The sequence below is a fragment of the Babylonia areolata genome, chromosome 32 (assembly GCF_041734735.1).
Source record: "Babylonia areolata isolate BAREFJ2019XMU chromosome 32, ASM4173473v1, whole genome shotgun sequence".
Taxonomy (NCBI): Eukaryota; Metazoa; Mollusca; class Gastropoda; order Neogastropoda; family Buccinidae; genus Babylonia; species Babylonia areolata.
This window is the reverse complement of record NC_134907.1, coordinates 18,206,734-18,269,233: the sequence shown is the minus strand read 5'-3', so window position 1 is coordinate 18,269,233 and position 62,500 is coordinate 18,206,734. Positions and strand designations below refer to the sequence as shown.

The window sequence follows — 62,500 nt, the reverse complement described above, 5'->3', positions numbered from 1 at the left end:
AGTGACGTATTTTTGTTACCCAATTTACTTTGCCTCTAGTATCTAAATCAAACAGCATATCGTAAGCTTTACGAGGTAATCTGTTGGCATCCATTTCTACTAACCTTAACCAATAACGAATACATTTAATTGCAGCAACTAAATACATCGGGTACCGATTTGTTTCTCCATAAAATAAATCATTAGGGGTTTGCCTTTCAACACCTAAAAATGTCTTCAAAGCAAAAGTATGAACTGATTCACAGTGAACAGCGGCTCTATCTAGGCCCCACAACTCCGAACCGTATAACACAACTGGCTGTACCTGAGCATCAAACAGCTTAATAAATAAATCAAAAGAGGTATTATTGAACACATGTAACTTTTTCATAAGAGAGAGAGAGAGAGAGAGAGAGAGAGAGAGAGAGCGGAGAATGTTAGCAAATACAACACACACACACACACACACGCACACACACACACACACACACACACACACTCACTAACACACACTCTTTCTGTCTGTCTGTCTCTCTTTTTCACTAACACACACACACACACACACTCTCTCTCTCTCTCTCTCTCTCACACACACACACACACACGCTAACACTAACACTGATGCACACTAAAACACAATCTTTCTGTCTGTCTGTCTCTCTTTTTCACTAACACACTCACACACGCACACACACACACACCACACACACACACGCTAACACTAGCACTGATGCACACTAAAACACTTACTAACACACACTCTTTCTGTCTCTGTCTGTCTGTCTGTCTGTCTTTTTTACTCACACACACACACACACACACTCTCTCTCTCTCTCTCGCGCAAGCACACTATCTCTGTTTCTCCCCCTCTCCCTCCCTCCCTCTCTCTCTCTCTCACTCTCTCTCTCTCACACACACACGCACGCATACCCCCTCCCCCCCCCCCCCCACACGCTCTCTGTTTCTCTTCCTCACATACACACACACACACAAACACACGCTCTTTCTGTTTCTCTGTATCTCTCTCTCACACCCACACAAACTCTCTCTCTCTCTGTGTCTCTGTCTCCGTTCTTCCTTTATTTAAAACGGGTGATGTCAATCAAATAATTATAGAGGCTAATAACTGTGTCATGTGAGTGGTAAAATATACAGTGCAATTATCAACAAGAATGGGTAAAAGAATTCAATTTGACAGGTGAGCACCAAGCAGGGTTGAAGAAGGGCTATTCTGCTGTTGATCATGTGTATACGCTGTTAGCACTGATACAGGAACAGTTCTGTCTGAACCGTAAATTTCATGTTGCATTCATCGATTTCGAAAAGGCTTTCGATTCTGTAGATAGAAAATTACTGTGACCTGTACACAGTGTCAAAAAGTTAGCTCTATAGATGTATTCACAGCATGTACGTCAGCGTCAAAGCAAGAGTTAGATGTTGAGCTAAATTGACTGATTACATGCACCCGAGGCCTGAAGCAAGGAGATGCCTGTAGTCCTGTGTTGTTTTCTTTATTCATTAACGAATTAGCATTGGAAATTATTAGAGAGGGGAAAGCATGGTGCCACAAAACGATGCATGCACGCGCACGGACACACACGCAACACACACACAGTTGTTACACTCTGAATCATAATGTAATAGTATCTTACCCACATGTTTTTCTTTTTACATAATAATTGATGTGTGCATGGTGATAAGTGAAGGGTGTCTTTTTTTTGTCTTTTTTTTTTTTTTTTGTGCTGACGGGCATTCTATTTTAAGTGAGCCTAAAGAAAATTTTCTGTTTTTGGTTGAAGCAGATAATAAAGTATTTTGAATTGAATTGAATTGCATTGAATTGAATTTATACATGACTATTTAGAGTTGTTTTTATTGTTATTGGCTGATGATGTTGCCTTATTTCCTGAAACAGTTATTGGCTTACAAACGCAGCTGAATAGTTTGTCTTTTGCAGCCTCGGCACTACACTTAAAAGTGAACATGGATAAAAGTAACATTATTGTATTTAGAAAGGGGAGTTACTTAGCTTCCAGAGAAAAATGGATTTATAATGGAGTATACCTGTAGTGAATGCATGCAAATATCTAGGAATTTATTTTACTACAAGACTGAGTTTTGTGGCAGCATGTGGTGAATAAGCCAGTAGGACCAAAAACACCTTATTGTGTATTCTTCAGAAATTAAACAAGCTGAAAAATAGTTCACTGGATACGCTTTTCAAGTTATTTGATTCACAAGTTCAGCCCATACTACAATATGGTGCTGAGATAAGGGTTTAGACAATGCATCATTTCTTTGTGAAAAAGTAAAATTGTTTGCGCTCAAGAGATTTTTAGGAGTAGAAATGCAAAGACCTAACAATTTTGTATATGGAGAAACAAACAGATACCATATTTATATAAATTCATGAATGAGATGTATCAGTTATTGGCTTAAGTTAACCAGAATGCATGAGTCTAGATTACCTCACAAATCATATCGAACCTTGCTCGATCTAGATGCACGTGACAAAAGAAACTGGGTTTCGAACATCCGCTGTAAATTGTATATGTTTGGATTTGGTTACGTTTGGTTAAATCAACGCGTAGAGAGTGTTGACGAATTTCTTAGAGTGTTTAAAGAAAGGATAATTGCATGCAGATGACAGGAACGGGAATTTCATGTTAGTAATAGCGAGATATTTAATGTTTACAGAACATTCTTCACCGTACTGGATATCAAAACGTATTTACTTTTAAACATAGATCGACTCTTAAAGTAATCAATGGCAAGATTCAGGCTGGGTATTTCTGAAATTGCAGTACACTATTACCGATATGGAACACATAATGCAACTGATCTGATGCGCAAACACTGCAACAGTGAGGGGGAAAATGAAATATATTTCGACCTAACTTGTCCTGTCCTGCATGACTTAAGAACAAGGTACATATCATCCAAATTATATAAATTTCACAGTCAGCTTACATTAGCGTTACTAACGGCTTCTCGGCATGAACAGTAGACCAATCGCAATTTGTCAATTTATTTGTTTAAAGCATTCAGACTGTGATCAACTCTGATGACTTAGAATACTGAATTTTGTTCTTGATGATATGACCGCTTATTTCTTGTTGTTTTTCTTACATGATCATGTGTATGAGGGGCAATGGCCTATACATGAATAAAGTATCCGTATCTGTATCTCTCTCTGCCTCTCTCTGTCTGTCTGTCTCTCTTGGGGTCTTAGCAACAATATTGATACGGAAAATGTACACACATTTCCTATTAAGCGTTTCCTTGGTGTTTCACTTCATTCAACAAACAGGATTTTGTATGGAGAGGCCGGCAGATATCAACTACATTTAAGAACATTTCTAAAATGTATTAAACACTGGATCAGGGTAAGTCGTTTAACTCTCTCCATACGAACGGCGAAAGAGACGACGTTAACAGCGTTTCACCCCAATTACCATCATCAAAATATTGCAAGCGGAAGGCTTTTATACTGAAGACGTGAATGTTGACAAAGAATACCACAATTCTGACGACGGAAGCTAAAGGTTGGGTCATTCAGACACCCACTGGACATCCGAGGGGTCTGTGTAGAGGAGAAGAAAGGACTGGCCGTACTGAGTGAGTTAAACAGGCGTACGAGATGATGTTGGTAGAAGAGCAAGCAGGGAAGCAAAAGTGGGCATATTTTTTTTACGAAGGCATTAACAGAAAACGGATTTGGTATTGTGTGGTTGTGCCAGGGCGTAGGGTATGAAAATGGGTTTATTTCTGAACTTAAAGATAGACTGATTGCTTCAAACAAACCAAAATGGCATTCACAAATGGAATGCAAAGAAAAATATATTTTGTTCTTTTCATTCAAAAGTATTTTCCAAGCAGAAAAATTCATTATGATAATATCAAACAAGTGGCACAGAATGAAACCTAGCCAGATTTAGACTGAGAACACTTGGCTCTAATGCCAGTAAAAGATGGTTTGAAACTGGCACATCAACACAGTCTCCCTGTCCAATGTGTAACTTCGCTATTTACGATGAAAACCATTTTGTGTTTGAATCTTATGAGTTTATTCGTAAAAATATATTCTTTTGAGAAAGAGGTGATAGAAAGAGAAAATATGATAATGTTGTCTGGGTCGAATGATGAAGATATCATAAAATCATTGGCTAAATATATTTCTAAAGCATGGGATTTTCGGAAGAAAAAGATGAACAGTAGTTCAGATGCCCAAACATGAAAAAGAGTACAAAATTACATTGTGACTGTTATTATTCACTTTCAGAAAAAAACACCAACTATTGTAGGATATGTCATTTTTTGATAATTTGACACATACACATGAATGTGTGTATATGTATGTAAGAAATTTCATTATGGATGGTCGAGCTGACAGATGGTATCGGCTGTTTCATGCTGGTGTCAATTTCTGTAATTGCGCAATTTGTGCTCGTGTTCAGAAAATTATTTACATTTTGTTTGTTTGTTTGTTTGATCTGATATCTCTTGAAATTGTATCCCCCTGTGACAAGGACTGTACGGTCAAAAACAGTAAAACATCAAAGCGTCAAACTCTCTGTCTGTCTCTCTGTCTGTCTGTCTATCTATGTATCTCTCTCTCAATTTAGATTAGATTTACTTATGGCATCTAGAAATGATAATGTCTTAACTAACATGGCTTTATTTGTTTACAAAGCACTAAGGCTGTTGTATATTGTACAAGTTAGATGCATTCTTGAGTTGTGTTTGTACTACTTTCGTTTACATTTGCTATGTAGTTGCACTCATGTCATAGATATTATTTGTTTACGATTATGTAATTCCATCTTCAGACAGGGTTTATGGCCTAATGTGAATAAAACATTCGCATTTGCATTCGCATATTCTCTCTCTCTCTCTCTCTCTTACATTGAACACACGTGCGCGTCTTGCACAGTCCTGTATGTCAAATGACATCAGCAACAGTCAGACAGTCGCCATCAAAGGTTACTCGCAGCTTGGCTGAGTAATTGCATCTCTCGCTGCAGTTCATGTGTGAGTCAGTCATGACACACGTGGAACTATGGGGATAATAATAATAATAATAATAATAATAATAATAATAATAATAATAGTTTCAGGTTTCAAAGAGGCGGCAGACCGTGTGGATTGATTGATATATATATACACACTATACCACATCTGCTGAAATAAATACAAGGAGCAGCTGTTCAGCATCGCTCGCAACACTATGATGAGGCCATGAAATCCTGTCGCCTAGGTCTGTGTAAAACATCAACATGAGGCCATGAAATCCTGCACCCTAGGTCTGTGTAATACATCAACATGGTCAGGTCAAGAGATCCTGTGCCCTAGGTCTGTGTAAAACATCAACATGGTCAGGTCAAGAGATCCTGTGCCCTAGGTCTGTGTAAAACATCAACATGGTCAGGTCAAGAGATCCTGTGCCCTAGGTCTGTGTAAAACATCAACATGGTCAGGTCAAGAGATCCTGCACCCTCTGTCTGTGTAAAACATCAACATGGTCAGTCCTCAAGATCCTGCACCCTAGGTCTGTGTAAAATATCAACATGGTCAGGTCAAGAGATCCTGCACCCTCTGTCTGTGTAAAACATCAACATGGTCAGTCCTCAAGATCCTGCACCCTCGGTCTGTGTAAAACATCAACATGGTCAGGTCAAGAGATCCTGTAGCCTAGGTCTGTGTAAAACATCAACACAGAATAAGAGAAAAGAAATCATCTTGAAACGAAATGAACAAATAAGTAAAATACGTTAAATTATATAAAAAGGAGGTTGATACGTTGAAGTCAAATGATTGAAATAAAGACCTTTACAACAACAACAACAATGATGATGATAATGATAATAATAATAACAAAACAACAACAATAATAACAATAATAATAATAACAACAACAACAACAACAGCAACAACAATAATAATAATAACAACAATAACAACAACAACACCAATAATAATAATAACAAAAAATAAAACAACAACAATGATGATGATAATTATAATAATGATAAGTCACAATCACAGTAACAATAACAAAGGTATCAATATAGCGCTTCATCTTACCCAGAGACACAAATCGAAACGCTTTCACAGAAGTCCCGTCCTTCCCACACTACACACATGACACTCTACATGCTTCGCAAATGGTGAAAGACGAACCCAACTTCAACACACAACGCTACCACCAACTGCAGACAGGAGAGGGGTCAGGGGAGGTAAGAGCCATGCCGCCGGCCGGCAGCCAAAGCTCCTGCATGGTAAGACCACCCAATCCGAGGGTAGGGGTCACACAAAGCGTTCCACTGGTCTGAAGCAACTGGTTAGGGGTTTGGCACAAGGCTTACGATCCAGTCCCGTAACAACAACATCAAAGAACACTTATGTTACGTAAACAGCAACAATGGAGATTTGACGAAGCGAAAGACGGAGCTCGTTCAGCCGGAGACAGATCGGCAAGGCTGACTTGTGGCCTACCAAGTTAAGGCCATGGTTAGCTGCGGTGGAGTGTTTGAATCCGAGAACACGCAGGGAAACTGAGCTGATCTGAAGTTGGTCATAATATATATAGTACGCAAGCTGTGGTGTAGAGTTGAAGGCTGTTACAGAGATGGGGGAAGAGGGCAGGTTTGTTACAACATTACGGAAAGGTTTGAGACTTACCTGTAAGTTGGAGTTCAATATACAGTAAAGCAAACTGTGGTGTAGAGGTGAAGGCTGTTACAGAGATACGTAAAAGGGCAGACATATTTGTATATTTCCAGTCAGTTGAAGATTGATATATATATATATATATATATATATATAGAGAGAGAGAGAGAGAGAGAGAGAGAGATAGCCGGGTGCAGAGGTGAAGGCTGTTGCACAGACAGGAAGGGAGAGACATGTTTATATACTGATAACATGATTAACTCTCTCCATACGAACGGCGAAAGAGACGAGGTTAACAGCGTTTCACCCCAATTACCACCATCAAAATATTGCAAGCGGAAGGCTCTTATACTGAAGAGGTGAATGTTGACAAAGAATACCACAATTCTGACGACGGAAGCTAAAGGTTGGGTCATTGAGACACCCACTGGACATCCGAGGGGTCTGTGTAGAGGAGAAGAGAGGACTGGCCGTACTGAGTGAGTTAAAGGATATGACCAGACTTACCTGTAAGCTGTAGTTTGATATATACAGAGAGAGCAAGACGGGGCGTAGAAGTGAAGGCACACAGAAATAAGTTGTGGCATAAGAGTAATACAATACAATACAATAAGTTGTGGCATAAGAGTAATACAATACAATAAGTTGTGGCAAAAGAGTAATACAATACAATAAGTTGTGGCAAAAGAGTAATACAATACAATACAATAAGTTGTGGCAAAAGAGTAATACAATACAGTACAATAAGTTGTGGCAAAAGAGTAATACAATACAATACAATAAGTTGTGGCAAAAGAGTAATACAATACAATACAATAAGTTGTGGCAAAAGAGTAATACAATACAGTACAATAAGTTGTGGCAAAAGAGTAATACAATACAATACAATAAGTTGTGGCAAAAGAGTAATACAATACAATACAATAAGTTGTGGCAAAAGAGTAATACAATACAATACAATAAGTTGTGGCATAAGAGTAATACAATACAATAAGTTGTGGCAAAAGAGTAATACAATACAATACAATAAGTTGTGGCATAAGAGTAATACAATACAATAAGTTGTGGCATAAGAGTAATACAATACAATAAGTTGTGGCATAAGAGTAATACAATACAATACAATAAGTTGTGGCATAAGAGTAATACAATACAATAAGTTGTGGCAAAAGAGTAATACAATACAGTACAATAAGTTGTGGCAAAAGAGTAATACAATACAATACAATAAGTTGTGGCAAAAGAGTAATACAATACAGTACAATAAGTTGTGGCAAAAGAGTAATACAATACAATACAATAAGTTGTGGCAAAAGAGTAATACAATACAATACAATACAATAAGTTGTGGCATAAGAGTAATACAATACAATAAGTTGTGGCAAAAGAGTAATACAATACAGTACAATAAGTTGTGGCAAAAGAGTAATACAATACAATAAGTTGTGGCAAAAGAGTAATACAATACAATACAATAAGTTGTGGCAAAAGAGTAATACAATACAATACAGTACAGTGCAATACAATACAATACAATACAAGTACAGCGTTCAACAACACACTGTAGAAAAAAAATTTGCGTACCTTTTCTTTTTGATTGTCACAACATGTCCATTTTCTTCCTGCATAACCGACATTCCCAAACACCTGTCACCGGCACAAAGTTATTGTGGCTGGCAGCTGAAGCAGTTGATGTCACTGTTGTATCACAGCTTGCAATACATTGTCACTGGCTGCAATACGTGCCAAAGTGCAACAGTAATGACGTGAAAGCAGGCACACATTGTTGCCAGCGGAAACATATATTAACCCGCTGGTGACCGTGTGTTGCTCAGTGGCAACAGCAACACAAGGGTTAAAAAAAAATGTAAGGGTCTCATAGACTTTTAAAGACATTGGAGCAGTGAATTCTTATCTACTGTATCTAGGGCTCGGCATAGGGTGGCGGGGCCTAATCCCCCCTTTCTGTTGTTTTCACCTTCTAACTGAAGTCAGACACCCATTCACACCTGGGTAGAGGTGAGATCAGACACCCATTCACACCTGGGTAGAGGTGAAGACAGACATCCATTCACACCTGGGTAGAGGTGAAGTCAGACACCCATTCACACCTGGGTAGATCAGACACCCATTCACACCTGGGTAGATCAGACACCCATTCACACCTGGGTAGATCAGACACCCATTCACACCTGGGTAGAGGTGAAGTCAGACACCCGTTCACACCGGGGTAGAGGTGAAGTCAGACACCCATTCACACCTGGGTAGATCAGACACCCATTCACACCTGGGTAGATCAGACACCCATTCACACCTGGGTAGAGGTGAAGTCAGACACCCGTTCACACCTGGGTAGAGGTGAAGTCAGACACCCATTCACACCTGGGTAGAGGTGAAGTCAGGTACCCATTCACACCTGGGTAGAGGTGAAGTCAGACACCCATTCACACCTGGGTAGAGGTGAAGTCAGACACCCATTCACACCTGGGTAGAGGTGAAGTCAGGTACCCGTTCACACCTGGGTAGAGGTGAAGTCAGACACCCATTCACACCTGGGTAGAGGTGAAGTCAGGTACCCATTCACACCTGGGTAGAGGTGAAGTCAGACACCCATTCACACCTGGGTAGAGGTGAAGTCAGACACCCATTCACACCTGGGTAGAGGTGAAGTCAGGTACCCATTCACACCTGGGTAGAGGTGAAGTCAGGTACCCATTCACACCTGGGTAGAGGTGACGTCAGACACCATTCACAGCTGGGTCGAGGTGAGGAAAACCACCAGGTTCAAGCGCCTTTCCTCAGACACACCTGGGCCCTTGAACCCTGCCCACTGGTGACGGGCGCAATAGCCGAGTGGTTAAAGCGTTGGACTTTTAATCTGAGGGTCCCGGGTTCGAATCTCGGTGACGGCGCCTGGTGGGTAAAGGGTGGAGATTTTTCCCATCTCCCAGGTCAGCATATGTGCAGACCTGCTAAATGCTTGAACCCTTTTCGTGTGTACACCGCAAGCAGAAGATCAAACATGCACGTTTTAAAGATCCTGTCATCCATGTCAGCGTTCGGTGGGTTCAGTTATGGAAACAAGAACATACCCAGCATGCACGCCCCAGTATGGCTGCCTCCATGGCGGGGTGAATAAACAAAACGGTCATACACGTAAAATGTCACATGTCTGTCTGAGTGTGCATGTGTGCGTGCCTGAAATCTGATTGAATAACACAGGAAACAAATGATGAGTACCCGGTGGCAGCCGTCAGTCGGCTCTACCCAGATAGGCAGTCTGTTGTGCTCGTGCAAATGACCCCGTATTTGTAAAAGCGCTTAGAGCTTGGTCTCCGACCATACCGTGGATAGGCGCAATCCGTAATAGTTCAGTCAATCAAACCTACAGGGTCAGTCTCCAACACTGTCATGAGTTTCGCCAAGGTGGCGCCTTCGACAAGAACACAACTTGAGACTGAAGACAGCACAGAATTGTGACGCAAAACCCCCCAGAGTCAGACGGCGCGCCGATTTCCATCACGGAGTGTGTGTGTGTGTGTGTGTGTGTGCACGTGTGCCTGCTTTCTGCACCACTCCGACAGAGGACTGACAAAGACGCAAAGATCAAACAACAGCTTGCACAGTTTCGGAAAAAAAAGGGGGACTGGGGGTGGGGGGGTGCCGTCACTGACCTTACCAAAAAGGCGTGCACAGCGCGGGGCCGTTCCTTCACACAGACAGACACGTCTGGTGATGGTGCACTGACGCTTGTTGTTGGCTGCAAATGGGTCCCGTGCGAAACCAGCAAGAAATGGGCTAATCCAGTTACAACACACGTGAGTGTGTGTGAGAGAGAGAGAGAGAGAGAGAGAGCCCGGCAGGCGCCTGGAGCATCCAGCGCTACGCTTTACAGCTGTTGCCAAAAATGTGTCCGCGTCAACAAAAAAAATGAATAATTCATGTGCCACACACACGAACATACACACAACACGTTCGCGCGCGCGCGCGCGCGCACACACATACACACAACCTCCCCCTCACCCCCACAGACACTCAACACACCCACACACATCCACACAACCCCCCCCCCCATCCCCCGAACCCCCCTTCCACAAACACACACACACTCAACACGCTCGTGACAGCGCACGCGCTCGCGCGCGCGCACACACACACACACACACACATGCACAATCGACACGCTTACACACACACACACACACCCCTCAACACGCTCTCTCTCTCTCTCTCTCACACACACACACACTCAACACACACACACACACACACAACACAACACAATACGCTCACTCACACAACACAACACACACACACACACACACACACACACACAATCATACAGATCCAAGTCCCGATAACAGTCAAAACACCAATGCTTCACTCACGCTCAATGAGGTTAAAGACGCAGTACTATCCCTCCCTATAAAGAAAACATCTGTAGGACTTGACGCGGTCTCAAATGCAGTGGAGCACGGAAAAATACCTCTTGAGCGTATGTCAAGCGTGAACGTACGAGAGAGGTTTGCGAGAGATACCAACGCTTTGGTATCTTGCCCCCAGTGCTGTTTACAAATTATTTAAAGGAAATTTAGACCTTTTCTTGCTTTGTTTAGTATATAGTCAATATGATAATTCCACGAAAGCTTCGAAGAAAGATAGACTCCCAAAATGTTAACAAATTGTGTATATCTGATGATAGAACCATTTATTGTAAACATGGGGAGCTTTTCTGGGTCTGATCCTGTATTAAATAGCATCATATTTGTTTTTTCTAAGGACAATGATAAGCCATTTTCTGTCATAAAGTTGCTGATTTTATCAAGTTCCCGCTAGTATATTTTCTTTATGTAATTCAATGTCCTAGTGGGCGTTTTATTTTTCATTGTTACCTTCATCCATAAACAAATGTCATCAGCAAATTGAACCAAGACTGTATCTTTAGCTAGCTTGTTAGGTAGATCTGCTAATAATATATTGAATAAAATCGGTGAAATTACTGATCCTTGTGGAAACCCCATTTGTAATTGTCTGGGGTTTGAGTAGGTATTTCCTATTCTTACTTGTATAAATCTGTCTGATAAGAAATTTCTAATATAATCATACATGTTGCCTGTGACACCGATATTTTTCAGTTTATATAAAAGTCGAGCGTGCCACACTTGGTCGTATGCTTTTTTCACATAAAAAAAAGTCGCTAGTATGTTTTTTCGCCTTGCAAACTGTTGCTTTACCTGTGTAGTCAGTTTGACTAGATGTTCTGTGGAGGATCTACCTTTTCTAAAGCCAGCTTGGTTTATAGGAATTACACTATGCTTCTCACAATAATGAACAAGTCTTTTTAGAACAATTTTAGAACTGCATTTGTCAAAGAAGCTGCAAAGCATCGATTGTAAGGCTTATAAACTTGCTCTAGGTGTGCCCATTCTTACATCAAATTTAGGGACCTACAGAGAAGCAGGTGTTTTATCTCTTGATGAACAAAGGAAAGCTTCAGCCGCGAAATTCGTTATCAAATCTTTCGCATATGAAACCTTTTCAAAAGAAGAAGCTAATTTAAGTTCACAAAAAGATTTTGCTAAAAGAGCTAAAACGATACAGTCTATGACATCCATTAATACATTTGCATCAGATATCATTAGTGCTACGGAATCAAAAGACAAGCAAATTGCAAAAATACCTACTTTTTCACCAGTCCCTGAATGGGAGCAGTGTAAAGCTACCTTTGACATGGATTATACAGATTTATCCAAGAACCAGTCACCATTTTTGTTAAAACCTGAAGTGCTCTCCCATATAGAAAATCGATATTTTAATTATCTAAAAATATACACAGACGGATCTGTTCTAGAAGATGGTAATTCAGGAGCGTCTTTTGTAATTCCTTCATTTATAATAGAAAAATTATACTATACTGGTAGACAATATTCCATTTTCAAAACAGTAAGTCCATGCCCCATTTGGGAGATGAGTAAAGCACAGTTTGATATCAATCATACTGACATTGCAAAAAAAGAAAATCCAAATATCATGGCAACAGAAGTCCGATTGCACCTTCAGAATAGATACCGTGACCACTTACATATTTACACAGACGGCTAACTCCTAGACAATGGCCAAGCAGGTTCAGCTTTCGTTATACCAAAACTGAAAACTGAACGATCGTACTATATTGGTAAAGATCGGTCAATATTCACAGCTGAACTTATCGCTGTTCTTATGGCTTTAAATTATATTCTTGATCTTCCAGTTTGCCTTCCACAAGTCTTATTTTGTGTTGATTCAAATTCTGTATCATATGCTTTAAACTCATCAAATTGTAAGAACAAGTCCAAAATAATAATAGAAATAAGTCACATCTTTTGATTTTGAGAGGAACGTATATAACTTTTTGTTGGGTTCCTTCTCACCTTGGTCTCCTATGTAATGAATGGGCTGAAAGAGCTGCAAGAAAAGGTGCAAAACACCAACAGGGAACCACAGACCTTTATGTACCTTTGTCTGTACAAGAGGGGTACCGCTTACTAGAAAAAGCATCATGGAGCAAAGTCAGGGAAGTATACCAGCAAAATGGCAAAGTTTTAAATAAAAGTATAAATAATATTCAACAACCGGAATCTATCACTCAATCAAATACAGATTAAGGCAAATTCAGGCATTATCAAACAGGATAAAGCTGAACGCTTTTATAACAAAGTTCAGCATAGATGTTAAATGCATATGTGGAGAATCTATTTCTAGCAAACACATACTCTTTGAATGTCAGAGTCTGAAATCGTTTTTACCAAACTTCTCGGAAAATTCTTTTGAATGTATTTTTGACAATTTCAAGATGTTATCTGCTATTGCAGAAGGTTTGCTGCATAGTCCAATTGGACATTATTTGTTATAGTTGTTACAGTTGTTTGATGTTAGCGTTTCCTTCTATGTTGTGCCTATGTCTCCCCTTTTAACGTTTTATTTTTTCCAGTGCTCTGTATCTTTCCCCACCACACACACACACACACATGCGCACACACGCGCACACACACACACACACACACACACCATTCTTCACCCTCTGCCCAATACCGTCACCACCACCACGCCCAGCCCTCCATCCCCCCCCCTCCCCCGCCCCATTTTTTCCCGTCTAATATCACTTAAAGTGGAAGACGTTAAACTGAAGACTACCACTACTACTACTACTACTACTACTACTACTACACACACACACACACACACACACACACCTTTCACACGGTCCACAGCCCATAAATATTGCACAGAACTAGGTGGACCGAATGGGCAATAAACTAATCACGGTCTGCTGATTTCACCTAAGTTCCAGTTCAGTGTTTTGAATGCTTCAGAAGCTTGGCTCTCAGCATCATGCCACAGGCGCCTTACAGGGACTCACTTTCACACACACACACACGCGCGCGCGCGCGCATTCGCACACTAACACAAACACACTCATACACACACATATTCGGCTAAGCCGCCGATATCCGGCTAAACCGCCGATATTTTCTCCCCCTCCACTATACTTTGAGTGGTGGTCTGGACGCTAGTCATTCGGATGAGACGATATACCGAGGTCCCGTGTGCAGCATGCACTTAGCGCACGTAAAAGAACCCACGGCAACAAAAGGGTTGTTCCTGGCAAAATGATGTAGAAAAATCCACTTCGATAGGAAAAACAAATAAAACTGCACGCAGGAAAAAATACAAAAAAAAAAAAAAGAAAAAGAAAAAAAAAGAAGAGAGAGTGGCGCTGTAGTGTAGCGACGCGCTCTCCCTGGGGAGAGCAGCCCGAATTTCACACAGAGAAATCTGTTGTGATAAAAAAAAAAAAGAGAGAGAAATACAATACAAATACAATACAATACCAAGACACACACACACACACACACACGTACACTCTCTCTTTTCCATCTCTCGACTGTTACCTTTATCCGTCTGTTTTCTCTCTCTCTCTCTATATATATATATATATATGTGTGTGTGTGTGTGTGTGTATGTGTGTATGTATGTGCATGTATATATATGTATCTTTCTCTCTCGTTTTTTCTCTCTCTCTTTTCTTCCTGAATTAAGTTAATGATGTAAGAATGTCGCACTGCATGTTGTAATCGTGTCAGTATCATATGTAAATTTATTGCTATTTACGCTTGTATTATTTCTGTTGTTGTTCTCTGTAGAATTTTTGTGTGTTTCTTGTAATTGTTTATTTCCATATTATCCTTTCCAGACCCCCACTTCTTCCTTTTTTTAATTAAAAAAAATTAATTTCCTTCTCTTTTTTTTTATGAGGGCAGGATGTAAAAAAGCTGTATAAGCTTATTCTTTTACCCTCAATAAAGATCATTTTGACTTGACTTGACACACATACACGTGCACCCACACGCACACACACAGACATACACACAAACACACACATATCCAGATACACACACTCAGGTACACACACACTACACACACAACACACACACACACTCGCGCGCGCGCGCGCACGCGTCCACTGAGTGGAGCAAAAGATATGACCGGAGGAAAAAAACCAACCTGTCACTCATCCGAAGACAGGGGACTCCATGAACTCTCGATCATTCAACTTCCTCTGATGGAAATATTGAGAGGATGTCGTGGGACGTGTGGGTGACGGGGGGGTGAAGAGGGTTAATGATATGTGGGTGAGGGGAGGGAAGGGGAGGGGGATGAAGGGGGTTAATGATGTGTGGGTGAGGGTAGGGGAGGGGGGGTGAAGGGGGTTAATGATGTGTGGGTGAGGGGAGGGGAGGTAAAGGGGGTTAATGACGTGTGGGTGAGGGGAGGAGGGTGTGAAGGGGGTTAATGATGTGTGGGTGAGGGGAGGGGGGCTAAAGGGGGTTAATGACGTGTGGGTGAGGGTAGGGGAGGGGGGGTGAAGGGGGTTAATGATGTGTGGGTGAGGGGAGGAGGGGGTGAAGGCGGTTAATGATGTGTGGGTGAGGGGAGGGGGGGTGAAGGGGGTTAATGATGTGTGGGTGAGGGGAGGAGGGGGTGAAGGCGGTTAATGACGTGTGGGTGAGGGTAGGGGAGGGGGGGTGAAGGTGGTGAGTACCAGAATAACACACACACACACACACAGTTACAGATATGCAACAGTCGAGAGAGAGAGAGAGAGTGAGAGAACACACACACACACACACACACACACACACACACACACTCATACCCCCCAAACCCCCACCCCCCACACACGAACATCCCCCCCCATCCCCCCCCCCCACACACACACACAAACGAACATACATACACATTCACACACACACACACACCCAGCGTCCCACCCCCTACCCCCATGCACACACACACACACACACACACACACAACGTACTCACTCTGTCCACCAGAGAAGTTAAAAAGCCCCAGCCACAGACCAGAACAAATTATTAAAGCTCCAACTCCAGGAGAGAAAACTGGCCAGCAAAAAAAAAACAAAAAAACAACAAAAAAACACAGCCGCGCTAACCTTGGCTCCTGCTGTGGACAACATGAGCAGGCCACCGTCACACCTCAGAAAGCACGGCATCTGCATTTCGGACACAGGTTCCGTTCAAGTCATGCAGAACGTGTCGTTGAAACGTTGAGCAAACAAGAACAAGATTAGTTCGGCTCAGGGTGGGCCTGTAGCTTTGTTTCGTGGGGACAAAATAACCCCCCCAAACTTTTCGTTGGTGTGATTAAACGTTTGGCTGGATTTCACGACAACATCATCATCATCATCTTCTTCTCCTTCATCATCATCTTCTTCTTCTTCTTCATCATCTTCATCTTCTTTTCCATCATCTTCATCATCATCATCTTCTTCTACTTCTTCGTCATCTACTTCTTCTTCTTCTACTTCATCATCATCATCATCTTCTTCTTCTCCATCATCATCATCTTCTTCTTCTTCTTCGTCATTATCATCACCTTCTTCTTCGTCGTCATCATTATCATCATCTTCTTCATCGTCATCATCATCATCTTCTTCTTCTTCGTCATCATTATCATCCTCATCTTCTTCATCGTCATCATCATCATTTTTCTTCTTCTTCATCATCACTGGCATCATCATCATCTTCATCTCTTTCCTCTTTTTCTTCTCCTTCAGATAAAGACAAGAACAACAGGAAAATGTAAAACCAGTCTTCTGGTGAACATCAGGAAGATAGGTACGCTGTGTGATTTCTCATTTGCGTGCTTCGAACATTTCTGAAGGCGGTAAAATTCGTCAAGTTTCACGTTCACGTCAGAGTCTGTGCAGACTGTGTCTTTTCAGGGGAAAGGGAGGGTGGGAGGCACCCCCACCCCTCTCCACCACCACCACCACCACCAGCCCTGTGGAAAGCTATCTCTGCGCACTGTCAGTCCAGACTCACGCCAATCTCGCTCTGCTTGACGCCGTTGTAACTTGACCTGTTTGACCTCGAGAGTCGTCCATGGAGCAGACTTTGGGTCCGTCTAGGTACGAGTACAAAGATAGGCATGATGAACGAATGATAAGGATACTTATAAAGCACCTATCCTCGGTCGGTGACCGAGCTCTAAGCGCTTTACAAACACGGGGTCATTTGCATAACAGGTTGCCTACCTGGGTAGAGCCGATTGGCGGTTGCCATAGGCCGCTGATCATTCGTTTCCTGTGTCATTCAATCAGATTTCAGGCACGCACACATACACACTCAGACAGACACGTAACATTTTACGTGTATGACCGTTTTGTTTATTTACCCCGCAATGTAGGCTGACATACTCCGTGTTCGGGGGAGTGCATTCTGGCTATGTTTTTTGTTTCTATAACCCACCAAACGCTGACATGGATTACAGGATCTTTAACGTGCGCATTTGATCTTCTGCATGAGTACACACACGAAGGAGGTTCAGGCACTAGCAGGTGTGGATATGTGTTAACCTGGGAGATCGGGAAAAAAATCTTCACCCTTCACGCAACAGGCACCGTTACCCGGCGAGATTCGAACAGCTGACGCAAACTTGTGTTGCAGATAACAAGGGAAACAACTGAACCAGTCCGAGCGGCTTACTGAAATGTAGTACAAATAATTATCAGTTTAAAACACACACACACACACACAAACAAACAAACAAACAAACAAACAAACATGCATATCTACTGTTTTCAGATCACGTGAAGTGACTTTTTGCTACTTTGCCAGGTTTTATCACAGACTGTTCAACGGTCTGATAACAAGAAGTGTTAAGACGAGACAGATCAAGTTCATCAGTTGCACGATTTGTAATCAGCCGGCAGACACTCAAAAACTCTTCAGTCTGACCATCGTAAAATAAATGGGCGCAATAGCCGAGTGGTTAAAGCGGTGGACTTTCAATCTGAGGGTCCCGGGTTCGAATCTCGATAACGGCGCCTGGTGGGTAAAGCGTGGAGATTTTTTCCGGATCTCCCAGGTCAACATATACATGTGCCTGTACCCCCTTCATGTGTATACGCCACGCAGATCAAACAACCACGTTAATCTGTAATCCATGTCAGCGTTCGGTGCATTATATATAGTGGAAACAAAGACATACCCAGCATGCACACTCCCGAAAACGGAGGAGTATGGCTGCCTACACGGCGGGGTGAATAAACAAAACGGTCAAACACGTAAAATATCACATCTGAGTGTGTATGTGTGCATGCCTGTAATCTGATTGAATAATACAGGAAACGAATGATGAGCTCCCAGTGGCAGCCATCAGTCGGCTCTACCCAGGTAGGCGCTATATAAGTATCCATATCAGTCAGCAGGTCAGGCACCCTCTTCATTTCTTTCTTTCTTCCTTTTATCATGCAGCAGATGCGGTGCAGCATTTATGAATCTCCACGCTTTGACTCCTTCTAGAAACCGAAACTGAAATGATTTCCCCCTAAAAGTATCAGTATCAGTATCAGTAACTCAAGGAGGCGTCACTGCGTTCGGACAAATCCACATACGCTACACCACATCTGCTAAGCAGATGTCTGGCCAGCAGCGGAACCCAGCGCGCTAAACTAACAGTAAGGAAACACACACACACACACACACACACACACACACACACACACGCACGCACGCACGCACATACCTGGCCATTTAAAAACCCACACATTGCATCACATTACATTACATCACAATTTTCCTGTATTAAAAGTGAACGATCAATTTTCCATACTTGGAAAGCTGTAAAATTCTGTGTGTATCTGTGTGTGTGTGTGTGTGTGTGTGTGTGTGTGTGTGTGTGTGTTTCCACTATGTTTAATCCAAATTTGTTATTGGCTCAGTGATTTTCTTTGTAACTGTTCTGCCAGTTGAGCAGACCTTGTTTTGGAATTTAAGTTACCCAGCGCAAAAGAATAAATAAAATATCCTGAACGTGGTTTCGAATCGGCGTATGGCATAGCCCAGTGACAGAACGCAAAAACAACAACAATAAAACAAAGAAACAAAAACAACTCCAAAACCCGTAACAGATGGGTCGGGGGGACACAAAGTAAACCAGCTGACCATTCAGGCAGAAAAGGCCCCACAGTATACACCGCATAGGACAAGCACAAAGGAAGCACAGCAAGTACAAAGCGTGGAACATTCTGGGTTTCGGGCAATTAACTCGCAGTGAGAGACGTGTAGGAAGGTGACTGAACCCACACACGACAATGGTGTCATGTCCGTTAACTCACTCAGTACGGCCAGTCCTCTCTTCTCTACACAAGCCCCTCGGATGTCCAGTGGGTGTCTCAATGACCCAACCTTTAGCTTCCGTCGTCAGAATTGTGGTATTCTTTGTCAATATTCACCTCTTCAGTATAAGAGCCTTCCGCTTGCAATATTTTGATGATGAAAATTGGGGTGAAACGCTGTTAACGTCGTCTCTTTCGCCGTTCGTATGGAGAGAGTTAACCAAGCTGACCACCCCTGCTAGGAGACGGTCCATGTCGCGGAACTGTTCCCTCATTCAGGCCCCGCCCCCTAGCTCTTTCCAGTCCTCTCTGACCAATGGCGAGCCGCCCTTCTCCCTTGAGTGATTGACCAGTCAGTGGGCCCAGCTGTTGTACACGTAGATCGTTGGTCCAAAGGGTCAGCTTGTTCAAGTTACTTGCACATGACTGCCAAAACAAGTCTTCTTCTGCGTTCACTCGTATGCACACGAGTGGGCTTTTACGTGTATGACCGTTTTTACCCCGCCATGTAGGCAGCCATACTCCGTTTTCGGGGGTGTGCATGCTGGGTATGTTCTTGTTTCCATAACCCACCGAACGTTGACATGGATTACAGGATCTTTAACGTGCGTATTTGATCTTCTGCTTGCATACACACACGAAGGGGGTTCAGGCACTAGCAGGTCTGCACATATGTTGACCTGGAAGATCGTAAAAATCTCCACCCTTTACCCGCCAAAACAAGTCGACTGTACAGAGAGAAAGCACGGTGGTTGAACACACGCGCGTACGCACCCACGCATGCAAACTAATCGCACCAAGCTGTGAGTGGAGCTTTGGGGGGAGCCAAGCCTCTGCCTGTCCTTGGACGTACAAGACTGGACCCAAAGCCCGACTGAGAAGTGAAACACTCAAGTGGAGCTGCACGACAGAATATTCGTGTACAGCCAATACATGTTCCCTGTCACTCAAAACTGACCCAGCCGGCACAACGCGAGTTTACTATCTTGCATCACTCCACGGTAAACACAGCGTCTTCAGCAAAGCGTGAGGGAAACAGGATGGTCAGTCCATTTTAGGACAGAAGAAATAGTTCTGTGATAAAACAAAGGACTGACCCCCTGAACAGCTTTTATAGTAAGATCCGAGGTTATCTTTTATCGGATGGGAAGGAAAAATATTAGATTTCCGACAATTAAAATCACCACAGAGAATTATATCAACATCATCAAGGTTCAACAGCAAGTTTGACAAATAATCTTCGAGTATGGCTATACCATGATCATAGTTAAAGTGGATATAGAAAGGGGGGCCTTCTGGTGGTAGATAAATACAAACATAAAGGACATCTTTGGGGCTCCCAAGTAAACATTTATTAACCCTTTCACCGCCAAGTTCGCATTCATGCACTGGCGTGGTAGAGGACCCATGTCACTGAAAGGTTACCATTCATTGGTCTGTTATCCATGAACCTGGGGGTTAGGGGGTGCACGGGAGGGGTAGTACCTCTAGAAGGGGGGCTTGTCACGCTCTTCCGGGAGTGGTTCGTCCTCTGTTGGTCCCCACCGGCACCCAGCTCTCACCTATGGGTCCGCGGTCCTGCACACAGGCGGCTCAGGCCATAGGGTCGTTTTTCACCGACTGGAGCAGCGGTGGAGATCGGCAGCCCCCTGAGCGACTGAGCAGCCCTCTTCAGGACAGCACTGCTCACCTCCATGGCATGAGGAAGGGGCTAGAAAAGGTGCCCTAAACATTGCCTGCTACACACCACCCTAGTCAGCATACCGCGGCTGACGGGGATCCTACTCAAGCGGCCGACACACAAAGGAAAGAAAGAAGAAAACAAGGAGCACCCCACTGACCACTGCCACATGGAACGTGCGTACGCTTCTGGACAGAGGCGACTCAGCAGAGTCACATAGAGAGAATTTCCATTTTGTTTCTGACGTGTATCATGTCAAGTGCTGTTACTGTGTGCACTGAGTAGGCCATACTATATGTTTTACTCAAATATAGAAGTGCATAGGCATACACAATAATTGCTCAGCACACACACACACACAATACACAAACACCCTTAACTCATAAACACAAAGACACACACACTCACACACAGAGTACACAAACATCATACACACACCACAAATGTACCTTATGTACATAATAGTTCACTCTCTGGCTGACTTTGATGATGACTGAAAAAGTAACATTCATCAGCCTGATAGCACCCCCACCTGATCCTACAAACCAGTCACGATCACACACACACACACACACACACACACACTATACACAGTGGTAACACAACTTGATCCTTCAAATTAGTGACACACACGCACGCACACACACACACACACACACACACAGGTCAGCTATGCACAGTGGCCACACCCAGATGTGCATGCCAATCAAGGTGAGGACGTGAGCAGTGAAAAGCCAAAGAAAAGCACACCTCTCAGTAATCCTCTCATTTACAGTAGTCAGCTGTCGAGAAAGACAGAGGCACAGACAGGAGATAGCTGATGATATGTTCATGATGATAATGACGATGATGATGATGATGATGATGAAAAAATGAAAGAACAATCAGGCTAGGAGAGTCAGTATCAGTATCAGTAGCTCAAGGAGGCGTCACTGCATTCGGACACATCCATATACGCTACACCACATCTGCCAAGCAGATGCCTGACCAGCAGCATAACCCAACGCGCTTAGTCAGGCCTTGAGAAAAAAAAAAGTAATAAAATAAATAAATAAATAAATAAAATAAAAATAAGAATACATTAACAATGAACAGTGGTAACTCTCTCCACTTACAAGGCACATAACTTCAAGTCAAAGTTGCTTTTACTACCAGCTAGCACACAGGTATATGAAAGGTACACTGGAACTTCTTCTTTGTTCGTGGGCTGCAACTCCCACATTCGCTTCTATGTACATGAGTGGGCTTTTACGTGATTGACCATTTCTACCCCGCCATACTCAGACAAGTAACATTTTACATGTATGACCGTTTTGCTTATTTACCCTGCCATGCAGGCAGCCATACTCCATTTTCTGGGAGGCGGGAGGGGGGTGGGGTGCATGCTGGTATGTTCTTGTTTCCATAACCCACCGAACGCTGACATGGATTACAGGATCTTTAACGGGCGTATTTGATCTTCTGCTTGCATACACACACAAAGGGGGTTCAGGCACTAGCAGGTCTGCACATATGTTGACCTGGGAGATCGTAAAAATCTCCACCCTTTACCCACCAGCATACCCACACAAAGGGGGTTCAGGCACTAGCAGGTCTGCACATATGTTGACCTGGGAGATCGGAAAAATCTCCACCCTTTACCCACCAGGTATCGTTACCAAGGTTTGAACCCGGGACCTTCAGATTGAAAGCCCAACGCTTTTCACTGGAACAAACCAAGGCACTTCCTCAAAAAAGGAAGCTCTGGGCCTGTCTTTATACTGATCATTTGACATGTGCACACAGCAGCAATATGACAGTGTGTGTGTGTGTGTGTGTGTGTCTGATTTGATAGTTTAAGCAACCTTGACTCAAAGTTGTGAACCTTGTAAATGGAGACTGCTGTCGCTCTTTACTGTTAATCAATGATAATAACAAGACAGGCAAGGCCTTCAAGACTCACTTGTGATAAATTACGTCCCCTAGCATTAATTACAGAGTAATTTCCCCTTTTTTACTATCTGCACCAAAACATTTGCAATTTAAAAATTCCATGCTTAGCAAAAGAAGTTCCTGTTTGAACAAAAAATGATAATAATGACTCCTCTTGTTGTTGTGTCAGAATAAGAGGTCAAAGTGCCAAGTTTAGAAAATACAAAAAATATAAATATAACAGTAAATGCAGTTTGCATATAATAAGGCTTCTTTTTTATTTTTATTTTGTGTGTGTGTGTGTGCCCATCCCAGAGGTGCAATATTGTTTTAAACAAGATGACTGGGCAGAACTGAATTTTTCCTATTTTTATGCCAAATTTGGTGTCAACTGACAAAGTATTTGCAGAGAAAATGTCAATGTTAAAGTTTACCACGGACACACAAACACATGGACACACACACACACACAGACAACCGAACACCGGGTTAAAACATAGATGGTATTTATATAGCACTGAATCTTGTGCAGAGACAAATTAAAGCACTTTCACACCAGTCATTCACACGCATGCATAACTCTAAAACTGCAGAAACTGAAGACAAGGAAGAAGCAGGGAAAGGAGGCTATTTTGGGAAGAAACGGGTTTTAAGGCCAGACTTGAAAGAGCGGAGTGTGGAGACTTGACGAAGCGAAAGAGGAAGTTCATTCCAATCGCAAGGTCCAGAGACAGAGAAAGAAATACTAATATGAATGCTGTTACTATTAGTAATAATAATAGTTTGTGCTTGTTGAATTGGTGGTCTAAGCAACTTTGACTTGAAGTTGTGGGCCTTGTAAATGGAAAGTGCTGCCGCTTTTTACTGTTAATTAATGATAATACTAACACTAATGCTACTACTACTACTACTAGTTTATGTTTCAACAAAGTGTCAAATTGTATGTATGTGTATGCATGTATGTGTATGCATATATATATATGTGTGTGTGTGTGTGTGTGTGTGTGTAAGTTTTTCAGGTTTTTTGTTTGTTTGTTTTTTTCAGCGTCAATACACATGATGACATAATTTTCTTTCTGTTATTTTGACTTAAAACAAAGTGTACCTCAGAGTAATGAAACTTGTGAAATGTTTTGGGTTTTTTTAAAAAATTTTTTTAATTAAAAAAAAAATTTAAGTAGTATTTTTTTTGGTTTCTTTGTTGTTTTTTCTTCTTCTCTGTATTTGTCCTTAAAAAAAAAATCCCAAAATGTGTGATGCATGTTTCTATGTTGAGAAATATAACCTTCTGTGCAAGGGAGAAAAAAAAAAAAGGTGTCAAATTGTCCAGACTGTTCCACACAGACCACACCACATCTGCTATATGAAGAAAAAAGGAGATACCTGACCTGTGCAGAAACCCAAAGTGTTGGTCAGGCTGCGAGAGCCTGCTCCAGGTTTGTGTAAACCATTAACATGAAACAGAGTAAAATCGATAGATAAACAAATGCATTAAGATATGATACAAATGAAAGAAACATAGTAGGCAAATGACTGAAATAAAAAATGCTCACCCACACATGTGTGTATACTGACAAAATCATGCAAGACACAGACACAGACACAAATCTACACACACACACACACACATGCAACAATCTGCAGTCTCAAAAACACCCAGGCCCAACCTTTAACCGATAAATATTCACAGGCCCCATCCTCCACATACTGGCACACAAAACATGCATTCACACACACACAGACACACACACACACATACAGACACACACACATACACACATACAGACACACAGACACACACACATACACACACACAGACACACGCACACACACAGAGACACACACACACACACACACACATACAAAGTGACATATATATGTTATGTGCATCTCACAGACACATACAGCATCACTCAGTGTTACACAATCCAAGATTACTTATAAAAAATCACAGAATATATATATCTTCCAATACCAGGATGACAATCTGACCATTAAACTCTGAATGCTGACAAGAAACAATCCCAGAAAATCAGAAAAAGTAGGCAACCTGATAAAAAAAGAAAAAATCTCAACCTTTCTGAATTACTTAACTCACTCAGTACGGCCAGTCCTCTCTTTTCCTCTACACAGACCCCTCGGATGTCCAGTGGGTGTCTCAATGACCCAACCTTTAGCTTCCGTCATCAGAATTGTGGTATTCTTTGTCAACATTCACCTCTTCAGTATGACAGCCTTCCACTTGCAATATTTTGATGGCGGTAATTGGGGTGAAACGCTGTTAACGTCTTCTCTTTCGCCGTTCATATGGAGAGAGAGTTAAGACACGAAGACTGACAGCTAAATCAGTGAAAACTTCAAGTGACTGGTCAACAATCGTGACCAAAAATCACAACAAAAGATGGTTGTCACATGGAGTATTCTGAGTGACTGGTTCACAGGTGCACAATATTATCTGCTTAACACAGGACACTCATCCACTGCCCTGCTGGCACAAGCACTTCACTCAGGTTTCAGTTTCACGGAGGCGTCAAAGCGTGTGAAGACTGATCAATATTTGTATTTGTATTTGATTTTATCACAACAGATTTCTCTGTGTGAAATTCGGGCTGCTCTCCCCAGGGAGAGCACGTCGCTACACTACAGCGCCACCCCCTTTTTTTTTTTTTTTTGTATTTTTTCCTGCATGTAGTTTTATTTGTATTTCCTATCGAAGTGGATTTTTCTACAGAATTTTGCCAGGAACAACCCTTTTATTGCCATGGGTTCTTTTATGTGCGCTAAGTGCATGCTGCACATGGGACCTCAGTTTACTGTCTCATCTGAATGACGAATATATCAATGTGAAGACTGATCAATATTTGTATTTGTATTTGTATTTGATTTTATCACAACAGATTTCTCTGTGTGAAATTCGGGCTGCTCTCCCCAGGGAGAGTGCGTCGCTACACTACAGCGCCACCCCCTTTTTTTTTCTTTTTTTTAAAATTTTTTCCTGCATGCAGTTTTATTTGTATTTCCTATCGAAGTGGATTTTTCTACAGAATTTTGCCAGGAACAACCCTTTTGTTGCCATGGGTTCTTTTATTGCGCTAAGTGCATGCTCCACATGGGACCTCAATTTATTGTCTCATCTGAATGACGAATATATCAATATATACTGTGCCAAATAAGCTAAAAAAAAAAAAAAAAATAAAATAAAATAAAAATAAAAAACGAAAAAGAAAGGCAATACGCTGGTGAAGCCTTGAGAGCCTTCCATAAGTCTGTATAAAACATGAATGTAAAATGAGAAATCAAATAAATATCAGTATCAGTATCAGTAGCTCAAGGAGGCATCACTGCGTTCAGTCTAATCCATATACGCTACACCACATCTGCCAAGCAGATGCCTGAGCCTGACCAGCAGCGTAACCCAACGTGCTTAGTAAGGCCTTGAGGAAAAAAAAAGAGAAATAAAATAAAATAAAATAAAATAACAAAAAAATAAAATAAATAAATAAAATAAAATAAATAAAAAAAAAATAATAGATAAATACACAAAAATACTACTACTACTACTAATAATATTTATAAGGCGCAAAATCTTGATGAAGTCAACTCTAAGCGCGCGCGCACACACACACACACACACACACACAGAGCAAATAAATAAGCAAATAGATAAATATATCAAGATATAATAAAAACACAGAAAACTTGTAGATTGATCAAACACTTATGGAATAATGCTGAAAAACATAAAACACTGGTTGAAAATTATGTATGCAATCTAGTTCATTAATGTCAATCAGATTGACAACGAACACCATCATGGATTTTTTTTTTTTTTTTTTTTTTTTTTTACAATCAAGAACACAAATAAGCTTGACAACAGTCCTATCCACGGACAGATTTTAAAACAAACATATCCATGGATCAATTTGACAACAGTCATATCCACTTATCAATTTGGACAAGCAAGAACACTTTTGACAACCAAAAATAGCAACAACAAAAAAAAAAAAGAAAACCAAGAATACTGATAAATTTGACAACCAAAAACACTAACCAATATGACAACCACATGTAAATAATCATATCCTCTGAACAGAACACATACACAAGAGATGATTATCAGTTGAATACAATCATGGTGATCACAGAAGATATGATGAAGGACAGTAATAACAAATCCTGTGAAAAGAAATCACAATTGGACAGTGAGCAAAGTGGTTCATATCAGGTTAATTACGCTTGGAAATAAAGATTCATTCTCTCTCTCTCATGCACATCAATAGGATCAAATGGATTTGTAGTGCAAATCAATCTGTGTTTGTAAAGCGCTTACAGCTTGATCTCCAACCTTTTCTTTTTTTCTTTTGCGTTCGACAGCTACGCAGTCAGGGTCAAAGTCCGAGGGATGCCACAAACTCGGACGTCCGGTGAAGATCGGCTGCCGTCCCCCAGAGCTTGGTGTTGAGGTCAGCACCGCCAGGCCAGGACTGCTGCCGCATCTTCTCATACAGGGGGCAGTCTTGGAGAATATGGGATGGGGTCTGGTCAGCCTGGCCGCAATCACATAGGGATGTGGCTGCCACTCCAATCCTCTTCAGGTGTGCTCGGAGGCCGCAGTGTCCTGTGCGAAGGCGGTAGATGGTAGTCTGGTGTCTCCTCTCCAGTGTCCTGATGGGATCCTGGTGTGCCTGGTAGCCTCCGTTCAGGGTGACTCAGGTTCTCCAACCAAGGTTAGGCACTGTATAAGTACTTGTATCATCATCATGTCATGCCCACACACTTGTGCCCAACTTATGCCAGACATTCCGAGCCCCAAGGGATTTGAACAGCCATCTTGGGACACATGACATCCAGTCAGCCACTCGGTGGAGATGCTGTGGTCTCCGCTGCATGATACTCAGTCGTGTCTGACAATGACCATCAGAACAGCAGAGGAGGCAACTGCTGTCCTGACTATCTGGGCCAGAATCTGATCAAGGTGGAGAGTGTCTTGCCCAAGTTTCATGCCCACTCTCTCCACCAAGGTTTTAGAACAGTCGGCATTCCCAAAAGCCAACTATCCCCCAAGGCTGCAGCAAAAACAGCCAGTGCAGTTTTGCCTCCTGGTTTGAGTCATAGACCTTCACAAAAGACTAAGCTGTAAATGACTACCCATTGCAGTGGAGAAACCATTGATCATACAGCTCTCACTTTGCTGTTGGCTCAGCTGTAAGCTTGTATCAATATTGACTACAACTACATCAATTGAAGGAACTGTTCTAATGACTGGTGGATAGTTACAGAATAGCATTTTCCGAATATCTTCTCTCAGGCTCTGTGTGTGTGTGTGTGTGTGTGTGTGTGTGTGTGTGTGTGTGTGTGTGTGTGTGTGTGTGTGTATGCATGCATACATGTGTTTGTGTTCTTGGGTCCTGGCTGACAGTACTATTGTATGCCACTTTGAGAGGTTTGAAAGTGCTATATAACTACACTATTGTCATCAGTTTTATTTCACTAAGGTGGACATTCAAGTAGATCAATCAATTCCTGTAAAACCAGAATTGTGCAGACACTGGTGCACAGGTTGCTGGCCAAATTTTACATCATTTCAAAGAGTGCTAAACATCAGATAATTTGGGGAATTTCCACAAATAAAACACTCAACATAAGTTTTACATTTTCTCAAACAGTTTAAACATCAGATAACTTGGGGAATTTCCACAAATAAAACACTCAACATAAGTTTTACATTTTCTCAAACAGTTTAAACATCAGATAACTTGGGGAATTTCCACAAATAAAACACTCAACACCCATAGGCTGTGTGAAAGATCATAACAGGCACTGTACGTTTGATTTTTTTTTTTAATGTAAATTTACATTATATTCAACAAATTTCTTATAAGAAAGAAAAACAGAACCCAGCACATAAAAACAACCACATGTATCACACTGGATCAGCGAATCTTCACCAATGAAATAATGAAATCACGGCGCTGAGTGTTTTACTTCATTTCTTACCCCCCATGACCCCCAAAATGGCTGAACGCAATATGCACATCATTTCCTGGTGATGTCTACGTCATTTATCATTTCCTGGACAGCTCTAGGTGTTTGTGGATGAGCATCTTGAGGGTGTGATTGTGGGTGAGGTGCTGAAAGCAATGTTCACATCATTTATCATTTCCTGGACAGGTCCAAATGTTTGAGGGACAGCATTTTTAGATCATGATTAAGGGGTGAGGTGTTGAAAGCAATGTTCACATCATTTATCATTTCTTGGCCTGCTCCAGGTGTTTGTGGATGAGCATCTTGAGGGTGTGGTTGGGGGTCAGGTGTTTGTGGGACAGGACGGCGTTGGTCATAGGACTACGGTCCTTCCCACTCTCCAACCACTGCTGGATGGCACGCCGGTCGTACGTGTAGCCATCTGCAACAACAACGTTTGTGACAGTGTAGCCATCTGCAACAATGACGTTAGTGACAATGTAGCCATCTGCAACAACGTTAGTGACAGTGTAGCCGTCTGCAACAACAACATTAGTGACAGTGTAGCCGTCTGCAACAACGACGTTAGTGACAGTGTAGCCGTCTGCAACAACAACGTTAGTGACAGTGTAGCCGTCTGCTACATTAATGTGCTTGTGTATCAGTTTCAGTTTCTCAAGGAGGCATCATTGCATTCAGAAAAATCTATATATGTGACACAGCATCTGCTAGACAGATGCCTGACCAGTGGCATGACCCAATGCTCTAGTTAGACCTTGAGTGCATGTGTGTGTGTGTATATATCTGTCTATATATACATATGATGCTCAACACTCGGCTTATATCACAGACTGACATAAGTTTGCATTTGGGCTAACAGCAGAGTGAGAGCTGTATTATCAATGGTTTCTCCAGTCAATGGGAAATCATTTACAGCTTAGTCTTTTGTGAAGGACTATGACTCTCAAAACTAGGAGGCAAAGTTGCACTGGCTCTAAGTGCTGCAGCCTTGGGGGCTAGTTGGCCTTTGGGAACCATCCCAGTGCCGACTGTCCTAAAACCCTCTTGGCCGAGAGATTGGGGATGTAACTTGGGCAAGACAATCTCCACTATAATCAAATTCTAGCCCAAATAGTCGGAACAGCAGCTGCCTCCTCTGCTGTTCTGATGGTCATAGTCGGACACGACTGACTATCGTATATATACATATCAGAGTATATTTCTTCTACAGAATTTTGCCAGAGGACAACACACATTGCCATGGGTTCTTTCTTTAGTGTGACGAGTGCACACTGCACACAGGACCTCGGTCTGTGTCTGTCTGTGTCACCTGTGTCTGTGTCTGTCTGTGTCACCTGTGTCTGTGTCTGTCTGTGTCACCTTTAGTGTGACGAGTGCACACTGCACACAGTATCTCAGTCTGTGTCTGTCTGTGTCACCTGTGTCTGTGTCTGTCTGTGTCACCTGTGTGTGTCATCTTCGGTCTGTGTCTGTCTGTGTCACCTGTGTCTGTGTCTGTCTGTGTCACCTTTAGTGTGACGAGTGCACGCTGCACACAGGACCTCGGTTTACTGTCTCATCTGAATGACCGGATGCTAAGTTTGATTTTCCAGTCAGACTTGGGAGGGAGGGCAAGGCCAGAAACAATATGTTAGTGTGGGCCATCTGGATCCAACAGCATGTTATGTGTGTCAAACTGTCGGGGAAATACCATGGGTGTGTGAACTAAGACATCCTGAATTATGTGTGGATTAGAAAAAAAACAAAAAACAAACCAACCACCAGCAAATACAATAATCCTTCGATGCGATGGTACTGTTTGAATGCAGGCCATTCCTTTGTATTTATTTATCTTTTTAAAGCGTTTGATTCTTGGGCGGGTTTTTTCATTGCTGCCATGACAACTGTCATCTCAGGCCATGGAACACGCCAACAACGCACAAGGTCCTCACCTGCAGCGATGACGGGATCCCTCATCATCTCCATGGTGATCGGACACAGCAGCTCATTCAGTCCTTCCACAGTGTCTGAAACAGCAACACACAACATACAAATACAATTATATGGTGACCGGACACAGCAGCTTGCTAACTTTACCAATTACCTTCGCATAACTGGGGGCTAAAGACTGAAAGAGCCACTGATGGGCGCAATAGCCGAATGGTTAAAGCGTTGGACTTTCAATCTGAGGGTCCCGGGTTCAAATCTCGGTGACGGCACCTGGTGGGTAAAGGGTGGAGATTTTTCTGATCTCCCAGGTCAACATATGTGCAGACCTGCTAGTGCCTGTACCCCCTTCGTGTGTATACACAAGCAAAAGATCAAATACGCACGTTAAAGATCCTGTAATCCATGTCAGCGTTCGGTGGGTTATGGAAACAAAAACATAACCAGCATGCACACCCCCAAAAGCGGAGTATGGCTGCCCACATGGTGGGGTAAAAAAACGGTCATACACATAAAAGCCCACTCACGAGTGAACATGGGAGTTGCAGCCCACAAACAAAGAAGAAGAAGAAGAAGAAAGAGCCGCTCTCTGATTGGCACAGATTGCATGAACACGTCACTGCAGATGATTTTATGGACCTGGCAAGACGTCTACACCTTCGTATAGCGACAGAAGCTTCATAAGAATTAAATATATTAAAAAAAAAACAACCAAAAATACAGTCACATCCACTTGTGGTAATATCACTCCAACAATGCACTGAAAATTGCCAGTTAAAACAGATTCCAGAATTTCAGACACTAAAACAGGAAATCACCTCAAAATGGATCTTTGCTGAGGACCCAGCAATGACCTTTGCCTTCTGACCCAGCACTGACCTTTGGCCTTTTGACCCAACACTGACCTGGCTTTTTGACCCAACAATGACCTTTGGCCTTTTAACCCAGCACTGATCTTTGGCCTTTTGACCTTTGGACTTTTGGCCCAGAACTGATCTTTGGACTTTTGACCCGGCACTGACTTTTGCACTTTTGACCTAGCACTGACCTTTGCACTTTTGACCCAGCAATGACCTTTGCACTTTTGATGCAACACTGACCTTTGTACTTTTGACCCAACACTGACCTTTGGCCTGACCGGCGGACTTCTCTGCTGGAGACGCACCTTTCCTCACGTCCGCTTCCGGGTCACGACCCCGTAGGATTTTTCTTCTGTGGCCCAGCGCCGCTGAAACACAGCCATGGTTTCAGTTTCTGTTTCTCAAGGAGGCATCACAACTTTCAAACAAAGAAAACCATATACACTGTTCAACATCTGCTTGGCAGATGCCTGACCAGCAGCGTAACCAATGTGCTAGTCTGGCGTTGAGTGCATGCATATGTACTTGTGTACCTGTCAGAGTGGATATCTTCGACAGAATTCTGCCAGAAGACAAGACTTATGTTGCCACGGGTTCTTTTTCGGTGTGCGAAGGTTTCAGTTTCAGTTTCAGTAGCTCAAGGAGGCGTCACTGCGTTCGGACAAATCCATATACGCTACACCACATCTGCCAAGCAGATGCCTGACCAGCAGCGTAACCCAACGCGCTTAGTCAGGCCTTGAGAAAAAAAAAAGGTGAATAAATAATAGATAAGCGTACATAAATAAGTAAATAAATAAATAATAATTATAATATAAAAAAGGTAGTAGTAGTAGTAGTAGTAATAATAATAATAAATGAGTCAAAAGTGCAAAGGTCAGTGCTAGGTCAAAAATGCAAAAGTCAGTGCTGGGTCAAAAGTCCAAAGGTCAGTTGTGGGTGTGCGAAAGAAGGTGGCAAAATGGTTAAGATAATTATCTGCCAATGTAGTGTATGTGAGAGTCTGGGTTTGAATCCTGATCTAGTCCATTCTCCCAAGTTTGATTGTACGATTAACTCACTCAGTACGGCCAGTCCTCTCTTCTCCTCTACACAGACCCCTCCGATGTCCAGTGGGTGTCTGAATTCAATGACCCAACCTTTAGCTTCTGTCGTCAGAACTGTGGTATTCTTTGTCAACATTCACCTCTTCGGTATAAGAGCGTTCCGCTTGCAATATTTTGATGATGGTAATTGGGATGAAACGCTGTTAACGTCGTCTCTTTCACCGTTCGTATGGAGAGAGTTAAACTGAGCATCTAGTCATTCAGGTGAGGTCATAAACCAGGGTTCTGTGTGCAGCTATGAGATTATATCAGACCCTTGACAGCTGAGGGATGTCAAAATGAGATCAGTGTGGCACTAATGTCAACTACTCCTTCTGTATGTTTTAGTGGCGTATTTGACTTTGTTGAACAGACACAACAGCTGAATGATTAAAGCGTTGGACTTTCAATCTGAGGGTCCAAGGTTCGAATCTCGGTGACGACACCTGATGGGTAAAGGGTGGAGATTCTTCCGATCTCCCAGGTCAACATATGTGCAGACCTGCTAGTCGCCCAGGTCTCAAGCAGGTCTGCAAATCTGTTGACCTGGGAGATCAGAAAAACCTCCACCCTTAACTCACCAAGAACCGTGACCATGTCACGCCTGTGTGTGGGATTTGAACCCGGGGCCCTCAGATTGAAAGTCTAATGCTTTGACCACTCGGCTGTTGTGACCCGTCGCTTGATGAACAAGCAGGCTTTTCTTCCCATTTTCACAGCATCAGGGACACTTGTTCCTGCGCTGTCATAAGTCCTATTCAGTACTCTTTGTGTGTTGCTTAGTTTTTTCTTTTCTTTACAGTGTAATTCTTTTGCTTTAGTCCCTCTTTTTAGGAAGAGTTGGGTGTAAAAAAAAAAAAAGCTGTACTTTGCTTATCTGCCACCCTAGTAATAGAAGAATTGTCTAGTCTTGTCTTGTACTGATCAATACCAAGACTAGTCTCTTTGCTTATCTATCACACTGGTGAATAAAGAATTTGTCTCATCTTTTCTTGCATTGTCTTATACTGACCAACACGAACATAGGTCTCTCAGTTTATCTATCACCTTCATAAATAAAGAATTTCTCCGTCCTGTCTTGTCTTGTCTTGTACTGACCAACACGAACATAGGTCTCTGTTTATCGATCACCCTGATAAATAAAGAATTTCTCTGTCTTGTCTTGTCTTGTCTTGTACTGAGCAACACCAGCATAGGTCTCTCTGTTTACCTATCACCCTGGAAAATAAATTGTCTTGTCTTGTTTTGTTTTGTCTTCTACTGAGCAACACCAACATAGGTCTCTGTTTATCTATCACCCTGATAAATAAAGAATTTTTCCATCTTGTCTTGTCTTGAGCAACACCAACATAGGTCTCTCTGTTTACCTATCACCCTGGAAAATGAATTGTCTTGTCTTGTCTTGTCTTGTACTGAGCAACACCAGGACAGGTCTCTCTGCTTATCTGCCATCCTGGTAAATAAAGAATTTGTCTTGTCCCGTCTTGTCTTGTCTTGTGCCTAGCAACACCAGGACAGGTCTCTCTGCTTATCTGCCATCCTGGTAAATAAAGAATTTGTCTTGTCCCGTCTTGTCTTGTCTTGTGCCTAGCAACACCAGGACAGGTCTCTTTGCTTATCTACCATCCTGGTAAATAAAGAATTTGTCTTGTCCCGTCTTGTCTTGTCTTGTGCCTAGCAACACCAGGACAGGTATCTCTGCTTATCTACCAGCCTGGTAAATGAATTTCTTGTCAAGTCTCGTCTTGTACTGATCAACACAAAGACAGGTCTTTTTGCTTCTCTGTCACCCTGGTAAATAAAGAATTTATCTACCTTGTCTTGTCCTGTCCTGTCTTGTCCTGTACTGTCCTGTTTTGTCTTGTATTGTATTGTACTGACCAACATCAAGGCAGGTCTCTTTGTTTATCGATCACTCTGGTAAATAAATTGTCTTGTCTCGTTTCATCCTGTCCTGTCCTCTCCTGTCTTGTCTTGTCCTTTCCTGTCCTGTCCCATCCTGTCCTGCCCTGTATTGTCCTGTCCTGCCCTGCCTTGTCCTGTCCTGTATTGTCCTGTCCTATCCTGTATTGTCCTGTCCTGTCCTGTCCTGTCCTGTCCCATCCTGTCCTGTCCTGTCCTGCCCTGTCCTGTATTGTCCTGTCCTGCCCTGCCCTGTGTTGTCCTGTCCTGCCCTGTGTTGTCCTGCCCTGCCCTGTGTTGTCCTGTCCTGTCCTGCCCTGCCCTGTGTTGTCCTGTCCTGCCCTGCCCTGTGTTGTCCTGTCCTGTCCTGCCCTGCCCTGTGTTGTGTTGTCCTGCCCTGCCCTGTGTTGTCCTGTCCTGCCCTGCCCTGCCCTGTGTTGTCCTGTCCTGCCCTGCCCTGTGTTGTCCTGTCCTGCCCTGCCCTGTGTTGTCCTGTCCTGCCCTGCCCTGTGTTGTCCTGTCCTGTCCTGCCCTGCCCTGTGTTGTGTTGTCCTGCCCTGCCCTGTGTTGTCCTGTCCTGTCCTGCCCTGCCCTGCCCTGTGTTGTCCTGCCCTGCCCTGTGTTATCCTGTCCTGTCCTGCCCTCCCTGTGTTGTGTTGTCCTGCCCTGCCCTGTGTTGTCCTGCCCTGCCCTGTGTTGTCCTGTCCTGTCCTGCCCTGCCCTGCCCTGTGTTGTCCTGTCCTGTCCTGCCCTGCCCTGCCCTGTGTTATCCTGTCCTGTCCTGCCCTCCCTGTGTTGTGTTGTCCTGCCCTGCCCTGTGTTGTCCTGTCCTGTCCTGCCCTGCCCTGCACTGTGTTGTCCTGTCCTGTCCTGCCCTGCCCTGCCCTGCCCTGTGTTGTGTTGTCCTGCCCTGCCCTGTGTTGTCCTGCCCTGTCCTGTCCTGTCTTGCCCTGTCTTGTCCTATCCTGCCATGTCTTGTCCTGTCTTGTCCTGTCCTGTCTTGTCTGGTCCTGTCCTGCCCTGCCATGTCTTGTCCTGTCTTGCCCTGCCCTGTCTTGTCTCGTCCTGTCTTGTCCTGTACTGACCAACACCAAGACACATCTCCAGGTCCTTGTCAGTCAGGGCCAGCAACTCTGTGCCGTCAATGGCGTTGCGACGGAAGCTGTCCACATACTGCTGCAGACCCAAGGTGTCTAACCACTGTGCCACGTCCTCCACCGCCCACTGACCACCAGGCTTTACGTGATCCTTTGAGCCACCAGGCTGACACACTTCCGCTCCTGGGAAAAAAAAAAGAAGGAAAAAAAAAAGAATTATTTTTTCAACAAGACGTGGAATTTCCACAAAAAAACTTTTGCATAAAACCTGCTTTAATTCATTCTTCCCACCATGATTTTGTTGGCATTTACAACAACAAGCCTGTGATTGCACACATTAATTTCCATGTGGATCAATAAAGCGTTTTTGAATTTGAATTTGATTTATACACTAAATTCCTCATTGGTCACTCAGCCTGGTGTTTCTGTGGGACTGACAGTTTCAGTTTCAGTTTCTCAAGGAGGCGTCACTTCGCTACACCATGTCTGCAAGGCAAATGCCTGACAGCAGCATAACCCAACGCGCTTGTCAGGCCTTAAGTGCATGCTTATATATTTGTGTACCTACCAGAGTAGATTTCATTTTACATCACTTGCCAGAGAGCAACACTCTCGTTGCCATGGGTTCTTTTTCAGTGCGCCAAGTGCGTGCTGCACACGGGACATCGGTTTATCATCTCATCCAAAAGACTAGACACTCAGTTTGATTTTCCAGTCAAACTTGGGAGAAAGGGCGAGAGCGGGATTCGAACCCACACCTTCACGGACTCTCTGTATTGGCAGCTGAGCTTCTTAACCATTATGCCACCTTCCTCCTTCAACACCTGTGGGACTGACACCCGGACAACAGATCACCTGCTGCAGTCCTGCCCCCTCCATGAGGTACTCAGGAAGAAGTACTAGTCCGACCAAACTCCAGTGACCTGAAAGCTCTACGACTGTGTGGAGGACCTGTCTTCATTGCGGAGACTGGAGTGTCCATCCAACAAACGAGAAGAAGAAGTGATGGCCTAGAGGTAACGCGTCCACCTAGTAAGCGAGAAAATCTGAACACGCTGGTTCAAGTCACGGCTCAGCCGCCGATATTTTCTCCCCCTCCACTAGACTTTGAGTGATGGTCTGGACGCTAGTCATTCGGATGAGACGATAAACCGAGGTCCCGTGTGCAGCATGCACTTAGCACACATAAAAGAACCCATGGCAACAAAAGGGTTGTTCCTGGCAAAATTCTGTAGAAAAATTCACTTCGATAGGAAAAACAAATAAAACTGCATGCAGAAAAAAATACTAAAAAATGGGTGGCGCTGTAGTGTAGCGATGCGCTCTCCCTGGGGAGAGCAGCCCAAATTTCACACAGAGAAATCTGTTGTGACAAAAAGAGAAATACAATACAATACAATACAATACATTTCCCCCTACACTAAAGCAGTGCCAAGGTATCAAATCCTTGTTCATCAAACTGGTTTTCCAACCTTTAAACCAACTGTGAACAATCTGGGAAGGCATATGACTCTTGATAAACTTTCGCGTCACAACAGATTTCTCTGTTGGAAATCCAGGCTGCTCGTCCCAAGAACAGTGAAGTGCTACAGTAAGAGCACCACCTGTTTTCTCCACTATTTCTCTGCCTGCAAGGGCATTTGGTTTTGTTTTCCTATCAAACTGTGTTTTTCTGCAGAACTTTGCCAGGGACACCCCTTTTGTTGCCATGGGTTCTTTTACATGCGCTAAGTGCATGCTGCACTTGGGACCTCAGTTTATCATCTCATGGTAATGACTAGCATCCAGACCACCACTCAAGGTCTAGTGGAGGGGGAGAAAATACTGATGACCGTGGGATTCAAACCAGTGCGTTGAGATTCTTTCGCTTCCTAGACGGACGCATTAACCACCGGGCCAGCACTGCACTCACCTGCAGACAGGGAGGCCAGCGCATCAGGATCCACAGAGGACGACAGCAGCACTGTGTGTCCGTGTTGCCGGTCCCTCAGGATCTTCTTTCTGTGGCCCAGAGCAGCTGACACACGGCACACACCACACAGGCTACACACTTGACACACCGGTTACACACGACACACACGGACACCCACACAGGTTACACACTTGACACACAGGTTACACACGACACACACTGACACCCGCACTGGTAATACACTTGACACACAGGTTACAAACATCCACACAGGTTACACACAACACACAAACATCCACACAGGTTACACACTGACATACTGGTTACACACTACACAAACGAACACCCACACAGGTCACTCACTGACACACAAGGTACACACTACACATACAAACACCCACACATGTCACACACTGATACCCTCACAGGTTACACACAGACACCCACACAAGTTACACACTTGACACACAGGTTACACACTGACACACAGGTTACACACCACACATTTTACACACAACACACACAAACACCCACACATGCTACACACTGACACCCACACAGGTTACACACCACACACTTTACGCACAACACACACAAATACCCACACAGGCTACACACTGACACCTACACAAGTTACACACTGACACAGGTTACACACGACACACACAAACACCCACGCAGGTTACACACTGACACCCTCACAGGTTACACACTTGACACACAGGTTACACACAACACACACAAACACCCACACAGGTTACACACTGACACCCACACCGTCACACACAGGTTACACACAACACACACAAACACCCACACAGGTTACACACCGACACCCACACAGGTAACACATATCACACACATCACACACTGACACATCACACAGGTAACACACATCACACAGTGACACACATCACGCATGTTACACACTGACACACACCACACAGGATACACACTGACACCCACCCACACAGTTAACACACATCACACAGGTTACTCTGTCCAAGACGGTCTATGTATAAGGAAGAGTCACATCCTTTACAAGGCGGTACCATAAACCAAACAGCTCGCATCCCCAGGGTGAACAGTACAGAGCAAGCCTCGAAAAATAATCATGAAGGAGCATGCCCCCTAGAAGACATTGTACACAGGCCCATCGACGAATGAACACGACCTGGCACTTGCTAAGTCATACCCCAGCTATGGGTCAAATAGTACCAGAGAAGGAAAACTGAATGAACCCCCCCCCGAGGTGGGTCCACGTTTATCAAATAACCAAGCCCCCTGTGCTCCCTCCCAGGGTAGGCTTTTGGGCCAGGAGAGCTTGCAAGACTGCCCTCTACACAAAGAGCTGAGGCACCAGATCTGGCCCAGTTCTGCAGCACTCCAGGACAAGTTGTGGGGAACAGAAACAGAGCTCAAGCAGACTGCAGACTTCGTCATCCACTCCGGACGGACAACCTGAGCATGGCCTGGGAACGCTGAAGAAGAAGAAGGGCCAGGGGGTAAGGGTGTGGGGGTAAGGGTGTGGTAATTCCCACAGAAAACGTGGAGGGCTGAAGACAAGAGATACCTGGCCTGTGTGTGCCCTCTAACAAACCAAGGTGTCATGCATGCATCTACTTGTATTTCTTTTTCTCACAACAGATTTCTCTGTGTGAAATTCGGGCTGCTCTCCCCAGGGAGAGCATGTCGCTACACTACAGCGCACCTGTGTTTTTTTTGTATTTTTTCCTGCGTGCAGTTTTATTTGTTTTTCCTATCGAAGTGGATTTTTCTACAGAATTTTGCCAGGAACAACCCTATTGTTGCCATGGCTTCTCTTACGTGCGCTAAGCGCATGCTGCACACAGGACCTCAGTTTATCATCTCATCCGAATGACTAGCATCCAGACCACCACTCAAGGTCTAGTGGAGGGGGAGAAAATATCGGCAGCTGAACCGTGATTCGAACCAGCGCACTCAGATTCTCTCGCTTCCTAGGCGGACGTGTTACCTCTAGGCCATCACTCCACTTATGGTGACAAATTCTTCCAGCTCTGACATGAATGACGCTTGAAACATGATGTTGTTCATCACCAGAATTGGGCTGATGGTGTAGCTTTGAATGCTAAGAAGAACACCAACACTGGCTAGACACTGGCACACACACGTTACACACTTTGTCAGTCAAAATGCAGAGATGGGGACAGTTAACAAAAATCTATTTGTGTGAAAACTGCTTCTTGGAGGGTGAGAGAGAGAGAGAGAGAGGGGGAGAGAGAGAGAGAGAGAGAGAGAGAGAGAGAGAGAGAGAGAGAAGAGTGTCTGTTAAGCTGCCATTACTTTAATGTAATAATGGAAATGTTTTATGCAGAATTTTGTATTGTTTATTGTGATAGAGGTTATATCTGCTCTGTGTCTGCGTGTGTGTGTGTGTGTGTGAGTGTGCGGGTGCGTGCGTGCATGCCTGTGTGTGTAGTGATCATTGCTGCTCATAACACTCACACACTCCTAGGGTGGTTTCCAAGTCAGAAGGAGCAAGGGCAAGTAACTCCTTGCCGTCAATGGCGTTTTCTCTGAAGGCTTGCTGGTATTGTCCAAGACCCTGTGTGTCCAACCACTGAACCACATCCTCCACTGTCCAACCTTCTACAGGGTTTGGTAGATTGAGTATTGTGGCCTCTGCCTCTTCCTCTGGTTCTTCATAACCCTTCAGTCCCTCTGCAACAAACACACATGTTGCTGTTTGGTTTTATGGAAACATAGGTCTATGAATTTTTCACCAACCCTTTTTTTTCTTCTTCTTGTTCCTTGACTGTGAAGAGTCATCGGGGCACCACACAGAACTGTTCACCAGATTCCTCCATGTCTGTGGGTTGTGTGTCAAAGCCTGGATCTCTTCAGTGACTTTTATAACTTCTGCAACATCTTGGGAGAAAAAATCACAAGAGGGGTTTGGCAACACGCTGCTGTTTCCAGCCTACTGGGCCCGGTTTTGGCTTTGTTGTTGAAAACATTGTAAGAATTTAATAATAATAATAATAATGGTATTTATATAGCGCTGAATCTTGTGCAGAGACAAATCAAAGTGCTTTCGCACCAGTCATTCACACACATGCATAACTCTAAAACTGGAGAAACTGAAGACAAGGAAGAGGCAGGGAAGGGAGGCTATTTTGGAAAGAGGTGACTTGAAAGAACTGAGTGTGGAGACTTGACGAAGCGAAAGAGGAAGATCATTCCAGTTGCAAGGTCCAGAGACACAGAAAGAACAGCAGCCAACGGTCGAGAGCTTGAATCTGGGTATGCGTAAACAGAGTGGATCCGAAGCTGATCGTAGTGAGCGAGATGGAGTGTACAGGTGAAGGCAGCCACAGAGATAGGAAGGGGCTGATTTGTAAATACACTTATAACATAGAGAGCTGATCTTGTACTTTATTCTGTGTGAGACAGGAAGCCAGCGGAGATGTTGCAAAAGAGGAGTGATTTCTGAAAGGGGTGCTTCATATAACATCCTGGTACGACCATACAAAGTGTGACTGGTTGCTGCTGCCCATGATCAGTCACAGGAGACATGTCAAACTTTCCTGTTGGGACACAGCCACTTTAGAATAAAAAATGGGAAAATTCATGAGGTGACACAGACGTACATATACATCCTTGGCAAATAACATAGCATTTTAGTGGACACTCATATAAACCCTTGGTACTAAAGAGGTTAATTGTGCATCCATCTGGACAGCACCTTTTAATATTGTCTAAAAGAACATTTTCTGTTTTAACTGCTTGAAGCAGACAATGAAGTATTTTGAACTGAAATGAATTGAATTGGACAGCATCTTTTGCAAACAGTGATGCATTTTAGTGGGCATATGCATACATCCTTGGCACTAGAGAGGTTATCTATATATACATTTGGACAGCATCCTTGGCAAATAGTGAAGCATTTTAGTGGGCATACATATACAGACAGCATCCTTGGCAAATAGTGAAGCATTTTAGTAGCCATATACATCCATTCTTGGCACTAAAGACGTTGATCATAATATCCAATTGGACAGAATCCTTGATAAACAATGAAGCATTTTTAGTAAAGCATTTTAGTGGACATATAGATACATCCTCGGCACTTGAGAGGCTGACTGTATATATATCCATTTGGACAGTATCCTTGGCAAATAGTTGGCAAAATTTTTGTGGACATGTACACCCATCCTTGGCCACAAAGAGATTAACTATAGATACACCAGGACAGCTCACCCATGATGGTGCGGGTGTCGGTCAGCTTCCAGATCTTCACACTGTGGTCCATGGACCCCGAGGCCAGGAGACGTCCATCAGACGAGAAGGCACAGCACGTCACAAACCTGACGCACACCGTACACAGGACGTCACAAACCTGATGCACATTGCACACAGCACGTCACAAACTTGACACACACCGTACAGAAGGCACAGCACGTCACAAGCCTGACGCACACCGTACACAGCATATCACAAGCCTGAAGCACACCGTACACAGCACGTTACAAACCTGAGACACACCGTACACAGCATGTCACAAACCTGACACACACCGTACACAGCACATCACAAACCTGACACACACCGTACACAGAATGTCACAAACCTGACACACACCGTACACAGCATGTCACAAACCTGACACACACCGTACACAGCACATCACAAACCTGACACACACCGTACACAGAATGTCACAAACCTGACACACACCGTACACAGCATTTCACAAACCTGACACACACCGTACACAGAACGTCACAAACCTGACACACACTGTACACAGCATGTCTCAAACCTGACACACATCGTACACAGCACGTTACAAACCTGGCGCACACCGTACACAGCATGTCACAAACCTGACACACACCATACACAACATGTCACAAACCTGACTCACACCATACACAGCACGTCACAAACCTAACACACATCGTACACAGCACGTTACAAACCTGGCGCACACCATACACAGCACATCACAAAAATGACACACACTGTACAGAAGGCACAGCACGTCACAAACCTGACACACACTGTACACAGCATGTCACAAATCTGACACACATTGTACACATCACATCACAAACCTGACACACACCATACACAGAACGTCACAAACCTGACACACACCGTACACAGAACATCACAAACCTGACACACAGGATGGAGTTTTACTCAAAGTGTGCAAATGCCTGGGTGTCTGCAAGTGTGTGTGTGAGTGAGTGAGTGTGTGTGTGTGTGTGTGTGTGTGTGTGTGTGTGTGTCTGTGTCTGTGTGTCTGTGTGTGTCTGTCTGTGTCTGTGTCTGTGTGTGTCAAGATTAGCATCATGTTTCCCAACTGTCAGAATAGTACCTGGTGTGACAGGCATCAATGGAGAATAAGGCCACGCCCTTCACCTGTCAATCAAACCATGACAAACAATCATTTGACAAGACAGCCACACCCTTCACCTGTCAATCACTCTGTCTGACACAATCAGTGGCCAATACAGCCACACCCTTCATCTGTCAATCACACTGTCTGACACAAATCAGTGGACAATACAGCCACACCCTTAACCAGTCAATCACACTGTCTGACACAATCAATGGACAATCCAGCCACACCCTTCATCTGTCAATCACACTGTCTGACACAATCAGAGGACAATACAACCACACCCTTCGCCTGTCAATCACACTGACACAATCAGTGGCCAATACAGCCACACCCTTAACCTGTCAATCACACTTTCTGACACAGTCAATCTACAAAAATCTTTCAATACAATCAGAAACATATACCCTCATGAACAGTATGCCATGCATATACACATCTCTCCTACTAACCAAGCCAGCTAACACAACCAATGGAACAATCTGGCAATATCATTCACTCTTATACAGCAGCGAATGATTTAAAACAACTGACATCTCAGCTGTTTATGTGCATGCAAATAAAACACACACTGTCTGTGATCATGACTTTGAGGCAGATGTGTATGTGTGTGTGTGTGTGTGTGTGTGTGTGTGTGTGATATGTGTGTGTCAAAATATACACTGTATAACAGTCAATCTGTGTGTCTCATACTCATACTAATGCCATGTGCATGTTACTGTGTAGATGTGTGGAAGTGACTGTATAAATTAACCCTGTGAGAACACACACACTGATGTGCTGACATTACAGTGCATTCACACTAATGCCATGTGGATGTCATCATATGTAGATGTGTGGAAGTGAAGAAACCCTGTGAGAACACACACACTGATGTGCTGACATTACAGAGCATTCACACTAATGCCATGTGGATGTCATCATATGTAGATGTGTGGAAGTGAAGAAACCCTGTGAGAACACACACACTGATGTGCTGACATTACAGTGCATTCACACTAATGCCATGTGGATGTCATCATATGTAGATGTGTGGAAGTGAAGAAACCTTGTGAGAACACACACACTGATGTGCTGACATTACAGTGCATTCACACTAATGCCATGTGGATGTCATCATATGTAGATGTGTGGAAGTGAAGAAACCCTGTGAGAACACACACACTGATGTGCTGACATTACAGTGCATTCACACTAATGCCATGTGGATGTCATCATATGTAGATGTGTGGAAGTGAACTAACCCTGTTAGAACACACACACACACTGATGTGCTGACATTACAGTATACTCACAGGATCCCAGAGACGCACAGATTTATCCAAAGATCTGAAAAAAAAGGGAAAAAAAACCACACCTTCACCAAGGGCAACTCCAAAAGGAATCATTTGTCGTGAAGTATTTTATATATATATCTGTCTGTCTGTCTGTCTGTCTGTCTGTCTATCTATCTATCTATCTATCTATCTATCTATCGAACTCATTCATTCATGTGTATAACAAACAATAAAGAGCGCTAAATCTCTCCATACACAAGGTACACAACTTCAAGTCAATGCTGCTTATGCTACTGATTCAGCTAGCACACAGGTAAATAACAGATACACTGGAACAAACCCAGACACTTCCTTTATGTGTTTATATATTTGTTCATTTCTTCGTCTGCTTATAGAGTTATTCATTAATTCATTTGTTCGTTTATTTATTCAGCTAAAAATGTTCCTTGATCTATCTTTGTTGCTAAGGCCCAGTTGACCACACAGGGCTGAAGCTCATCACTTTGTTTCCAGGTTGGTGTAAACCAGAGGTGACTGTGTTTTTTCTTCTTCTTCTTCTTCTGCGTTCGTGGGCTTCAGCTCCCACGTTCACTCGTATATACGCGAGTGGGCTTTTTACGTGTATGACCGTTTTTACCCCGCCATGTAGGCAGCCATACTCCGCTTTCGGGGGTGTGCATGCTGGGTATGTTCTTGTTTCCATAGCCCACCGAACGCTGACATGGATTACAGGATCTTTAACGTGCGTGTTTGATCTTATGCTTGCGTATACACACGAAGGGGGTTCAGGCACTGGCAGGTCTGCACATATGTTGACCTGGGAGATCGTAAAAATCTCCACCCTTTACCCACCAGGCGCCGTCACCGTGATTCGAACCCGGGACCCTCAGATCGAAAGTCCAACGCTTTAACCATTCGGCTATTGCGCCCGTCGACTGTGTTTTACTTCCAGTCTAAACAAGGAGGGGCTGCGACTATATAGACAGCTGAATAACACTATGCACTGCCATTGCAACAAAACTATAAAATAAAGTAAAAACCAACAGGCAGATCTGACCAAAACCTATGTAGTTCAGAAATACTGTACTCGATACTGTACTCACAATTTTATCTAAGCCTGGCATGCAAATAAATCACACACACACACACACACACACACACACATACCCAGAAGCCAACAGACTGCCGGATGGAGAGAAGGCACAGGACATGACGATGTCAGTGTGACCTGGAAGGGCGTTGTGACACTTCAGTCTCACCTCTGAAACATAATCCCCCCGAGTCACTTTATCAGTGGTGACATCATGATAATGATTCATAACAATAATGATGATGAAAATGATGATGACAATAATTATGATGGTAATGATTATGATGACAATGATAATAATAACAATGATAATAATAATAATACTAATACCAATGAGAATGATAATGATGCTGCTACTAATAATGATAATGATAATAATAATAAAAAAATGAAAATGAAATAAAAACATTATATCAATATTATTATTATCATTATCAATATTTTTACTATCATTATTATCATCATCATCATTATTATTATCATTATTGTTACCATCATCATCATCATTTTACCACTATCATTATCATTAATCAAAATATAATTCCCTCGAATACCTGAAATAAACACAAAATTAAAAATGAATCCATTCATAAAATACAGTTCTCCTGAATATCTGAAGTAAACATAAAATGAATCTATTGATGAAATATAATTCCCCCAAATACCTGAAGTAAACATAAAATGAGAATCCACTGATGAAATATAATTCTCACCAATACCTGAATGAAACATAAAATGAATCCACTGATGAAATATAATCCCCACCAATACTTGATGTGAACATAAAACGAATCCACTGATGAAATACAATTCCCACCAATACCTGAAGTCAACATAAAATGAATCCGTTGGTACTGATACAATTCCCCTGAATACCTGACCCACCTGGTGATCCCACCTGAGCGCGGAAGGTCCAAAGTTTGACCAGGTTGTCCTTCCCCCCTGTGGCCAGCAGCAGTCTGCTCTCTGACCCCTTCTCCTCACCTGTCCCCCCCACCCCACACATCATTAATTGCCACTCACCCCACCTGGGAGTTTGTGGGTCACACACACCTGATTCACAATACGTGGACTTTACACACAGACACAGACCGAGCCGCACACATGCACGCACACACACATGTACACACACACACACACATGAACAATACATTGATTTCACACAAACACACACACACACGCACACACACACACACACACACACACACGCATGCACACACACGCACGCACACACATACACCGCCCCTTAACTCCATGTAAAGTCACTGGGGCACCGCAAAGAAAAAAACCGTTCACCACATAATCCTCCAGGTCTGTCAGCTGTGTGTCAATGCAGTACAAAGGCACGTAAATTATTACAAACAACTAATACAATCACATGGAGTGAGCAAACATCCTCAACCACACCCACACTCACCCATCACCACCCCCTCACCAATCAACCCCTCAACCCCCACACTCCCACAGCCAGTTCCCCCACCCATCCCCTCCCCCTCACCAATCCATCCAACACCCCAACACAGCCATTTCCCCTATCCACATCCACCTCCTCACAAAATCCATCCCCCACCCCCATCCCCCACACACAACCAATCCCCCACCCTCACCCCCTACACCAATCACCACACCCTCACCAATCCATCCTCACCCCCCCTCCAACACACCCATCCACACCCCCTCACCAATCCATTCCCCACCACCACAAACACAGTGACACACACCCAGTCCCCTCCCCCCACCCATCCCCACCCCCTCACCAATCCATACCCTACCCCCTACACACACACACACACAGAGCCAACCACCCATCCATCCCCACCCCACCCCCTCACCAATCCCCACCCCCACACACAGCAAATCACCCCATCCATCCCCACCTCCTCACCAATCCATCCCCCCCCCCCCACACACACACATCCCCTAATCAATCCATCCCTCCCCCCCCCCACCCCCCACACAGAGCCAATGCCTCCACCCATCTCCACCCCCTTACCATATCCATACCCCCTCCCACACACAGCCAACCCCCCAGCAATCCCCAACCCCCACACTGTCAGTCCCCCCAACCCATCCCGACCCCTAACCAATCCACTCCCGCCCCCCACCCAACCACCCATCCATCCCCACCCCACCCCCTCATCAATCCCCACCCCCACACACAGCAAATCACCCAACCCATCCCCACCTCCTCACCAATCCATTCCCTCCCACACACAGAGTCAACGCTTCCACCCATCCCCATCCCCTAATCAATCCATCCCTCCCCTTCCCCCCCCCCCCCACGCACACACAGAGCCAATGCCTCCACCCATCTCCACTCCCTTACCAATCCATACCCCCTCCCACACACAGCCAACCCCCCAGCAATTCCCACCCCCACACTGTAAGTCCCCCCAACCCATCCCGACCCCCTAACCAATCCACTCCCCCCCGCCCCCCACCCTTCCCCCACCTGAACACAAACTTAACCTCACCTGCAGTGCCAAAGGTAGGAGAGAACTCGCAGCAGGTGACGCCCAGGTCGTGAGCGTTCACCTTGAGGCTGAGGTAGCGGCCATGACCGAAGGCTGCGTCCCACACGTACAGGTCCCCGTTGGGGGTCCCCGACACCAGGTAGTAGCCGTCAGGGCTGACAGTCAAGGCCATCACTGAGTCCTCATGACCTACGTAGGACCTACCATCAGCCACAAACTCCCTTGAGCAGTTAATGATAACAACAGTAAACATAACAATAATGGTAATAATGATAATATATAATCATAATATTGATGATACTACTACTACTGCTACTAACAATAACAACAATAATAATATTAATAATGACAAGAACATAACATACTGATTCATCTCCAAAGACAAACCAGTGCATGTAACATACCATGTAGTTGTTCACACTCATGCATAGCTATAATTCAGGTTTTGTTGTTAGTTATTGTAGGATAACTCATAACATACTAACAAACAAACATAAACAAATAAAAAACCACCTATGAATTGTATCTGTGTTGCATACCCAAGCTACCCAAGCACACACACACACACACACATGCACTTAAGAACACATTCAAACACACACACACACACACACACACACACACACACACACACACACACACATGCACACACTATGTATTTCATTGCATACATATTACATGACTGTTTATTTCTTTGTTCCTTTTGTTCTTTGTTGTTTCTATTAATTCTTCCGGATTTTATGACAGTAAACGAAGTAAAAAAAAAAAAAAAAAAATTTTAAAAAGTCAAGTGAAGTGAAATCACACTTAGATCACTTATTCCAGTGATCAGTTAGTTCACATCTTGTGAATAAACATTCCTTCTGCAGAATTTTGCCAGAGGATAACCCTTTCCTTTTCAGTGCACCAAGAGCATACTGCACATGAGATTTTGGTTTAATAATAATAATAATAATAATGTACATTTATATAGCGCCCTTTCTCACTAAGAGCTCAGGGGACTGTACATGAAAGAAAAATATTACAAGTAACATAAAACATTCATGAACACTCTTTCTCAAGGAAACCCTCCCCCCACTCACACTCTCCCTTTCCCACTCCACATACATCCAAAGTGAGCTGACATGGGAGGTGCTGGAGAAAAGGAAGCTTAGAGTACTTAAAGATAGGTTTTAAAAAGATGAGTCTTTAGTGATGAGCGAAAAGCAGAAATAGAATCAGATGCATGGATATGATGAGGAAGGTTGTTCCAGATGTGAGGAGCAGCAAAGAAGAAAGAATGTTCACCATAGGTTCTTGTATTGACACGAGGAAGTTTCAAAAGGTAACAGTCAGAGGAAGAGCGTAGATTTCTTGTGGAAGTGAACACTGATAAGGTCAGAAAGATAAGTAGGTCCTGCGGAGTGGAAAGCAGAATAGAAGCAACTTTATATTTAATTCTCGCTTCAATGGGGAGCCAATGTAGAGTGCGGAGGTGAGGAGAAATGTGATCCGTACGTTGGACTGTGTCTGTGTGACTCTGTTTATTGTCACCAGACCCTCACTTTGAGTTTTCCAGTCAAATTTGGGAGAAAGGGGGAGAGCGGGAATGGAACCCAGACCCTCACCAACACACTGTACTGGCAGATAAGCGTCTTAACCATTCTGCCACCTTACTCGTACAATACCCACAAAGGGAAATCCAGTTTACCTGACCAGTTTCTGGGTGGCCACCTCCCACATGCAGATGGTGTCATCGTCGCTGCCAGACACAACATAGGACGAGGAAGGGGAGAACTTGCACACCCGGATACTGCTTTTACTGGCGTGCTGTAACTCCACTTTCACCGCACCCGTCTTCACATCCCACACAATCACCTTCCCATCCGTGGAACACGTTGCCAGCATGGAACCCAGCGCTGAAAAGTCGCAGCCATGGACGTTGTAGGAATGGCCCAGTAGAGGGGAGCATGGCAGTTCTGAGAAGTCTTCTAAACTCCACAGACGTACAGTCTTGTCTGTGGAGGTTGTGGCCAGTTTGCCTTGAGTGAAGGCGACTCCAGTGATGTCCCCTGTGTGGGTGGTGATGGTGTGAATCAAACTGGCCACCATATTTGCCATAGGGTACTGCTCTACTGGCCTGAAAACACAAGTGCACAGTGGTGGTTATTCATTTAATTTTCTGTATGCTTTGTAATTGGGTGAGATACATAACCCCATTATGGTGACTGTTATATTGCATCACCTGATAACACATATATACACTTGCAGTAATAATATGCTTTGTAACAAGGTGTTGTACAAGTTCCTATTGGTGACTACCATAGATCTATATATCATGTGTGGGGTGAGTGTTTAGCCCAGATTTCCTAAAAATTTTTCAATCTCTATTTGGACACACTGGGATTACAGACGAGGAAAATAAGAGATATGCTTGTTCTTGATTTACAGATTGATATTTCAACTCTGTGTGTGTGTGTGTGTGTGTGTGTGTGTGTGTGTGTGTAGTGTGTACGTGTGTGACTCTGTGTGTGTGTGTGTGTGTGTGCGTGTGTGCTGGTTATACTGGCGCGAGTGTGAATCTGAATGTATGTGCTTGTGTACCGCTCTGTGAGCGCGTGTGCTCTGGAAGAGCAGGAGAGTGGTAGGCAGGAGAGTAGCCTGTATGCAAATATTTAACCCGAAATTCTAACTCTCAAACATACTCAAAATCTGACGAAAATTTTTAAACCAGCCACGCTCCGACAGGCGATAAGCAGAAACGAAAAAAGTACAGAGTGACTCGACCAATCCATTTAGCTGATTTACCACGCTCAAAAGTATAGCAAAAGCTAAATATTACCAGATATGCCCTCTGGTGTGAGCACAGTAGTCATGATACACGGTACAGGTCAAACAAGGGTTCGTTTTATGCAACTGGTCGAAAATGGATCCATCTCGATTGTCCTGCTATCCGTCGTCTGCTTCGCTCCATCATGGTCACGTGACAACTGCTAGCTTTAGTTTCGGATTGCTGCTGAGAGCTGTAAACGTTTACTTATGCGTGTAACGAGTTTGTTGACATGAATAACATTTTATATCAGTAACATTCCACGTGTGTTCGGCCCAGAATATTACTAGGTTAACACTATGTTCATAGCTGCTAAGCCTCGGTTCAAGTCATTTGATCTCATACTGCTATTTTCGATTTTATATTCACCGGGTTTTACAATTTTATAATTGTTGTATACTTTGGACACGAACGAAAATAAGATTACACGAATAAAAAGCTTTCTTTAAAATGCACATAACACACATAGGTTAGGAATTTGTTTAGGAAACAACAATAATTTATCAGCAGACAAACAAAGGTAAGGTGTTTTGGGTTTTTTCTTCTTCTTTTTTTATATTTTTTTTTTATTTAAGTAAAGAAAAATACTTACCTGTGCAGGCACTACAATTAAAAAAAAAAGGTAAGGAAGCTGATTTATCGGACACGGTACGATGGGTCTGTGTGCAGCGGAAATGCTGGCTCTCCTAGAATAGCAGAACCAAACAAAAGCACATGACCAAGATGCTGACGTCACGAGACGGCTTGCAAAAGACTCGCGCCACAAAGGGCGTGGCACTGAACTTTAAAGGGGCAGCCACCTGCTTCGTTCGTCATGTAATGTTTTTTTTGGTTTTTTTTTGTAATTTTATGTAATGTAATGTTGTAGTTGTAGTAGCAGTAGTAGCAGCAGCAGCAGTAGTAGTAGAGATAGATAACAATCACATTTATAATGATGATGATACTGAACAATAACAACGACAATAATGATGATGATGATAACAACTAAAACTACAAATAAATAAATAAATAAATAAATAATAACAATAACAGCAACAACGATGTTGATGTTGATGATGATGATGATTTGACATATGTATCATGCAAGCGGCGCATTAACTTGAAATCTCACAAAGCACTTCACACTGTAACACTGACATGTCACACACACACACTCACATACACACACACACACACACACACACACACACACACACACACACACACACACACACACACAGAGAGAGAGAGAGAGAGAGAGAGAGAGAGAGAGAGCACGCATGCAGAAATAAACGTGGATTCACTGAATACAGATAGTTATCAATGGAATAGAATCGGTTTGAAAAGAAATGGTTTTTACTGATGATTTTTCTAAGGATGTCAGCGACACACTGACAACGGACTGAAAAAGACAGGTATGTACAACGGACGAACGAAAAACTCTCCCACCGTTTTACTTTGTATTGTCTTGGCTTGCCTTACCTTGTCTTGTCTTACCTCGTCTTACCTTGCCTTGCCTTGTCTTACCTTGCCTTGTCTTACCTTGCCTTGCCTTGTCTTACCTTGTCTTGCCTTGTCTTGTCTTACCTTGCCTTGCCTTGTCTTACCTTGCCTTGCCTTGTCCTATCTTACCTTACCTTGTCTTGTCTTACCGAGACCTTGCCTTGCCCTGTCTTGTCTTACCTTGCCTTGTCTTACCTTGCCTTACCTTGTCTTGCCCTGTCTTGCCTTGCCTTGTCTTGTCTTATCTTACCTTGCCTTGCTCTGTCCTGCCTTACCTTGCCTTGTCTTACCTTGCCCTGTCTTGCCTTACCTTGTCTTGCCTTGTCTTACATTGTCTTGCCTTGCCTTGTCTTGTCTTACCTTGCCTTACCCTGTCTTGCCTTGCCCTGTCTTGCCTTGTCTTGTCTTACCTTGCCTTGTCTTGCGCGCCTTACCTTGCCTTGTCTTACTTTGCCTTGCCTTACCTTGCCTTGTCTTACCTTTTCTTACCTTGCCTTGTCTTATCTTACCTTGCGTTGCCCTGTCCTGCCTTACCTTGCCTTGTCTTACCTTACCCTGTCTTGCCTTACCTTGCCTTACCTTGTCTTGTTTTACCTTTCCTTTCCTAACCTTACCTTGCCTTGTCTTACCTTGCCGATCTTGGTCAACGCTCTTTAGATCTCTCGTGTAACAGCTCCCTCACGGTGTGGATTCCAGTCTCTTCCCGGCAGCTTTCAGCAACACCCCAAGCAACCAACCAACCATTCAATTCAATTCAAGTCCGCTGTTCTTTCCCTTTAGAAGAGTCCAAAACGCCATTGGCCCATTCAAAGACCTGCTAACCACAGTGAAGGAACGCAAGCTCCGCTGGTATGGACACGTCACACGATCAGACGGCCTAGCCAAGACCATCCTGCAGGGTACCGTACAAGGAAGGAGGAAGAGAGGCAGACAGAGAAAGCGGTGGGAGGACAACATCAAAGAGTGGACGGGCCTGCCATTTGCCACAACTCAAAGGGCCGCTGAGGACCGAGGCAGGTGGCGCGAGCTGACCAGGCAGTCATCCATGGTGCCCCAACGACCCACCCACGGGTCAAGGGATAGATGACATGAGAGTTCTTTCCCTGCCATGCAGTTTCTCTGTCCCCTGCCTCTTTAACCCTTTCTGGCCCAGCCACCACTGACATGGCAGTTTCAGGTGTAGCGTTCAAAGGGCAAATAACTCACCTGGGAGGCTGGCACGTGATTCCGTCTCGGTCTGACGTTAATTATTAATCATTCTGAAGGTGCGAGAGATCGAGAAGGAAAGTGAAACGGGTAGTGTAGGTGAGGTGGTGGTGGTGGTGGGGTGGTGGTGGATGGGTGGGGGGGAGGGAGAGAGAGATGGGGGATGAAGGAGAGAGAGAGAAGGAGGGTGTGTGTGTGTGTGTGGGGGGGGGGGGTTAGAGGTAGAGAGAAATTGGGGGGTGAGGGGATGGGGGTGGGAGTGGGAGGTGGGGAGGAGCGGGGGGGGGGGGGGGGGAGGGGCGGCGGCAAAGAGAGCGTGAGGGAGGGTGAGAGAGAGATACAGAGACAGAGAGAAAGAGAGAAAGAGGATGGAGGGAATGTGGACAGCGACCACGAGAGACAGAGAGAGATAGACAGGCAGAAAGACACACACACACACACACACACACACACACACACACACACACACACACACACACACACACACACACACACAGAGAGAGAGAGAATGAATGAATGAATCTTTATTTTCCAACGGTGAAGATATTAGCACTTTGGCCGGCTTACAGAGAGAGAGACAGAGAGAGACAGACAAGCAGATAGAGAGACAGAGAGAGACAGAGACAGACAGGCAGAAAGACACAGACAGAGAGAGAGAGAGAGACAGACAGACAGACACAGAAAGAGAGAAAGAGAGAGAGAGAGGCAGAGAGAGACAGACAAGCAGAAAGAGAGAGACAGACTGGCAGAAAGACACAGAGAGAGAAAGAGAGAGAGAGAGAGAGAGAGAAAGAGAGACAGAGGGAGACAGAGACAGACAGGCAGAAAGACAGAGAGACGGACAGGCAGAAATACACACACAGAAAGAAAGAGAGACAGAGAGAGACAGACAGAAAGACAGAGAGAGAGAGAGAAAGAGAGAGAGAGACAGACAGAAAGACAGAGAGAGAGAGAGAGGAAGAGACAAACAAGCAGAAAGACAGAGACAGACAGGCAGAAAGACAGAGAGACAGACAGACAGACAGAGACAGACAAAGACTGGGAGACAGAGACAGCCCACCAACCCATATCCCCTTTTATTACTATACAAGTCACAAGGTATCGTAAGCACGAATTCATGAAGCTGCACTTTATTCAGGACTTCACGGCCCCTCTTAAGACAGCCAGGACTCCGCCACGGAACGCCAGGCGGACCTTCCCACCCCCACCCCCTTCACCCGGACAGACAGCCAGGACTCACCCTCTTCGAACAACTACACAACCTTCACCTTCTTCTTCTGCGTTCGTGGGCTGCAACTCCCACGTTCACTCGTATGTACACGAGTGGGCTTTTACGTGTATGACCGTTTTTACTCCGCCATGTAGGCAGCCATACTCCGTTTTCGGGAGTGTGCATGCTGGGTATGTTCTTGTTTCCATAACCCACCGAACGCTCACATGGATTACAGGATCTTTAATGTGCGTATTTGATCTTATGCTTGCGTATACACACGAAGGGGGTTCAGGCACTAGCAGGTCTGCACAGATCGGAAAAATCTCCACCCTTTACCCCCCAGTCGCCATTACCGAGATTCGAACCCGGGACCCTCAGATTGAAAGTCCAACGCTTTAACCACTCGGCTATTGCGCCCGTCACACCCTTCACCGAACCACGACCCAAACCCTGGACAACATGACCTGAGGGCCGTCAGCCATTTGGTCGTTAAACTCAACTCTCATGTACTGTAGTTAACTGGACCGCATGTGGACCGTCCTCAGCTTCCTCTCTCCCCCCCCCCCCCCCCGGTCCCCCACCCCCCTTCCGTCCGCCCTCTCCGACTCCATCCCTCCGCACAGCACCCTCCACTCCCCTCCTACCTCCCTTTCTCTTGTGATGAACAAACAAACTGTTCGCTGCCCGTGTGTCGATTCACTTCACTCTCGTTTGATTGAATGCGAAGGACAAAAGCAAGCGCTGAATCAATACAGTGATCATGGCAACCCCTCCCTTCCCCGTCACACACTGACACACACACACGCGCGCGCGCCCACACACACACACATACATACACAAGCGCGCACACACACACACACACACATACACACACACGCACGTACGCATACACACACACATACACACACACACTAACACACACACATTCCCTTTCTGCTCATTCGCGCAGACGTACTCACGCTCATGCAGCATAAAGACACACAGACACATACATTTACACAGTCACAAACACAGACACACACAAATAGATAGATAGATAGACAAAGAGAGACAGAGAGAGTGAGAGAGACAGAGACAGAGAGAGACAGAGAGAGAGAGAGAGAGAGACAGAGAGTAACAGTGGTAGCATATTGCAGTTAACTATCTTCCTCCTCTTCTTCCTCAGTTTTACATGCATTGTTTTCTTCCATCAAATGCATTCAAACACACACACACACACACACACACACACACACACACACACAGAGTCACACACTAACATTCCCTTTCTGCTCATTCGCGCAGACGTACTCGCACTCATGCAGCATAAAGACACACAGACACATACATTTACACAGTCACAAACACAGACACACACAGATTGATAGATAGACAAAGAGAGACAGAGAGAGAGAGAGAGACAGAGACAGAGAGAGACAGAGAGAGAGAGAGACAGAGAGTAACAGTGGTAGCATATTGCAGTTAACTATCTTCCTCCTCTTCTTCCTCAGTTTTACATGCATTGTTTTCTTCCATCAAATGCATTCAAACACACACACACACACACACACACACACACACACATACACACAGAGAGACACACATAACATTCCCTTTCTGCTCATTCGCGCAGACGTACTCGCACTCATGCAGCATAAAGACACACAGACACAGACATTTACACAGTCACAAACACAGATAGATAGATAGATAGATAGACAGACAGACAGACAGACAGAGAGTAACAGTGGTAGCCTTTTGCAGTTAACTATCTTCCTCCTCTTCTTCCTCAGTTTTACATGCATTGTTTTCTTCCATCAAATGCATTCAAACACACACACACACACACACACACACACACACACACACACATACACACACATACACACACACTAACATTGCCTTTCTGCTCATTCGCGCAGACGTACTCGCACTCATGCAGCATAAAGACACACAGACACATACATTTACACAGTCACAAACACAGACACACACAGATTGATAGACAGAGACAGAGACAGAGAGACAGTGATAGTAATTGTGGTAGCCTATAACAGATACATTTACACAGTCACAAACACAGACACACACAGATTGATAGACAGAGATAGACAGAGACAGAGACAGAGACAGAGAGACAGTGATAGTAATTGTGGTAGCCTATAGCAGTTATCTGTCTTCCTCCTCCTCCTCCTCTTCCTCAGTTTTACGTGCTTTGTTTTCTTCCATCAAGTGCAGTCAAAAACATACAGACAAAAAGTCCAAAAGTGATATTGCAACTGTTTTATGAACTAGGTTTTATTTCATTGTCGTGAACACTTCTTTACATCAGTGTACAATAAACGATGAAATCTCTCTCTCTCTCTCTCTCTCTCTCTCTCTTTCTGTGCGAAACAGTTACCAGATTCATTCAATAAATGGCATATGCCGATGCAGCTCTAAGACAGAAAAACCATGCAAAAAAAAAAAAAAAAAAAAAAAAGCAAGTTAACAAAAGACTAGCTACATGGTGCTAATATCGATGACACCAATCGTTTTCGTTTTTTTTAAAAAAAATTTATTTATTTATTTATTTATTTTTTTTTATAACAAAAAGCATCAATAATTGTGACAACTCTGATGTAAGGCTGTGAGAGAAAAAAAACACCCAAAAAACAATATTCATTATGATAAGAAAAAAATCACAAAAAAACAACCCAAACAACAACAACAACGAAACGAACAACCTTGAATGACATCAGTAGGACCTACAATAACTACAAACAGTACTACACGACGATGTACTGTAGTTAAATGGCACATCTACCAACCATGAATGACATCAGTTTTTATTCTTAAAGGACCTACAATAACTGCAAACAGTACTACACGACAATGTATTGTAGTTAAATGGCACATCTTTCCATTTCTCAATGACATATCCAACATGGTTATTAAAAAAAAAAGAAAAAAAAGGATAGGATGATTACGTTCTATTGCCTTTTACTGCCGAAGGGCAGTGAATTATATCCCACTAGGGAGCAGCATAGGAAGGCGGGGCCCAATCCTCTCCTTCTGCCACTATAAGCTGTCTCTGGACCTTGCAATTGGAATGAACTTCCTCTTTCGCTTCGTCAAGTCTCCACACTCAGCTCTTTCAAGTCTGGCCGCCTTAAAACCCACCTCTTCCCAAAATAGCCTCCCTCCCCTGCCTCTTCCTTGTCTTCAGTTTCTCTAGTTTTAGAGTTATGCATGCGTGTGAATGACTGGTGCGAAAGTGCTTTGATTTGTCTCTGCACAAGATTAAGCGCTATATAAATACCATTATTATTATTATTATTATCATTATTATTATTAAGTTCAATCAATCAATCAATTAATCAATCACTTTATTGTCTGATACAGAGTACAGAAATTCGCCTTTAGGCTCGTCGTAAAGAAAACAAACCCTTATTTCAACTTTTAAAAGTGAAGGCATTCATTCTATGATTTAAATTAAAACACTCACACGTACATGGCCGGCGGGAGATGGGTGAGGGACGGAGAGGCGTTGCACCATCAACATCACTGCAGACTTGTTAACAATATATATATAATTATATACACGAAGGTTCGACATCCAAATACATTAGTTAATAAGTCTTAATCATAAAATTAACTTCGTTATAAATACATATATAAAAAGAAACCTTTAAAACACACACACACACACACACACACACACACACACACATACACAGGGCCATAATGCAAGTTTAAGAACATATAAGTCGCAGATTAAGACCATTTCATAAGATAATGTAGAATAGCTTTCGCGATCGATGTCATGTATCCCATTCACACCTGTGTGGAGTGAAGAAAATCGAATAGGGTGCCTTTCTCAAAGACACAACACTAGGCCGAAACAGGGGCCTCGAACTCCGATCACAGCATCAGATGTCTAACCACTGACCTTACACAAACACGAATAATGCGTAATTCATAATCATCATCATCATTATCACCACCACCTCCATCACCTGCTACTATCATCATCATCATCATCATCACTACCACCACCACCACCACCATCATCACCACCATCGTCATCATCATCACCAACATCATCATCATCATCAGAACAAGAACAAAAACAAGAAGAAAACTGCTGTTCCTGTATGAACAAAAATCCATGGTCAAATAATTAAACTATATAGTAAGGAAGAGTAAAATCTAAACTATTTCTTTGCCAAAAGCCTTTGAAAAGAACTTTTGCTTGCAAGAGATGAATCAGATTTGTGTTGGTGAAAAAATGTCATGTAGAACACTTTCACTGGGGAGTTTCAGTTTCAAGGATGCGTCAAATGTGTGGACTGATCCATATCCACAATATCACAGCTGCTGAAGAAACATAAACAAATAAACAATCGAAAAAAAACCCAAAAAAACCGAGGTGATCAGTCCAAAGTTCACATGTAAATATCTTTATAACGCAACACAACACAATATAACACGATACAACGCAATACAACATAACAGAACGCAACGCAACGCAACACACAAAGATGAGGTTAAGCTGAAGGTCTTCAACATAAGGATGAAGGTCACCACCGAGATAAAGTCAAGATGAAGGTTTCCCCCATAGTATGAAGGTCACACAAGGTGAGGTCGTGGTGAAGGTCTCCAAAATTAGGCTGAAGGTCACCACACAAGGAGAGGTCGAGATAAAAGTTCCTTCACTGGACGAAAGTCACACGTGGAGGTCAAGGCGAAGATCTTCTATAAAAACAACAATCATCAGGATGAAGGTCACCTACCACAATAAGTCAAGGTGAAGGTTCCCCTACTGGATGAAGGTCATGCAAGTGGAGGTCAAGGCGAAAGTCTTCTATATTAGGAGGAAGGTCATCAGCATGATGGAGTCAAGGTGAAGGTCTCGTACATGATAAAGGTCATCACACAAGGTGAGGTCAAGGTGAAGGTGAAGGTCAGTGATAGGAAAAGTAGTTGTTGTCACCCTCTATGGGATTGCTGCCGTACACTGAAACAGATGAAAGACATCGTACTTAACTGATGGTGGAAAATGATCGGAAGTGGGAGATAGCGGAGGTTGTTATGGAGAGAATGGACGCTAATCATACCAATGCTATTCAGGACAGTAAACTTTAAACATATGTGTGAAACTGTGCTAAATTTCTTCTCAGGCTGGATAGTTGTTATACTCTTATCTTTCTTTCGAACCCACACACGCACACACACATGCACACAGACACACACATGCACTTACACACACACACACACACACGCACACACACACACACACACACACAAAACAGACACACAAACAAACAAATAGGCACACAAACACAGACACACAGACTGACAGATACACACACACACACGCGCGCGCGCACGCACGCACACACACACACACACGCAAACACACACACACACACACACAAGCACGCGCGCGCGCAAGCACACACACACACACAAGCACACACACACACATAGACACACGCACGCATAGACACACGCACGCACAGACACACATACACAGAAACACACACACACACATACACACACGCGCGCACGATACCCACGGTCGATCTCTCTATCTCACCTCTCTCTCTGTCTGTCTGTCTGTCCGTCTCTCTCTGTCTCTCTCCATGCAACCAAAGCCCTACCTTACTCTGTGTTTCTTTATCCCCGTTCGTCTTTCTTTCCTTCTCTGTCCGTCTGTCTCTGTCCCTGACTGTCTGTCTGTCTGTCTGTCTGTCTCTCTCTCTGTCTCTCTCCATGCACCCAAAGCCCTACCTTACTCTGTGTTTCTTTATCCCCGTTCGTCTCTCTTTCCTTCTCTGTCCGTCTGTCTCTGTCCCTGACTGTCTGTCTGTCTGTCTCTCTCTCTGTCTCTCTCCATGCACCCAAAGCCCTACCTTACTCTGTGTTTCTTTATCCCCGTTCGTCTCTCTCTCTTTCCTTCTCTGTCCGTCTGTCTCTGTCCCTGACTGTCTGTCTGTCTGTCTCCCTCTCTACCAACGGGCATACAATCATGTATGTTGGACAATAATTATGCTAATGTCTCCACCGTTGGAAAATAAAGATTCATTCATTCATTCATTCATACGTTCATTCATTCATTCTCTCTCTCTGTCTGTCTCTGTCTCTCTTATCGATAAGTTTACCTCGTGTAGGTCCGGGATTTCGACTGAAAAAACAAACAAAAAAATGGCAAGGTTAATGACTGACTGATGTGAAGTTTAATCAACGGCTTCATGTTACATTCTCAGCAAAAAGCATATTTCAAATAAACTGTATTCCACCGAGAGAGTGGAATCAGCAGTATCAGGCACAGGTAATGTTCCAGCCTTCACTTTTACATCAAACATTATATTTTCTTCGAACACACATACACACACAGACACAGAGAGAGAGAGAGAGAGAGAGAGAGAGAGAGAGAGAGAGAGAGAGAGAATCATACACACAGAGTCACACACACAAACACACACCATAACACACACACACACTCAACGCCCTTCCCCCCTACCCCGCCGCCCCACCCCCACCCCCCACCCACCACAACACGCACACACACACACTCCACGCCCTTCCCCCTCCACCCCCCCACCCACACACACACCACAACACACATACACACTACAATACACCCACACTCACACATCCCCTCCCCCCCCCACACACACACCACAACACACACTCCACGTCCTTCCCCCTCCACCCCCCCCCCCACCCACACACACACACGCACTCCACGCCCTTCCCCCACCCCCAAACCCACCCCACACACAAAACACACGTCAACAGATAACAGACGATAACAACGACGACGACGACGACGACAAGGACACTTACGGTTCCAGAGGCGGCAGTGCCTGCATGTGGTGAACGATGGGGGAGGGGGAGGAGGCGATGGCTGGGGCGATAGGGGCTGCTGCCACTACAGGTGTCGTCCTCACCTGGTGATGATGATGATGATGATAACAATAATGATGATAATGTGAACGATGGCTGGGGCGATAGGGGCTGCTGCCACTACAGGTGTCGTCCTCACCTGGTGATGATGATGATGATGATGATGATAACAATAATGATGATAATGTGAACGATGGCTGGGGCGATAGGGGCTGCTGCCACTACAGGTGTCGTCCTCACCTGGTGATAATGATGACAATAATGATGATAACGTGAACGATATCTCGTGTGATAGGGGTTGCTGCCATAACAGGTGTCGTCCTCACCTGGTGATGATGATGATGATGATGATGATGATAATGATGATAATGTGAACGATGTCTGGGTGATGGGGGCTGCTGCCACTACAGGTGTCGTCCTCACCTGGTGATGATGATGATGATGATGATGATAATGATGATAATGTGAACGATGGCTGGGTGATGGGGGCTGCTGCCACTACAGGTGTCGTCCTCACCTGGTGATGATGATGATGATGATGATGATGATGATGATGATGATAATGTGAACGATGTCTGGGTGATGGGAGCTGCTACTACTACAGGTGTCGTCCTCACCTGGTGATGATGATGATGATGATGATGATAACAATAATGATGATAATGTGAACGATGTCTGGGGTGATGGGGGCTGCTGCCACTACAGGTGTCGTCCTCACCTGGTGATGATGATGATGATGATAACAATAACGATGATAATGTGAACGATATCTCGTGTGATAGGGGTTGCTGCCATAACAGGTGTCGTCCTCACCTGGTGATGATGATGATGATGATGATAATGATGATAATGTGAACGATGTCTCGTGTGATAGGGGTTGCTGCCATAACAGGTGTCGTCCTCACCTGGTGATGATGATGATGATGATGATGATGATAACAATAATGATGATAATGTGAACGATGTCTGGGGCGATGGGGGCTGCTGCCACTACAGG

At 43.9% G+C, this 62,500-nt stretch overlaps 3 protein-coding genes across 7 annotated transcripts in view; all 3 read right to left on the bottom strand.

Moving 5' to 3' along the window:
• Positions 1–10,428, bottom strand: part of LOC143276503 (monocarboxylate transporter 12-like) — a 22,943-nt gene extending 12,515 nt beyond the window's left edge. Inside the window, exon 1 of one of the 3 annotated variants that reach the window (XM_076581036.1) lies at positions 10,323–10,428. The gene's annotated coding sequence lies outside the window, so the exon portion shown is untranslated. Of the gene's footprint in view, positions 1–8,232; positions 8,698–10,322 lie in introns of those variants that run through there. The other 2 variants (XM_076581039.1, XM_076581037.1) reach the window with 2 other exon arrangements.
• Positions 10,429–26,587: 16,159 nt separating this feature from the next.
• Positions 26,588–51,426, bottom strand: LOC143276608 (WD repeat, SAM and U-box domain-containing protein 1-like). 2 transcript variants are annotated; one of them, XM_076581216.1, is made up of 14 exons: positions 51,322–51,426; positions 49,611–50,039; positions 47,921–48,120; positions 46,332–46,430; positions 45,524–45,617; positions 44,375–44,408; positions 43,056–43,099; positions 41,933–42,039; positions 40,178–40,393; positions 37,691–37,795; positions 35,767–35,961; positions 31,961–32,062; positions 30,840–30,914; positions 26,588–29,329 (listed from the first exon to the last, which is right to left on the bottom strand). In XM_076581216.1, exons 2-14 carry the CDS (start codon positions 50,018–50,020, stop codon positions 29,172–29,174), a joined length of 1,839 nt encoding a protein of 612 aa, XP_076437331.1. In that variant the 5' UTR covers positions 50,021–50,039; positions 51,322–51,426; the 3' UTR covers positions 26,588–29,171. The 2 variants fall into 2 exon arrangements, with proteins under 2 accessions (XP_076437331.1, XP_076437330.1); XM_076581215.1 differs by lacking the exon at positions 51,322–51,426 and adding an exon at positions 50,742–50,874.
• A 5,798-nt stretch (positions 51,427–57,224) lies between these two features.
• LOC143276469 (uncharacterized) overlaps positions 57,225–62,500 on the bottom strand; it is a 25,507-nt gene continuing 20,231 nt past the window's right edge. For both annotated transcript variants that reach the window (XM_076580976.1, XM_076580977.1), the window contains exons 8-10: positions 61,444–61,547; positions 60,756–60,778; positions 57,225–59,608 (exon numbers count right to left, since the gene is read on the bottom strand). In XM_076580976.1, coding sequence (XP_076437091.1) covers positions 59,556–59,608; positions 60,756–60,778; positions 61,444–61,547 — 180 coding nt within the window. In that variant the 3' untranslated portion in view covers positions 57,225–59,555. The remainder of the gene's footprint in view (positions 59,609–60,755; positions 60,779–61,443; positions 61,548–62,500) is intronic.

Bases quoted from the DNA above. Each gene is read 5' to 3' on its own strand.
- LOC143276608 (XM_076581216.1), bottom strand. From the start codon at position 50,020: ATGGCAAATATGGTGGCCAGTTTGATTCACACCATCACCACCCACACA. The intron at 46,431-47,920 runs GTGAGGTTAAGT...TGGGGGGGACAG, and splicing joins TCCTACCTTTGGCACTGCAG to GTGAGGAGAAGGGGTCAGAG. The intron at 29,330-30,839 runs GTGAGGACCTTG...TTGTTGTTGCAG, and splicing joins GGATCCCGTCATCGCTGCAG to ATGGCTACACGTACGACCGG.